We start from the raw sequence: 60,948 nt of genomic DNA, 5'->3' as shown, positions 1-60,948 counted from the left end.
AGCTTGAATTCCAAACAAATTTTCCATAAACTGAACCATTTCGTGTTCGCAGGTTGCAGAGCTCTCCAAACTTAGAGCTTTAGCACGGAGGATTTTAACAAAATCCCTATGGGACTCAGGAAGTCAAAAAGCTCTCCGAAAGCTTTATAGCCTTGAAAACAAAAATGTTCGTTAGCTTTGATCTTCTCGCTTTGCAGGACAAATTTCTTCGACGGAAAGGAAGTTGCTTTTCCTCCTAGTGCCGAGGCGCTGACCTGAAGTCCAAAACAGACGCCAACAATACGAGGTTTAGAAGGTCTTAGAAGGGCATTGGGAAGCTGTTGGGATAAATGTCTTCAAATCGTTGATCCACTTTAAGTCTTCGTTTGGAAGCCGAGAACTTCCGGAAATGAAGAAGCCAGTGAAATTATCTAAATCTTTTTCCGAAGGCAGTTCGCCGTAAACTGTGGAAAATATATGCAATCTTCTTGGTCAGGGTTGCTCTTACTTCCGGAAGGCATCGATATATCGTTTTCCCATACCAATAACACCACCGAATTTTTTATTGTCATTACAAACTAATGCACGAGCGAGTGTAGCGAGTGTGGTTTATCCTTGAATTGTCTGCTGACATTTCAAAGATGAACAATAAACTGATTTTAAATCTGTATTAAACCACCCCCAACATCAGGGGAAAAGACATGGTTTTGCGCTCAGCTTGGGGCTGTGCTTGGCCGATCTGATTAGCAGAGATTGGTGGAAAAGCAAATTTCATTAACAATTTAACGCTCCTTACTTTAACTACTGTTAACAAAATTTCCCGTTAACCGGCTCCCAGATAATTAAAGATAGGTCAGTCGCATTCGGGTTCTTTACTTTTCTCCGCGCCATTTTTTTCGTCGAGCGATGATGGGTCAGTCGTGAAAATTATTGCTATTCAGTAATGCATCAAAATTTACCACCAATAGACATAAAAAATCCGGCTTAACTCGGGAGAGATAGTGTGGGAAATCCAAGAATAGTGTCGTCAGTTAGGGACGGACCATTAGAAAACTTATGGGGGGAGGGGGGGGGGGGGGGCGGGCGAAGTACAAAAAAAAATATTCGCGCAAGGGAAAATTAAATGAAAAAAAATTCATGCACGCCAATTAACCCTAAAAAATATTCATGCTACGACCTAAAAAAAATTAATGCAAGGAATTTGATGACTAAAAAAAGTTCCTGCGGCTCGAAAATTCCCACCTCCCCCATAACTTTTCTAATGGTCCGTCCCTTACTAGCCGATGAACGGCGAGGGGACAAACAGCATGGGCTTGGAAAACGTGATCCGAGACAACCTCGTCTCCAGGGCGCTTTTCCCTGCGTTCTGGGAACGAGGTTGGATCCGAGACATAGATCGGACATAGGCCGCTTAGGTGTTTATAGGCCGCCTGGAGTAATGAAACCAAGAGATAACCCGTTGATGGTTGTGACATCACCGTGCGTGCGAGTCAGCTGGCGAGTGACCAAATGCAATTCATCTCATTAAGTAATCCAGTGTAAAGTGCCATGTTCTTAATTATTGCATGACGCGCTTTTGGCGGGAAATGGTATTGGCAATCTCCTTTTTAGCGGGAAATCGAAAGTCCCGTATTAATCTAAAGATAAGGGGCCACTTCTTTGTTGGGAACTCCCGTACCTCTCCTCACTCTTCCTCGACGATGACCGGGCCATTTACTTTTAATGCAAGTGCAAACAAGTAAATCCCACCATCCCCAAGGCTAATGCGACTGCTTAACTTCGCCTCCCCAAAATGACAATTAAACTAGAATTTCGTTGTCGTCAAGCTTAACGTCTCCGGGTTACACATGGCTAATCACTATTTCTGGCTTGATTTCAACCTGCTTAATCGGAAGTTCTGTCACCTGCTTGCAGTACCGCTAGGCCCCAGATGCTGAGTGCTATCCGTCGCGGATAAATTCCTATCTAGTTGACAGTGCAGTTGTTTTTGCGACTTCTTAAGAATAAAGCTGCTTCATCCACTTTTTGAACAACCGTGGGCCAGGATGTTACATGTCCACTAGGTTTACTTCTGTTACGTCTGCATATACGTCTCCTAAGCTCCCCCCCCCCCCCCTACCCCAAACCCCATCCCTTCATCCGCAGGAGAGCCGTGGGTTGTTACTTGACTTACTTTAGTGCTAGGGTTTATGCGTATTCACTTCTACTGAGCTTCAATTGAAAATTGGTTGGAATGACCGAGTTATGACAACGAATTCCTCATGCTTCCCTCGTCTCTCATCATTCTCGGCCATTTCTTACCATTAAAATAGTTAACGTTTTTGTACATGATGCACATGTTCAAGACTTGTTAATATAAGAATGCTAATCATAGAGAATTATGGCGCAGAACGCACCAAAAATGCCCGCGCAAAAGAGCACAACGCATCGAACAATAATTCTGGCGGTTGAGTTTTACAGAAGTGTGTTCAAAATATTTGCATAATGTACACTTACAGGAATTTAAAAGAAAAAATATAATGTGTTAGAAGGAGAAAAGAAGACATTGAAAGAATAGTGTGAAGTGCGCATGCACAGCACCATCGTGAGGCATTTTCAGCTGAAATTGATGGATGGAAAACTTTTTTCCAATTCCATATTTTTTTGTGCAAATGACTCACTCTTTTATAATCAGCGTAACTTAGAGAGAGTTTTTAATTTATTGGGCACAGTAAGATCCAATCATGCCCTGGTTAACAAACGCTCCGACTTCTTCCTTAAAGGCGTTGCCTTCTGTTTTAAGTGCATCAACTGCGACCCCACTCCAACGAGCAGGTAAATTCCTTTTTCCAGATCTACCAGCCCATCAACGTTAGCGGCCCAGAATTACTTTTCATTAATGGTAACCGATCAGAAGCAACAATTAAAACGAAGTGGAGCCAGGAAAATTAAGCAAGAAAAAATTGCGCAATGGCAACGTTCAGGAGGGAAAAGATCAGTAGCATGCAGTTCTTTTGCCTCTTCTTTTGGTGCAATCCGCCAGTAAGAAGCAGGACTTATTTAGTCACCTACAACACTTCAAGTCACTTCATCTCGACAAGATCTGAAACTTTGCGCCTCGCTTACTCAAAATGACGGAAAAGAACACGTACCGTACTAGAAAACGCCCAACTTCAACGGGAACATGGCAAATGGGCAAAATTAGAGACATCACTGTTTACAAAATTTTTTTTGGTTTCTCATTTAAATCTAGCGAAACAAAATCTTTTGTTAAACTAAAGAACCAATGCACTGGGCATGCCGTTAATAAGATCTGGCACATTTTTAAGAGAAAGATTGTTGGTAAGAAGGGTGGAAGATCAGGTTCTTAGTTCGATTTCGAAGCTTACAAATCGTCATCTCCTTGCACTTCTTCGGGGTTTAGGTTCATGTTGTTTTGCGATGACCATTGAGAGATGCTGTCAAGATCGGATTGTTGAATTGAAGTACTAAAAAAAACCTCTTGATTGAATTACATCATTTTACCCTTAGTGTTAGGGATTAGGTTGAAATAAAACATGAAATTTCAGTCAGTGATGCAGTTCCGAAATATTAAAACGAAATAATTGTCTGAAATGACGATTCTCGGCCTTTCTCGAATGACGGTACCCGCAAACTAGAAACATATTCCTTTCGAAATGTTGTGGAACATTGAAGATGGCCTGATCATGATACGGCAGGCTATAATGAAACCGCCACGTGCATATCGGTGCTATAAAGTAAGAACTTGCCTAGACGGACTGATGGACGTACGGTCACGTGCCTACAAAATGTGTGATTATCGGAGGAGAAACGAAGAGTTGAGGCCAAGTACAATAGTCAAGGATGTATTATTTAACGATTCTAGATGATTACACGACCAAGGCCTAAGGTTAACTTCTCACGCAAAACATCAGGACTGTATCAGTCGAGCGTGGTTACTATGGAAGAGGATTGCTTATCTCACACTAGCCTGCGTAGTAAGCGTTTCCGAGCAGTTTCGAAGGCTTATCTTACACCAAAATTTCTCGCATGCATGGATAACCAAATGTTTGTACCCATGGTGCTCCGCTACGCTCGCTTGACGCGAGAGTTCCGCTAATACAGGCAGTGCGAGAGGAACACGCGAACTGGAAAGGAAGCCTCCTCTCTTTTTCTCTCCACGTGCGTCCTCGAGATTTCTTCCTTCCCGCCAAAAAAACTGGCACCTTAAGCAGGCTAGAACTTGTCTAGTCCCTAGCACGGTGCGGCATCTTCCCATGCGAAGAATGTATTTTAGCCTGCATAACACCCGCTTTACGAGCCAAGAGAGGAAAACTATTCGAAAAAAAAATTAAGGCCTAAAAGGTGGTCAGGGGCACCCAACGTCAATTTTCGGAAAATATCTGTTCGGAACACGATTTGAGATCTAGAATTTTCGGAACATTTGTTGTAAAATTTCTTGCTTGCCCACCTCTCCTAGGATTTTCGAAAATCTGAAAGGTGGTATAATTGCCTATTTTTAACGGATTTTACCCTGAAAAGGTCACCTACAATTCTCGGGAGCCTTTTTTCTGGCTGAAATTTTCGAAAAGGTAAGTTTCGATAACTATAATTTTCGGATCACTGGACTTTCAGGTAGGAAATCCGAACGTATGAAAAATTTTTAGGGGATAAAAATATGTCTATATGTACCGTTTAAATACTAAAATACTTTGAACAATGCTATGTTAAAGTGATTGTGAGCTATATTCTCGTTGGGTGCCCCCGAGGTGGTCCCAAATATTCCGGTTGGACTGAACCGACATGGTCCGTTGCATTTTATTTCTAACCGAAATTTCCGGAATTTTGGGCTGAATGGAAAGCGTCCAAGAGTTTGGCTAATTATAAAGTAAACGTCAGAGAGAAGATACAGCGAATATCACGTCCGAGGTAGGATTTATGCAACCGGGATCCAAATCCCAAGTCCTGCCCGCTGGTTCTTGGTACTTCCGGGACAAAACTGCTCCCAGGGGAGGGAAAATGTAGGGAGTCCCAACCATGAGCCTGGGGTGGAAATGAAAAATATCAAAACCGGTTAATAAAGGTGGAAATTTCAAAATATCATCGAGTGTTGTGCAAACGCATTTTCTTGAACGCTCCATCCACGGTTAATCAGTTGTTTACTTAGTTATTAAATATTTACGTTTTTTTGTTGTTGTGTTTTCGATGTTAAAATGCATTTCGTTTGGCACCGAGTAACCTAGCAGTTTGCATTTACATTGCTGGTTTAAGACAGCTAAGAAAATAGGCCATTTTCAGGATGAAGCCTACCGAACTTCCAGAATTCTCTTCGTTTATGCTTCGCTTATTTAAATGTCAATCCCACTGACTGAAAAACAATATCCCTATTTTGCCCAAAAAAAAAAAAAACAACAAATAAAACTGTAGGATTCTGGTAGTTGTGGTAAGGTGACGTCACTGTGCAATTGTCCAGGCACACAGGGCACCCAGCCCTCACAACAGTCAACTCAGTCGAAGCCAAGTGATAGGGATTTGCATGGGAATTTTTGGTAAGATCGATAAAGCGGTTAAACTGCACATAAACAGCCATTTAAGTGTACATACTTTACAAAGAGATGTCCTTTTGTTGTTTTCGTTTCTAACGAGGTTTCCTGCCCCCTGGGGTACTCCCCATAATGGCCCATTTGGGAGAGGTTCCGCCCAAAGGGGGTAACCTTTTTTAGTCAGCAGGAGTTGGTTGGAGTATATAAAAGGGTAGGAAAATCTGTCAGAGGGGCTAACGCAACAGATGCATTTTATGGCTGTAAAAAAGTCGAGGAAACTTTCTGGTTTTGTAATTTATTCACATGTAAGACACAGCGCATTTTAGGATCCTTTAGCAGTTAAAAGGGATGCAAAGTTTTAAACTAGGTATGGAAAGGGGAACCATTTGTCAAAAGGAAGGGGTTCTTTTTCTGTCAAAAATGGTATATAAAAAGGGTAAGTGGCCGGACCTTGGGGGGGGGGAGACTCCCGGTATAAAACTTTGTTGAGTGACCACACCACCGCCCCCCCCCACCCCCATCTCCCGGGTTTTTGCCCGATAAAAATAAACTTTGCCTTAGTTCCTAAAATAACGTTTTATTGGGCAGAAAACGGTAAGAAAGCAGGGGGTAGCTCTCGTCCTCAAAATTCCCCTCACCTCGAAGAAGTTTTTACGCACACTGAGATCTTTTAACTTCCTGATTTTTCATTGGGACGATATCTAAAAGAGCCCGAGGATTCTTTAATCTCATCAACCTAACCCAAATTTTCACTCAATTCTGTAATCCTTTAGGTGGATTATACCATGGTTTATATTTGTGGCATTCCACATCCCATGCATACTTTCAATCTTCAATCTCGCTGCCATTTTGCTCGAAAATCCCATTCCTTGCCTTGAATTTGAAAGGCAAATACTGCATCACGAATATCCCCATTTCCATATAAAAAACTAGCCTGAACTTCAGGTATCTCCTCCCCAAACTCCTGACTCGAGGGAACAGCTGAAATTCTGGCTTAAAATCAAAAGCATAGGAAATTGATCTTAGACGGTGACAAAAAACATATTAAAAATGTTTTTATTTATCAGTTCTTGGTATTTTTTTAAGAAAATAGCTGCATTTTTTGTAATTTTCAGTTAGATGGCCTTTGTTATATAGTATTAAAGAAAATTTAGGTAGAAAAATATCATTTTTTTTGTCAATGATCTTATTGACTTATGTTATTGTAAATTATGGTTACATTATTGAATTTCTTTACCACCAATTGTACAATTTATACAGTACAAACATGACTAGACTACGATCACATTACAGAATATAAAGAAATACGCATGATAATCATTGTGATAAGAAAAATCATATTTATGTATAACAAAATATTGGCAATCTTGATTGGAAAAAGTTATTACACATTCTACTTACGATTTTCCATATAAAATTGACAGGAGTTTCAAAAACACCCCTCTGAAAGGGTGGCAAAGGCTGGTGGTCTAGATCACATTTTCAGGGGAAAAATGGTTCTTTCATAATTCATGAAAATAACAAACAGTGAGAACACAATTCATGGTGAATTAAACATTAATATTTATTATTTCACAAAAAATATTTTGGAAAATCGTGCATCACGGCCAGAAAGGAAATCACTATTCATAAGGGAAAAAGGGCTGATTGCAAGGCACAAAAATATCTTTTACCACCCCCCTACGAGTACTAGAAATTCCAGGGGGAACTCCTAAGCATGAGCTGATGATCAAAAAGTACAATAGAATTAAAATACCACCAGGATTTTATGAACAAATGGGGGTCAGTTTATGGTCATCCCTCCACCAATGATATTGCCACCAAAAGGTCAACTCGCCACCAACAAATGACTCTCAGATAATTGACACAGTTTAATACCTACAGGGGCGGATCCAGGATTTTTTTTAGGAGGGGGTGCACTCGTCTCTTGCTCTACTTCAACACCAATAAACCACATAGTTTTTTTTTTTTTTCTGCAGAATACCAGTTGTATTAGAAAACCATAGGTCATCTCAGGGGAGGGTGCGCACCCCCTGCACCCTCCCCCTAGATCCGCCCCTGACCTAGGATTACTTAGCTAAGATTTTTACTTTTTCGTCAAGCTTATTCAAATTTAAAAGCAACCAAATATTTTGTCAATCCTAATTGATGATCCTTGTGTCGAACGTCTTAAAAAACTGGCAGAATGTTTCACAACAACTAGCTATACTTCTTTGAAATTTCCATTGAAGTTTCCATTGCTAAGCTAAGTTCTATTCTTAGTGGTGATTTTGTTGGTGGTGAGACAGTTTGGTGGCGAGGTGACCAGATACCTGTAGGTCATATTTGTCCCACTGTACTAATCCAGAGTAGGGTAATTTCAAGTAGTAGGATAAAGCTAATGAGGATGTGCTGCTGGATGGGGTCTCATTTTCATGACTGCATTGACTAATGGGGTTATGTTTTCAAAAGAGTTACTAGAATGGGGTCGCACTTAGGGATTTGGGGGTCAAAAAAGTTTATGAATCTAGGAATTTGAAAACCTAATGTGTGAATTTGTTTTGGGATGACTGACCTACTAGACCAGTTTAAAGGTAGATGTATAAGCAGAAAGTGGCAAAGCAGATTACATTTGCCCAAAAGCGACTCAGGGTGCAAAGAAAATCATTTTTACAGCTTGCCATTCGGGTAAGCTGAAGCTAGCATTTACTAGCCCAGATGTCATTTCAACTAGCCCCAAAAACTTTTTGTTCCTCTGTTATTCAAATAATTTCCTCATAAAACATCACTTGCCCGTCGGGCAAGTTAAAAACAGAATTCACTAGCCGGATACCAAAATCCACTAGCCCTGGGCTATCGAACAGTACTTTCTTTGCACGCTGCCACTTAGAAAGATGGGCTCTATAATTGGCTAGACAATAGACTATGATGGGGTAGGGGTTCTGAGAAGCCAGGGGCAGTACCCAGCAAAAATTGACCCAAGTAACCCCCCTGCACCCTTTGGTAGTATTAAAGTGTTATTTGGCATTAAAATCAGGACATCACTGTATGAAAAATAACAGGTGATCTGATTGTCCTAGCCAAAATACTTGATTAAGCCATTTAATAGCTCAAAAATTATGAAAATTAATTATTAAGTGAATTAAATATGTGTGAATCTTTTGCACAGGTATTAAATGGCTTAGTCTAGCCGTCAGGGCAATAATATTATTTCCCTTTTCGGCGCCTTGTAATGACTCAAGTTCCGACTCCATCCGAAAGTTCCCGTTAAGTTGTTAATTGTCTTCTTTGGCGACAAATTTCTTGAGTGCAGCCGCCATCCTTGCTGAGTCCAAAGGCAAACTAATGGTTTCTTCACAAACTCTTTGACCATTTTCGTCTAACTTTCCTCCAGCTACTAAATCGGGAATTAACAATTCTTTGTAATCTTGCACAGTAAATTCTGGATGAGCTTGAATTCCAAATATATTTTCTGCAAACTGAATCATTTCGTGTTGGCAGGTTGTAGAGCTCGCCAAACTTGTAGCCCCAGGGGGGAGGGACGCAACGCAATCTCCATGACACTCAAGCAGTCGTAGAGAATCACGGCACTCGATAAGCTCTCTGAAAGCTTCATTTCCTTGAAAATCTTCCACCGGTTTGATCTCCTCGCTCTGTAAAACGAATTTCTTCGATGGATTAGGGGTTACTTCACCTCCAAGAGCGGCACCAATGAGTTGATGACCGAAACAGACGCCCACGACACGAGCCTTCGAGGGGCTTTTAGCCGCTGAAGAGATAAAATTCTTCAAATCATTGATCCACTTAAGGTTATCGTTGGCAGATCGAGGACTTCCCGAGATGAAGAAGCCATTAAAAGTATCCAAATCTTTTTCCGAAGGCAGCTCGCCATCTACAGCGGAAAAGATATGCCATTCTTCTCGATCGGGATCGCTCTCACTTCCGAAGGCGTCAATAAATCGCTTTCCTATGCCACGTACACCACCCCATTTTTCCTGATTATCACAAACTAAAACACCATAGCGACAACGCTGACAGTTTCCTGTATTCGATGACATTTGAAAACGACGAGCGACTGAGACTGAGATCCTAAACGAGTGGATAAACAACGGAAATGAACGAGGTGGAATGATTTTCCACATCAAAATTGGAATATCAATATTGTCCAAACCCAACGGGTTTTCTATTCTTGCCAGAGGCGCCGAGACGTCAAATCGAGAAGTGTAAAGCAAAACAACAAAGCGACGCTTTCACCTTAATTTGACAAACTAAACAATGGAATGAATATGTACAATTAATCCGCAACGACAAAAATGAGTATATGAAAATCGAAGCACTTCACACGACATAAACAATGTACATTTCGGTATAATTTGCACAGGCCCTACTCATCTGTCAAAGGATTTTACTGCACTTTTTGCAGTTTTTAAAGGCTTCAAATGAAATTTATAAAGCTAAAATGTGTTAGAATAATCCTTTTAGCTGGAGATCAGACATATTTATCCGCTTGAAGGATTTCAACCACGCAAAATTCAGCTGCAATTTCCGATTTTCCGGTCCTTTGTTTTAGCCGCCATCAAGTTTGTACCCCTACCCCACCCTCTTACATTTTGTAAACAATGGCAAAGTGAGGTTCCTGTCGACGAAGATAAAATACTGAAATATCCCTTTAACGTAATTAGACTAAAAACCGTTTAGCGAATGGTCATCAAGATAAGCTAGCGCCAGAAAGATATCAAAAACAACGCTGGTCGAAAGGCAATTACTCACCCACACCTGGTGGGTACTTTGTTATTATTCCTAGAGGGTATAGCATTGCAATGGGAAATTTGTCATAGGGCTAACCACGTGGAACATAAATAAGTTTTGCCGCCATCTCTGACAGTTCATTTCCCATTCGAATTTTTGACGTTCGGTTGATCTTCGAGACGATCGAGTTCATTTGGTGACCCTATAATTTATTCGTTATCTTTTCCAAGAGTTTCCCTCTTGCTTTAATACCGTTCTTAATGTTGGACAAGATGAATGACAGTGCAGCTCCCGTGCAAATCAACGGCGATTCTATGGAAAATGGTACTGAAAACGGTCACCATTCCAAGACGAACTTGATCATCAACTATCTACCGCCTACAATGAAGGAAGGGGAACTCAGAACCCTGTTTGAAGAATTTGGCACCGTCTCACAGTTGAAACTAGTTCGGGACAAAGTGTCTGGGAACAGCCTTGGCTACGCGTTCGTAAATTATGCCGACCCGGAGCACGCTTCAAAAGCGGTACGGGAGCTGAACAAGCTGCGAGTTCAGAGCAAAAACATCAAAGTTAGCTTTGCTCGTCCGTCGTCCGACGACATAAAAAATGCCAATCTGTACATTAGTGGACTGCCAAAGACAATGAATGAGCAACAGCTAGAGATGCTCTTTCAGAAATACGGCGAGATTATAACATCGAAAGTACTTAAAGACGAAAATTCTCTGAGTCGTGGCGCTGGTTTCGTCCGCTTTGACAAGCGCTCTCAGGCACAAGCTGCGATCGACGCTCTGAATGGAGCACAGTTACCGGGTGAAAGTCCCACAGAATCTTCAAAACTGACCGTAAAGTTCGCCAATCCTCCAAGCAACAAGCCTCAGATTCCGTTTGCTTTTCAATCACCGCTTAGCCTAACACCTCCACAAATTCGTGGAAATGTAAGATCGCCATTCACTGCCAGCGGGGTAGGACCTCTCTATCACCAAGGCGCGAACTTTCGCTACTCACCGCTCACGTTTTTGCAGAGCCCAAACAACAACACTTTTACGCCGAATGCACTCGTTCCGGGTAGTTACTGTGTATTTGTGTATGGCTTGCCTTCGGATAAAGACGACACAGGGACAGCTAAAATTGATCCAGAGAAGCTTTTGTACAAACTGTTCGCAAAATACGGCGCGATTTCCGATGTGAGAGTCAAGAAGGGCCAAAACTTTGGCTTCGTTAACATGCAAAATTATGATGATGCTCAAGCAGCAATCGCGGGGTTGAACGGTCAACGGATTGCCGGGCACGAGGACAAACCCCCTCTTCAAGTATCATTTAAGACGCCAAGCGTTAAGAAGCAATAATATTCAAGCTCTTAGAGAAAACTTGAATTGAAATCTGCGAGGAACATTCATCGATCACCGAGTGCCAAGAAAAGATGGCGAGTCGACCCCTCGCCCTTCCGTTCACGTCAAGCTGCTACTGACAAAATTTTGATATTTCTCCCCTTTTAAGTAAAAATTTCAGAGGTTTCTGTTTGATCTTTAAACTTAGTTTAGTGACCGAAAAACCGATTTTTGCCGGCCGGCGAACGGTTTTCTACTGTTGAAAATAGTTTAAAAATTTAGATTTTACTTTGACGCTGTGTGTTAATTACGAAGGTAAATACAAGTATGTCTGTTCACGGTATACCGGAATTCTCGAAGATCAGCTGGCTTTTAACGATTTCTTCGTTATAGTTTAGGCCAGATCTTTACGTTTAAAACTAAAGTGTTTGTTTGGTAATTCGAGCTTTATTTCTCTTCAGAGTATCGAACTTTTTTTGTGAGAACCCTGTTTCCACTTGTTTGACAGCTTGGTATAATAGTCGTCGTTCACGATTTCTTTTAGTTCAATCTTTATTATTTACTTTAATGTATATTGTTGATTTGTTGGCGGATTTTCGCTCTTTCCTCAAAGGATAGAGCAGGTTTCCTCCTTCGTTTTTTCTTTCATTAAATTTTTCTTCAGTGTATTTCTGTGTTGGTAATTTTTTTGTTGTTTTGAGTTGTTTTGATCGTAATGTTTTCTGCTCTGTTTGAACTCATTTCCCCCTCCGAGAGCCATTATAAAAGACAGTCGAAGAAGACGGATAAAATTACTAATTTCATTTGTTCAAAATATCGATGATTGGGAAAAAATTCAGTAGATAACATTCGAGAATCATTCGTTTGATCAATAATTATTGATTTCACTTTGTGTCGAATATTTTAATTGTCAGTTTCCTTGGGGAAAACTCTATTTATTTTACTTATTTTTTATTCCATAATTTTTTTTTCTCATCTTTTTTATCGTGCCCAAGGGATAAATATTTAGAATGTAACAGAGTAAACCCACTTCAACAAATTTCTCCGTTTATACAACTCGTAGCTAGACAGCTACATAGCTATTGGAGTTCAATTTACTTTCGCTTCTGTGTTTATTTTCGCAGTTTCCTAATTAAGGCTGTAGTTTTTGTGCAAAATATCAAGAAGGGAGATTTTTTAATTGAGAGGGATTGCAAACAGTGATCCAGAGGAGGAAAACGCCGAAATCGTGGTTGGAAAAAAAGACCCAAGATTCAGGAATATGATTGAGGTAACAATGTCTTTAAAAATTGATGAACACACTAGCCGCAAGCTTTATCGCTGAGGCGATCAAAGATTACGTTTGACACGCCTGATTGAGTTTATTTTTTCCTTAATTTAATATTTCATGGACCTGAAGAATATTTCTATCGGCCTGATTTTGGTTTGATTTGCCTTGGTGAAGGCTGAGACCAAATCTTTGTCCAGTGAAATTAGTTTCTTAAAAACAGCTGCTGTGCTAAAGAAGGTTTATTTCATTGAAATATTTACAGGTGTTGTGAGGTCCAGTTTTTGGTCCAGAAAAGAAAGAAAATGAAATTAATGAATCTATTTTGACATTATGGTATAGGGTTAGGTCTGTTCAGATATGTGCTTCTGATTGGCTGAAAAAGAAATTTCATTAAAATTACAACTTTATTGTGTGAACTACTTTCCTTCCAAATTGTTGCTGAGGATAAAAACCAATAAATATTTAGGTGAGAAAAACCTTAATAGAAATTGTCTGCCCGAGTAAATGAAAGAAATTCAGAGAAGAGAGTGATTAAGAAATATTTTAAGCATTAGCAAGATTTTGTGTTGTACTTTATATTTATCCCTTAATGGTCATCTATATAGATTTTTATGAGAAAAAGATGCTTTTTGACAACTCTTTCAAATGTTCAACCATAACCATTAGAACATGCATATAACCTTTCGAGATGATAAAAAATGGATTATACGCAGGCTTTATTACATATCTTTTGAGTTTGTTGAAGTCTTACAAGTTGTAGAGAGAAACAAAATGAAAAATTTAAATCATTAATAAGCTTGAGGACATTTCCAGTAAAAAATAAGGTGTGTTGACCAAGAATTTTTAAAACATTTTGCTAGATTTAGAAATCCACTTCCATCCATTAGGATTTTGTTGGACTAAATCACAACAGTTTTGAAGTAAATGAAACTCTTGAGTAAACTGTAGGAACTTTTTAGCAACTGCTGTTTTTCAAGTTTATTAGTACGTATTTTGGTAGGAAAAATTATTATGGTGAAAACAGTTTTACAGTAACAATATTTAGGCTGCATTTCAAGTACAATGGATTGTTGGAAATTCAACGGCCACAGCTAATAAGATTACCAGGCAAATTAAACTGTTTGGTAGATGTCAGTTTTTTGTGCTCTTAAAACAAATCTGACTTGGGGGAGCCCGTGCTCAAGATGCTTAGAGGTATGGAATTTTCAGCGGTAACCACAGAAACTCAAATATATTTTTTAATATACTGGTTAATTTTCATCTATGAGAGTAGTGAATACCAGGGGGTCACTTCAAGATCTGTTTGGAATTTATGAGAATTCTTCCTCAGAAAGCAATATTTTTTATTCCAACTTGGGGCTCTAAACTGTCAGAATGCAAACTGCTAAACTAAGGGCTTTATTGGCCAGCCAGTTTACAATTTGACAAATGTTTGGTCTAGACACGTTTCAATCAATAAATGATTTTAAAGGAACTTAAACATGGACACGTACTGAAAAAAACAGCTGGTATCTGTCAATTAGTGGGTTCGTGCCCATTTCGCCTTCATAGTCAATATGCCTGCCACATTTTAGCGAAGCAATATATTTTCTAAAGATGGTTTATACATGTTTGATGTTATGTGATATCCAGGATATACTTTCCTACAACTCAGCAGGTCACTGACAAAAAAATTCATATCTATATATGTTTTCAAGCGATGATAATTTTCATTTATATTCAAATCCTGTTTTTCCTGAGTACTTTGTATTAAAAATCCTTTTGGTTTATATTTTTATCTGTTAGTTTATCCTTCAGGATCTTTAGCTCATGAAGATTGTAGATTTGGCTACAAGTTCAACTTGGTCATAAGAAGGTGTTGCTTGAAAAAAAAAATTTGGAAAGATAATGTGCAACTTGCTCAAATGTCCATTTTTGTGTTATGTAGGTGTGTAGGCAAAAGAATTCTTCACAGATAAGATAAGGTGTATGAATATTTATGGCGTAAATGCAACAAAAATGTGCTTTTTACTTTGTTTATATTTTCACTTCACTAAAGCAATGCAATTTGGATTCAACAAATTCCAAGATATCCAAAATTAATTCTCCTGTTTTGCTTTCCCTTCATCGTTTTCTACCAAAAAGGTTTGTTAGAACTATTGTATTCTAATCATTTTAAAAGCAGTGATCCCAACACTGTGTTTTTTTCCGAAATAATTTTTTTTATTTAAATCCATCATGCAATTCTGTTTTCAGAACTGAATTTAACTGTGAAGTGAACTCTTGCTGTGCCGTGTTCATAACCAACTGACAAATTGTGCCAAATATTCCTTTCACTCACAGAAAACATCACTTTTATATTAGAATTATAATATATTGTCAAATTTAGATTTTGAGAAGATTCATGGACAAAAATAAGCATGTAATAAAGTGAATTCAATGTAAAACTTTTCTGTCCATGTAATTTACATTATTGCAAAAAAATCAAACATCTGCCTGAGAATAAAGAAAATAAAATGTAAATTTTGTCTTTTTGTAATCTCACACACTGATATTTTGAAGAAGGAATACACCGAAATGAAACTTAAATGGCAGTTCTTATTTTCTTCTTTAAATTGATAAACTATAGGGCAATTTTCTGAACTAATTTTTGATTTCCAAACATTCTAGGTTGAAGCATACACATGCTAGAAACAGACCCAGGTAGTAAGAGGTGAATTTCTCCTTTCAGCAATTTAATTGACTTCTGAAAAATTATTGTTATGAAAATTTTTATCTTAAAATGTAATTGCTTGCAGTGTAGTAATTGTGGCACCAAATGTGTGAAGGTTTTCAGGTTCCTTTTGAATTTATTCAAGGCATTAGTGTATTAGAAAGACCAAATGAAAGTAATTCTTAAGATATCTAAAATATTCGGTGCTTGAATATTTTGGTGTGAAAAATAACCTTTGTCTCAAATTGACTATCTTCCTGTTCAGGAGTTTTTGAATTAAATATTCATAAAGTGTAAATTTTCTTTGATCTAAAGCTCGACCCTATCACCATTACCAAAAAAAAGAGATTAAAATGAGAGATTTGTGTGATAGCTTTCTGTAGAATGTAGCCCAAAATCCCTTTGGTTTTGTTTTGGTAAATCTACCTTTGTGATAACAATACACTTGTTAGTGTAAAAAAAAATAATTTTCTCTTCCTGCTATGAGATTCAGAAAATAGTAAAACATTCTCTTTTGTTTGCTGCACCAACACTGATCCTACAGGGAAATTTAAGTGAACACAACAAAATACTCTGTGAGGATAAGAGTTGCAAGCCTCAGTTTCCTAATAAATTTATACCAAAAAAAATAATTATAAAAAAAGACATATCTTGAGCCATTACTGAAAGAAATTGTAAAAGGAAAATGTGTGCATTAAAAATGCGTTAAATATATTTTCATATTATGCAGCAGGTTTCACTTTGCCTTGATGCACCCTCTCAATTTTTGAGTTATTATATTTTTTAACGTAAGGATGGTCTAGCTGGTTTCTAGTTTGTGGTAAAACAAAATAGACATCTTCATGGAAGTTGACATTTTTTTAAAATGTTTGTGCATAATGCCCAGTGGCAATTTATACAGTTTGTTGTAGCACACAAAAATGGTTAGAAAATGAAGCATAAAATGCTGTTTTCATTCTTAACACTATTTCTTTGTTTTAATTTTGGCCCATTTTTGTTTTTACCTTTTAGCTGTCAGAAATGAGTAGATGTGCATTGAATCAGAATTTCATGTCTGTGAGTTGTCACTCTGTTTTAAATGATTGTTGATATAAACTGTAGGCAGGTGCCAAAGAGGGGATCATTAAGCCCTTCACCTACACGAGTGCTGAAAAATCAGGAAATAAAAATTTAAATTAGAATGAAAAATAAAGAGCTTTCTTTTGGATGATAGCATCAAGACATTTTTTCCAACTATTTAAAATATTTTTCACTATTCAAAAAAATGTCTCCATAACTTAGTTTAGGTAAAGGTAAATAATAATATTATATTTCTGTTTTTTGCCTTGAATAATTATTATTGCTGTAGTCTTAACACAATCAAACCATACTGTGAAATTAGTGAAAAAAAAAATCCAAATATGGAACAGGGAAAAAGAGCAGAAAATGTGAATCTAAAAGGGAAAATTTAGTCGTTTAGTTACTGGTGTTTTATTTTTGGCTATAATTAAGTACCCTCAAATAGCAAACAGACAGCCCTTGATATTAAGGTTGGGGGTTTATTAATCATGTGCAACATCCTCAATGACAGGATAAAAATTTCCTGCCTGTATTTGTGAAATTCCTTGGGTCAACATTTTGTAATGCATAGCTTGATGTTTGGGCTAAGTAACTGACAAATGTGGAAACCACACCTAAAAAAAATTATTTGCCGAGATGGTGTTTTAAAAGGGTCAGTTTCGTAATGTCCTAGAAGAGGCAATTGGAAAATTAATCCCATGGCAATCAAAACATCCTCTGAGGTTTAATGTAAACATACTGAAATCCCATAAGAGCATTTACTTCAAATCCACTTTAACTGTGTCAGAACACAATTAAATAATTGACCCCAATGATAGCCTCAGAAAATGTTCTGCCACTTTGTTTTAAAAAATCACCTGGGGTTATGTACAACCATTTCAAATATTGCCATTCAATTCTGCACAAGATCTTATGAATGACATGCTATCGGAAAGTATCTTAAGCAGAAGTAAACAACATCCAAATTTTGTTTCCTTTCATTAAGATCATGGCAGGTATCTGCAGAGATTGTAAACAAAGTAAAGCAGAACTCTTTTCAAAAAATAACTCTCACTGTCATCGTACCAAGATGAAGTTATGGCAAGATTATTAATTTCAATTGTTAACTTTTAAATGCACACACAAAATCCTATGGTTTTACCATTCATAGGAAACCTCTTTAAAGGACTTTCACGTAGTACAATTTTCTTCCTTAGGATTTGACAAAAATAATTTTTTTATGAATTCTTTCTTCGGCATCATTAGCAGTGGAAGAGTCAACTTTTTCAAATTTTTTGTCTGATACTTGGGAGGTCAAGAAGGAAACACTTGACAACATGTACAAATAAGACAGTAGCCTAAATATAGCAAAAAAAGTATTTTACAAGAATAACTTTCTACCAATTTTCCCCTTGTTATGAGGATATTAATGTGCCATTGGTATTGACCAAGTAATGCAGATGCTTATAAAACAACTTGTTTTCTCTCCAAACCCAGCATTTATAAAAAAAATAATAATTATATATCAATCAGGTTTGTTTGATTCCATGTTTGCTTCAAGATATCATAAAAATAATTGATAGCTATGTTCTATTTTTTCCTGCAGTCCATTACTTTTCTTCATATATAACAAATTGTACATACGGCTAATGAACATTTGCCACTATCCATTTTATGATGTTTATTCTTGGGAAAAATAACATTGATTTAATAGCAGTGGAATATTTTGAAAAACTGCATGAAAATAAAACTCATCAATGAGTCTGTGAAAGCACTCTGCATTGTTGATTTTCATTGGTTAAGAATCAAGAAAGAGAAAGCTAAGGTTATTGATATTGACAGTAAGACAGGAAAAGATGACTACAATTTTAAAGGTTTTCATGATTTTATTTTACTGTATTTTTTTCTTATTTAATTTGTCATTAATAAATCACTTGCAGTGATCATACATCTTACATTTAAAATGACAGTGTCACCCAAGTCTAGGGTGTGTCTTTTTGGGAAAATTCGTGGACACAAAAATTGTTTTTCTTTCTTTCTGTTTTTGAATTCCAATGAGAGATTTGGTATCTACAGAATCTATTCTCAAGAAATCTTCAGTATATCAAAAATAATTATCAAAAAATAAATTTCAAAATAACATGATCTGTACATTTTGTGGGTATGCATCTGAGAAAATATATATAAAAAATATGTATGTGGCAAGCAGTTTATGAATAAAAATCTGTGACCTGTCAAGTTTTTTATGCCTCTTGCCATTGTTGCTGTCTCACTGACAAATCCATTTAAAGATGTTTTGGTTTCTTTCCTGCATGGCAATGCACCTTTTGTACATGTAGCAACAATGGTAGCTAAAAATCTAGCAAAAGTATTAATTATAAATGGCAGCATTTCATGCTGTTATTTAGATCCACCATTTCTTGGTTATCACACATCTAAACTACAACCATGCAACAGGATTCAGAGTTGCCCCTCAAAAATTCCCCGACTGTTCACTGGCCTTGCATTAGGTGAATAATATATAAAAATTCAATCCAAGCTTATATTTGCTAGCCTGTATAACAGGTGTTATTTTTTCAATGGCGTGTGAAGATGAGCGAAGGCAAGCGTAAATTAAGTGAGAAGCACAGACACCGCACCTTTCCCATCATGTGTGTCTGGTGCTCCTCTCTCACTTCACGCCTTGACTTTGCTCGCCTGAAAATGCAAAAAAATAATGCCTGTTATGCAGGCTTACATTTGCTTGCTTTTTTTGTAGACCACCAATGCCACTATCTTCGTTTTCGATCTGTTATGCAGGCTTACATTTGCTTGCTTTTTTTGTAGACCACCAATGCCACTATCTTCGTTTTCGATCCCTTTTGGCTTTTCAAAGAATTCCCTGACTTTTTCCTGCCCTTGAAAAATCAAATTTTTTCCTTGATTTTTCACTGACCATGGAAACCCTGAGTGTTGAAAGTATTTCCCTGGACTATTTATTCATTATGATTATTTTTTACTTAATTAAATTACAGTGGAAGCCCGCCATACAGATGCCTTGGTAATAATTATGGTCACCTAGTTATTAAGGCCACTTTTTTTTCGGCCTGGAAAAATGGCCATACATTTCTACGTAGAAAACCCTTGTCAATACGGTCACCCATTAATACAACCAATAATTTCACCTTGTTTACTGGTATATAGCCACTTGTTCCAAATTTAGAAAATTAATATGCCTATGTCAATAGTATATGACATGTCAATTTCACTGATGAAGTAAGCTGAGCCCATTCTTAGACTACATACACTTAAAATGCATTCATGGCCAATTATTAAAAGAGTTTCATGTGTAGAAAGAAAAGTTTCAAGTAGTTTTCACAGTTACTGTACATGATATCTAAAGTCTGGTTGTTTATGAAAAAGATTTGGCCTCAGTTGTTCAAAGGCTGGATAGCTCTATCCACCAGAATGTGATGTATGGTGTCTTTGTCATTAAGGTCCTCGTTATGTCATGAAATTTGACCCTACCCTGGTAATACAGCTACCCCGCTTATACGGCCGAATTGTTTTGACCCTTTGGTGACCATATTAATGAGGTTCCACTGTAATTTATTATTCTTACACATCATTGTCCATGGAAAGGCATACCCCAGATCTTGGATATCGTCCTCTGTTTTCAAGCACACTGCCAGGCGAGCAGATCCATGGGTCACTTGTCAGATTTTGCCAAGCTGTCAGTTTGTCAAACATCTCCTTAAACACATCCTGAAAAGCGGGATTTCTGATCAGGTTTTTCAGCTCCTTGGGATCAGTTTTCAAGTTGTATAATTCCCACTGGTCACGATAATAATACTGATGCAACGTACGAAACCATCCAGTGGGTTTTCCCTCCTCTGTTCGATTCAAAAGATCTTGATATGTTGGTGACACAAAGAAATCCTGATCGATGGGAAACGGCATCTTGTAGTTTAGATTGTGAATCAGTTTGAAGGTTCCATTTCTAATGACTCTCATTGGATAATACATTGTCACTTCGTGTAAGTTGTGACTAGCGAACACAGTGTCCCATCCTGTTTTTGGTTCCTGCTGTAACACTGGTAATAATGATTTTCCTGTCAGTTGTACATTATTGCCCAAGACTTTGTACGAGGGGTAATCAACATCAAACCAGTCCAGAACAGTGGGTACTATATCCAAGAGACTCACTGTAGCTTCACTGATATCGCCCCAGCGTCCAGGAGCGTATGGTGATGACACAAGGTAAGGCTCTGCCATCCCTGGATCAAAAAGATTTGTCCGTCCAGTCGGAAAGGGGATGCCATTGTCAGAGCTGTAAATAACTAGCGTGTTGTCCTCAAAGCCTGCTTGCTTTAGTTCATTTAAGATCAATCCTATGCCTTGGTCAAGACGACTGATTGTAGTGTATTGTGCGGCAATGTCTTGTCTTGCAGCAGGTGTGTCCTGAACAAAATAAGGAACAATCACTTCCCCAGGGGAGTAAAGAACAGGTTTCCAGTCTGGTATAAGCCCCATGCCAGTTTCTCCATTTCCAAACTTCTCACAAAAATTCCCTGGAAAATAATAAGAAAAAAGCATTGAGTCTTAGATAACTTTTCTCCACTAATGCCCATGTCAAATGATCACTTCATAATACCATTGGCCATTTCTAGCAGAACTTTTATGTGATGTTATCAAGTGCTAGTCACTTATCATGGTGGTCATTTTTCAGTCAGATCTGGCCATGCATATTTTTCATCATTTCACTCTCACTTTAGTGTCTTAGACAAACAGAATCTGCTCTTTTGGACCTATTCATCACAACTGGCATTCAGTTTGTCTCCAAATGAGCAAAAATGTCATAATCATCCCTAAACTGTGCTGACTGTTTTTCTTTAATATGACTGTTTCACTGAGACCCATGTGAAACCCTGAGTGAAATGTATGTGAAAATTGAGTCTGAAAAGGTTGACATCATTTCACACCCTTTTCACATCTATTTCACAATACAAAATTTCACATCAATGTGACATATGCATGTGAAATGCCTGTGAAAAGTATGTGAAAAACATGTGAAAATAGGCCATTTTATCATCTGGTTTTCGCATGACTTTCACACAATCATATACTCCTGGCAGTGGTTGAGCATAAACATTTTTGGCCAGTATTTAAACCGATTTTAGGCCATGTTTAACAAAAACGCATTCTAAGCTATTTTCAGTTTTCCCAACACTTGTGTCTAAACACCATTTATTGTGAACAATTTCACCACTGAAAAAGCACTTATTTTCTGAAATTAACCCTCTAAGTAAGATATCTGCAGATCCAATGATTTCTTAAACTGCGGCCTAACTTAGACTTCATTTAAATAACTGACACTTTCTGTTTCTCTTCAGTGGAACACACTGACAAAGCAGATTAGAGACATTACCATATTCAGGATGGGTGTGGCCACATCGATGAGGGTCATGGAAACCAATGTAAAGAAAGAATGGTCGCTTGTCTTCCAGGGATCCCTGAAGAAACTTCCGCGTCAATTCCTTTATATATGTAATGTTACGACCAACTTGAAGAATGGAATGGTGATCTTCTTCTGTGTATGAGAAGTCAAAACGATACACCTGCAAACAGATTAATTCTACTATCAATGAGCACAAGTCAGTGGAAGGGCGCAGGGGTGGTAGGGTTCCTTGGGTGTGTGCATGCTTCCCCTCCTAACCCATATCAGGGCTTTCACTAAGATTTTAAAGCAGCCATAGCAAATAAAGATTCATCAATTACATCTCACAAAAAATTATTGTGTTATTTTAAAATTTCTCATTTGATCAGCCATAACATCAAGTGAGCTCAGCTGTAATATGCCAGGTGTAATAAGTTACAGCCAGGGCGGTCATTAAGAGGCGGGGGTTGGGAATTTCCCCTGGCTACTAAGAACATAGCCCCCCGTTACTTTCATAGGAAAAAGGGAAAAAATAGAACCAAAAGAAAACACTAGCTGTCTGATTCCCCGCCTACTTGTTGTATTTACCCAGCAACTTGAAATCTTACTGACAGCCCTTGTTACAGCCCTTAATGACAGCTCAGTGACACTCCCTTCATCTAAACGTTAAATCCCCAGCTCCCCCCCCCCCCTCAAAAAATGCAAAAGCCAGAGCCACCACTTTGAACTGTAAGTTACAGCCACAAATAATAAAAGACATGGATTAAAGCTTTTTCTTAATTCAGTTCTTTCTCTTCAGGATGCAAGCTTCTAAAAAACGGAAGGCCAATTGATTGTCTGATTTGCACATGGGTGTCTGGCAACTCTTTTTTAAACCCAATATCCACAATCAGACTCATCTCCATGCATTTCCTTAAAATATTACGAGAATTTGATAAAAGAGCAAATCATACAATACAATACAATAGTTTATAGAAGAAATAGAAAACAAAGCAAAAGATCTCTCCAAATTAAAGGGGCTATCTAGAGGTTATCCCTAGTATATAAAAGACTCCCCAAAATAAAAGAGAAGAAAAATGTAAAATCTAGAATCTAAAACATTATACAGAGAAAAAATCTAAAAACTCAAAACTTGAATCAAAAACATCATTTGCTTATCATAATAATTATTGAAACTATTTACAGTCATATTAATTAATATTCATAACTCCTTATTCTGTTGCATAATAAAGTCAGCGATCGTGTGTGGAAAACATATTTAGGCAAGTTATTCCACACATTAACGATCTGTACAACAAAAGAATATTAATTTTGTAGCAGTTTAGGATGGCAACTTTTACATAGAGCTTATAATCATGATTGGCCCTATCATTTCCTTTGTTGATCGTTTTATTAATTATCACAACTGTTTCTCTTGACAATGTACAGACGTCGCTAGGAGAAAATTGACGTTGGTCTCCCTTTGGACCTAGAGGGTTACAATAAAGTGTCAGAATGGTTTAAAGTACACAAGGTTTCAAATCCCATGATAGAAAACTTATTAGCGTACACAAGGTTTCGCCCATTATGCTTTTCTTCTAACATGTCAACCAACAGGCTGCTGTGATGTCACTGGGCTGTTGATGAGTAGCTATAGTTTGACTTAGTATAAACTTTAAAAAAACATACCTAGAATTGATCAAGATGTCTTTTGAGCAATATTTGCCTGGATACCTTCAGAACATCTACAAATCTTAAAAGCTTCATTGTAAACAGGAATAAATGAAAAGAAAGACTCACTGATTCAGGGCCCACATGTTTCTTGCCTATGATTCCAGTTCGCACATTCGCCTTCTCCAATAACAGAGGCAAACTCCTGACTTCATCAAATGTGTTAAAGTGATGAACATCATGATGAAGTCCATACATTCCATTCTGGTGCTGTGGCAGACCTTGAAAATAATCACTTTGACACTCAAGCTCACCATTTAAGTACAGTGAAGCTTTGATATAACAACACTTAGTAAAACAAACATTTTTTTGTTCCCCCATTATAATAGTAAAATAAATGGGTAATACCTTGATTAACCCCAATTTGCCTAAATTCAAGGTCTTATGACCTCATGTCACAGACCTTTTCTGTTACAGAAAGCAAAATGAACAAGTAACAATGATTCTTAACTGAAATTGACGACTTATTAATGAGATCAAGCAAAACTAACTATGAGAGAACGACTGGAGAACTGACAATTTGACTAACAATAGACGACTGTTTAACTATGGCAATAGACAGATCGAAATGCACCAATTACTGATTACAAGTCTTCATAGCCAATAACATCACGGCTTAACTGACAGACCACCAATAACATCGCGACGTAATTGACCAATCAGATCAATAACCAGAGTATAATACCATCGAGTGACTATAACAACTCACTTTGACTCTGCAGATGACTACCGCACAGGTTGTCGAAACATCAGTCACTGTCAACAACAACAGTCCTATTCAGGACTACGTTCACCCGGACGATCACACTCGACCTACTTTTGAAATGACTCCTGGGTTCAAACCCTTCACAGTTCAATTTAATTTCAAAGATATATAAAGCATCAATCTCAGTAGTTTCTGGAAAACAGTGACTGTAGGTATAGGATAAGGATGGATTTTGGCAGTTAACTCTAGGATAGGGTACCCTGAGAGCAGGTGCTTTTCGATCTTCCTATATATGTTAGGAAGAGGAAGGGACCCTCTTCCTGACTTATCTAGGAAGATTGAAGGGCCTCTGCTCTCAGGGTACCCTATCCTAGAGTTAACTGCCAAAATCCATCCCTATACTAGGGTAAGGATAGGGTAGCAAAATTCAGTAACGCTTCCGGGGTCCCAGCGGCACATCCCCATCTTCAAAAGTACCCCCCCCCCCCCAACTAATAGGTTGTATTGGGTGATTTTGTTATGTTTATGATACATTACAGTTTCGCATTCGCTACTGTTCAAGAGTTCACCTGTTAATATGGCTGACCTGCTTGGGGAACAGCTACTCACAGAGGTAAAAGCGTTCCTAAAAATGACACTTCTCTTGGCCAGTTTGTTTAGATTAGGCGTTTTGCACACAGTGTTATTGTAGACCTGAGATTCGAAGCCTGCATCGTCTCCGATTATGACTAAAACATTCTTTTGCTCATCCAAACTAGCTTTCGTTGGAGCAGAGGGTACAATCACGAGAAGAAACATCACAAAAACACGCACCTGCAGCCCTCCGATTGCAGCCATTTTTTGCTCTAATTTTTTTGCTGCTTTGTAGTTTAGAATCCAGGCTCCCAATCTAACAACTACACTCGGTTACTGCAGAGAACGCCTTGTATTTTTTCGCTCCTGGGAGGTGTTTTTCGCAAACAACACGTGGAAGCCGGCAATTATAATCATGGCAGGGAAGATTAAGGTAAAAGTAAACTTTTGTAACACTTTTATTAACATTTATACCTTAAAGAAAGCACTTTAAGTTGTTGGTCACAGTTTTAGTTGCTTGAATGTTCGTATTCAGTTTTCCACTTGCAGCTTGTTCTAATGTCAATCATCAGGTCGAGTTAGCCCCTCTCTTAAATAACTAACAAACCAGCAATTCATGACCTGTCCTAATCCTTTACGATTTTACAAGCACTGCCCCTATCACATACATGCCAACTCTCCCGGATTTCCCAGGAGTCTCCCGGATACGACACCAATCTCCTGGTCTCCCATGTTGGTCACCATCGGGGTCCGGGAGATGTAGTGTGAGACAGACTTTTTAATGGAAAATCGACCTTTGATAGATTGGAATTATTGGTGGAAGTGGAATGGATGACCCTGATATTTTGGAAAACAGGCAAGAAAAGCACGTGACAACACCATATGGAAAGGTATGTTGATTTAATGCCAGTATTTAATAGGTGAGTTAACAACTGTTTTATAAACATAGGTATTGCCTAGGCAGCAATACGTGCTACAGCATAAATGACACACTTCTTTTAAAAGTGTGATGATGCTGCAAGTAACAAAGGTCATGAGAGGCCTTTGTGTAACTGAATCCTATTACATCCAGTTCCCATCCATAAATGTACTCCCGAATATCTGGCTCCCATATTTCTTTAGAACCCCGAATCCCGGGCTCCAAAATGGCCAAATCTTGGATCCTGAAAAACCTGTTGGGGACCCTCGTTATATGAAACTTAGGATAGGAGAATGAGGATACACATGATGCAGTTCTGATGTAAAGTTATTTTGCTTGTAGCCATCTGATGTTTTGATCCTTGGCAAAATAAAAGGAGTTGATTGTGTTGTGTTAGCCAGGTGAGTGCCTTAACGATCTACCATGCACATGAAAGTGTCCATTATAACTACTTCAAGTCCATAATTACAGTAAATATTTATATAATTTTTAAATCTCTTCCACCATATGGCGTGGAAGACACAACAGAGTAGGACTCCAATTTAGGTTTGGTCTTACAGATAACCCAACCATCCTAAGAGAGGTTGGCCACCCCGCTAGGGTCATCTACCTCTCCTACTTTTTTTGACCAGTGGTGGACGTGGGTTCTTTTATGTCTCACAAGAACCAAATAAGCGACAGCCCATTGATAGTCAAACAGTGTCTTTTAATTGTTCCATCAGTGTCCATGACATTAATGGTATTTGACCTTACCCTTATAGTGCTGCTATCTTTCCTCATGCACCCTTTGCTGCCTAAGTTTTCACTTTTATCCAACTTAACCTAACAGATTTGCTTATTATTTTTTGTGATATTTTGTATGAGGCTGGTTCCAAAAGCTTATTGAATAATTATCTTCACATGTGGGTAGAGAGGAGTTAACAACTTAACATCCATGAAGTGTCTTATCAGCCCTGCAGAGGGGTTCTCTGGATTTCAAGTGACGGGGATGATTGAATGGGGGCAAAAATCAAAACCCAACAAAGTCCCTAGGGCTTCCAACAAAACCCGAAAAAAATTCCAGACCCAAAATTAACCTCCCAAAAAATCCCTTGCTGGATTTCTGAGCCTTAGAAATTTCCAGAAAGTATTAAATGATATAACAAGAATAATACCCCCAAAAATCCTTACTTCAATCAAGCTGCCCCCAAAAAATACCTGCCAAATTTTCCTACCCAAAAAAATCCTTGAAGCAAAATTTCAAAATTTCAAACCCAAAAAAATCCTTCGATCATCCTCGTCACTTGAAATCCAGAGTACCCCATGGGCGTATCATTCACTGATACTACTTTCAGCGCCCTCCTTTGTATTCGACAGACATGGAAGAAAACATGATGTCATGCCTACAGATATCAATTACCGTGCAAATATTTATGCCCTGAAAGAAGAAGGTTGTACTCATGTTGTTGTGACATCAGCCTGTGGATCTTTGAAAGAGGAGTATGAGCCTGGCCATATAGTTTTTCCTGATCAGTTTATTGATCGGACAACCAAGAGGGTTTCAACATTTTACGATGGTAAACAAGGCAGTCCGAAAGGAATTTGCCATATGCCGATGCATGAGCCATATTGCCCACACACAAGAAAGGTTTGTAGAATTAATCCTTAGTTCCTATTAAAGGCCTATTTTCAACTAAACAGTTCTACTATAGCATTATTATGCACTTGTGATAACATTTAACTAGCTTTGCAGACACCTTGCTGTTACTTATCCACCATTAAAATGGACACTGAACTATTAAAATCTCTGGCAAAATTATCTCCCACTAATATAGAGTCTCACTTTTTACAACCCTAACTCAGGATACTGAGGGTGTCATGCTGGACCAGGAGTTGACTGTAAATTATGAAAATGGTTGACCTCCCAGGTTAGCTCAGTTGGAAGAGTGTTGGTCTGCTGGGCAGGCAGGCGGGAGTTCAAACTCTGGCCGAACCAACAACCATGGTCTTTAAAAACTGGAGAGATCATGCTAGTGATGATCATGTCATTGGGTAGTGACATTAAAGCCGTTAGTCTTGTCTCTTCTGTCCATACACATCATTTGGAAGGGAATGTAGAAGAACCTGTGACATGGTTCAAACAGGTCTATCTGACTGTCATCATTGGTCAGGGTGAGATAGGTGAGATCAAACGTAGACTGAAGTGGTGGCTGCATACATGATGACATCTGATCTCTCCTATTCGGTCCCTTTGTATCTCACCCACGGGCGGACCAGCTGGGAAAACTGGTTCAATTTAGGGTTTTATCTGTTGTTTTAAACAATCACCTCCCTTGAATAGTCGCCCCCTTTGACAGAAATCTTTAAAATAATCGCCTCCCTCGAATAATCGCCCCCCCCCCCCCCAACCCCTCTCACCCGTTTTTCTCTCTTTTATCCCCTCCCTGTCAAGTTAAAAATTGATGCTTTGGATGACAAACAATTGCTGAAGAGGAGTCTGATGCGCCAGCAAAACTGATCGGTGATGATTCTAGCTGTGATGTCGAAGATACTGACTTTGAAAATTAGCCAAGGAACCAAATTTAGAACACTTATAGAGCCCATGTTCAGTATGCTTGATGTGATTATTTTTTTATTTAATGGGATAGTAAAACAAAAATTATACAAGTATTTAGGGCGTGACTTCCAGTGAGCAATATTCAAAATAGCTGCCTCCCACGAATAGTAGCCCCCTTTTAGTGTGAAAAAAAAGAGTAATCGCCTCCAGCTGTCACTCGAGGAAATACAGGGAAACATATTTAGAAAAGGCTTTCTTTTGCCATTTTTTTTAGATTCTTACTGAAGCTGCCAAAGAACTGAAATTGCCTCATCATGAATCAGGCACAATGGTTGTTATTGAAGGCCCACGCTTCTCATCCAAGGCTGAAAGTAGAATGTTTAAAATGTGGGGTGGAGACATTATCGGTATGACAGCTGTTCCAGAAGTTGTCCTTGCTAATGAAGCTGGTCTTTGTTATGCCTCTATTTCTATGGTAACTGACTACGACTGCTGGAGAGATGACCATGATCCGGTAGGCTTTTGTCTGGTAGTGCGCCAGCCATGCTTCTGTTATGCCTGAAACTAAGCTCTCCATTCAGATTATTGTTCATGACGAGTAAAGGGTTGTGGTATTTTGGTACTCCCATATGTCAACTCTCCCAGACAAGGCACTGTTCTCACAGTCTCCCACATGGGTCACCATATTTGCCTTGGTATTAAGCCCATTTCTCCCCCCAATGTTTTTTTTATTTTATTTTATTTTTGATTTGAACATATGGTACAGTTTCCTTGTGGCATTTTGCACCCCACATTAGAATGAAGCTGTGCAAAGGGCAAAATGCACCATTTTCCTATCTTTGATTGGAGTGGGATCGAGGAGTCTAAACTTCTCATTTATTTTTGTTCATGATTGCAGGTTCCCCCAATTCTTCTCCACATTATATTATTCCAACTCTCCTTGATTATCCAGCATTTCTCCTGTATAATGCCCCTGCCCTCAGCATTTGATACCCCACCTTTTAAGGTAGTTTCCCTCAGCTTTAGTTTGATATGAATGTTTAATATGTGCTTGGTAATTTATTAAAATTTGAAACGATATTCTGTTGTTATTACCCATTACTTAGGTAAGTGTGGAAGCAGTTAAAAAGACATTTAAGGTCAATGTTGCAAATGCCAAGGAACTTCTGTTAAATGTTATTCCACGTATTGCTTCTGAAAAGTGGGCAGAAATCACCAAAGAGCGAGAGGTATTAATAATTATAATGATAATCTGCTTTATTATTTAAAATTAATGGGACTTATTATTGTTATATTTTGTGGTAAACTTAAGTCAATATATTGAATGCTGTTTCTATAATGACCCTAAATTTGTCCCTTGTAGTTTTATTTCGCACTAACTTCTTTTTACCTTAAAATATTTGTATCAAAATGATTTGAGAACTTACTAAATTATCAAAAGAATTCATCCAGAACTGAATGCATTCTCTAATGGAACTTCTTTGATAATGATAAAGCTCTGATTTTCCTGAGAGAAATCTGATGCTTTTCATCAATAAGATTAAAAGTTGAACAGGCTGAAAAAATAGGTGTAGAATAGTCCTTTTACTAGAGATGACGAGTGTCTCCAAAAGTTTAATAATTAGAAAAGATGCATTATAATTTTAGCCCACCAAAGATTTTTCTTTTTAAAGCTGTCCTGAAATTTCAAAACTTGGACCTTAGTCATCCTAGGAAATCTTAAAAGGACAAAACCTGGTTCAGTTTGTAATGTTCCTCAGTAATCGTTCTTAAACAAGTGGTTCCAGCTTTGGTACAAGAATTTAAAGTAATAATATTATAAATAAAAAAAAAACAAATATTATCAACTTATCATAATTAATTCTTATTCTTATTTTTATTTTTGCTTTTTAGGCTGCTGTCACAAATAACATAATGCTCCCTTCAAGCTGATATTTTATGAGGGAATTAGGGTTTCCAAAGTCACTTAGTATAAAGACATAAAACAATATTAGCTTACAAGGCACCCAACAAAGGAGTCAAATAATATTGTAGAAGTCAATGTGATAATTTAAGTAGCCAAATTATGTAAAAAGAGTGTATACTGTAATTTAAGCCATCACAGAACTGACAGGGTTTATATAATATTTTCATACGTATAAAATTTTAGAGTCTCAACAGATTTGGCTCTTGGTTCCCTAGAGGGGTCTGGACTGCAACTACATGAACCTCTTGCCCTTGCGGACTTCTATATCGAACTTTTCATGTGCACAAAAAGTTTGAAATTTTAATCAATATTATTACTCTTAACATATCTAATTTTGGTTGTCCCACAAATTAAGATTGAGTGGCCCATATGGAAATTTTAACTTACTGAGGAGTAGCCTGTTCTAGGTGTTCAGTGAAGAGCAGCCGCATTGTAAAAATACCAAGGTCAAACCACAGGGCGCCCACACAATCTGTGTGTGAAACCGATTGTTATTTCATAGTAAATGTACTGGATTTACCGTTTGCTGCACCCATAGCGATATATCGCTAAGTATGTATATAAATCAATGGTAAATAAGGAGCAATTTCAGAATAACCGGCCACATCATTTGCATTTGCCAGAACGCTTTAAAGAACGAGGTATAACACAATAGGCTCTTTTGTTATTCAATGAGGATTTTGAGTTCGCCTGAACGGCCTAAATGGCGAACTCAAAATCCTTCATAATAGCTCAAAAAACCACTTTTGAGGCAAAAGAATGACAATATACCACAGGTAAGGTAATTCAACGTTTATTTTAACATTGATTTATTTACATACTTAGCTATATATCACTTTGAGTGAGGCAAACAGTAAATCCAATACTTTTACTATAAAATAACATTGGTTACACACACAGATTGTGTGGGTGCCCTGTGGTCAAACAAAGGCAGTCTGGTGCAAAAAAAAATAGGATAGAGTGCCTCTGATCTCCCACTTCCTGTAACTCCAGCCCTGGCATGTTTTCACACTAGTTATCATGATAGCCCTAGCCCCCCATACAGACATTCTTAGGGCTTTGTCCTGCGTTCCTTCCTTGGGGAAGATTGCATGGTGAGCTAAAAGAACGTCTGCGTGGGAGGCTACTATCATGAATGGGGCACATATCATCCTGGCTCCTGGAACAGACTGGTTAATACGGAATCTGATGCCGATTATTTTAATTGAATTTCAAACTTTGATGTAGATTTATACTGGTATTAACCAAACGTTTGAAATTCTGCCAAACAAGACAAAAAGGAGAAAAATATGGGAAAAATAAAGCATGTGAACATAAAAAATATTACTAATGTTATCCCCTTTCCCCTCTGTCGCGTGTCTCGTTCTCTCGCCCCAAAGACCGCCTGTGCGCCCCCTATGTTTAGTCGCGCGTTGCGTGCCCTCGGCGACCGCGTAGGACTGGGCGAAACATGTGCTTCATTTCCTCCGGGGGGTGCTGCTTGTCGACATTTGTAGCTTTTGAGAAAAGCTCTTGATACAATTTTCATGTTTTTGTGGGGACTGTACGGGGTGTTTTGCTGAGAAATGATGGCTGAGGTACTTTCTTCGAATGGTATCACTAACGACAGAGAAAAGAAACATGTTATCGTTAACTATCTGCCAGGAGACATCACAGAAGTTTTACTTCAAGCCATGTTTGCTTCTTGTGGTGCTATAACTGGAGTTCGCCTTATGCGAGACAAAAGCGGAGTTAGTCTTGGTTATGCGTTCGTAAACTACAGCAATGAAGTTGACGCAGCGAGAGCCATTGAAAGATTTGATGGGCATCAAATGGGTGCTAAAAAAATACGGGTTAGTTATGCTAGGCCATCGTCTGAGGAGATCAAGAATGCGAATCTTTACATCGCCGGTTTACCGAAATCTACTAGCGAGGACGAACTGAGAGCGTGGTTTAGCGTTTATGGGACTATAATTTCTTCAAAAGTTTTGACATTAGAAACTGGTGAAAGTCGTGGCGTTGGGTTTATTCGTTTTGACAAGCGCTCCGAGGCACAAGAAGCAATCGATTCCTTGAATGGTAAGAAATTACTAGATGGAACTAATTTGGTTGTTCGCTTTGCAAATCCACCGAAAGGAACTCAAACGCCGCAAGTATCTCCTAATATATCGCAGGGCCCGATGGTTGGAAACGAACCTCTAAGACCAGCATTAAATCACGGAGGAATCGGCCCTATTCGTCACGAATCTCCAAATCACCGCTTCTCGCCTTTCGGTCAGGTTCCGCCACGACCAAACGACGTTAGACAACCTTTCAACATGAACTCATTTCCCGAGCCCCAGAACTGTCCTTGTGTCTTCGTGTATGGCTTACCACAACAAAAGGAGGACAAGGAACCTTTAAATGAGTTACTTTTGTATCGTCTGTTTTCCCCACACGGCGCCATTTTGTCCATACATGCAAAAGAAGGCAGTGCTTATGCGTTTGTGAACATGATGAAATATGAGGAAGCCGTGAAAGCAGTTGGGAACTTGAATGGTTATTACCTTCAGCAGCATAACATACATCTACAGGTGTCATTTAAAAAGAATAAACCCCAGTAGGTAGGAAAGACGTTACTGTTCACCGCAAAGAGTACAGACGCAGTGCATGTCACTCAGTTGACTCACTCACACAGTTCATGCTTTCATGCATGATAGTTGAATAGGCCTGATATTACTAACCTCAGTTAGTAATACAGGCTATTCTCTCTTAACGGACACCTCTATAAGACGGACACCTCTGTAAAATGGACACTCAGAGTTGGTCCCTGCCTTTCTTTACTTCCTGTATTTGACTCTCTATAAGACGGACATCTCTCTAAGACGGACACATACTGCAGGCCCCCGAGGTGTCCGTCTTAGAAGGAGTTGACTGTATCTGCGAGGCAGTGCCAGATCCTTGTTCAGGGCCCCCATGGACTCAACAAATTACTGGAAGAGCATTTCGAATTTCCCTTCAACCTGATTTGCAAATTGACAATGGCTTTTTTAACTGGCCAGTCATGGCCCATACTTGAGTCCTGGCACACTGGGTGGGGAGGACAAGGATTTTGGTACTGTTTTGATGACGAACTTAACCAGGCCCAGGTTGTTCAAACGTTGGATAGCGCTATCCACTGGATAAATCACTATCCAGCAGCTAAGTATTATAGAACCAATTGTGCTATCCAATGGATAGTGATTTGTCCAGTGGATAGTGTTATCCACCCTTTGAACAATTGGAGCCAGAAGTTTAGTTCTGTATGTGGCGTAGGCTATTGCTGAATGTGAGTGTCAGATACTGTATTTCCTCAAATAAGTGAGTGTTTTTTTCATATAAAGTAATAAATTAAAGGATGGGTGCTTATTCAAAGGAGGGTGCTTAATCAAGGGGGTGCTCATTACTTTTTCCTTGAAACAAACTAGAGAATAGTCTAGCTGTTCCTGGGAAGTTTACGACATTTACCAAGAGTGCAGCAAGAAAACAAAAATTGAAAGAGGAGATGAAACATGTTAAAGAACTCGGCAAGCATATGGATAGAGAAATAACTGAAGGAAGAGAAACTATTCTCCTTTACTAATCCCGCTGTAGTCGACGGCTAAATGGTTATAACTAAAGTGGCAATAGACGCTGGTTATTCTTGTATTCCTATTGTTCCAGAAAGTGAGGGGGAGGAGAGGGGGCACTTCTTTGATATTATGGCCTTGAGGGTGGGTATTTATTAGAGCATAGGCCCTTATTCAAGGAAATACAGTATTATCTGACACTCAGATTTTGCTATCATTAAAGCAGAAACTGTCCCAATTACGTCGTTGCAAGCAGAGCAAGCGGAAATTCTATTTAAATGAATTAATTCTTTAAGTGCATAATACAGTTATATAACAATGATCGGTAGATACCATGTTTTGACAGCTGTCAATATTGATCATAACGTCGATGCCCAATATCAAGTTTAGCACCAAAAATTTGTATAAGCCTCAGACTTTTAACCTTTTAAGACATTTCACATTGGGGAACATGAAGGGGCGGATGTATGTACCGATGAATTTTGTCAAAATCAAAATTTTTTGAATACATAGATAACCAAATTTCTTACCTCCGCTACGTGCAAGAACTCCACTATGGTGTTGCCATTTAAATGAAGCCTTGTTAGCAGAACTATTGCATAGTACTATTTTGGAATTTTTGGAAATTTCTTTTGAGTTCTACTGAAAAGGTTTAAGCATGCTGTATTGCCTGTGCTACATCTATAAGAAGTTTGTTAACCTGCAATCGGGCTAATTTTTGTATCCTTGAATAAGACATAGCTTTTAATCTGCATAAGGGAATCCAAGAGTAACTATGCCTTTACAACCCCGCAAGTTAAAGTTTTTGCTCAGTCGCTATTTGGCAACCAACTCTTTTGGTTTAGGGATACTTTTTACAAATCAATTCGCCAGCTCCAAAATTTTAGGCACCATGGCGACCAAAATGGTTGCATCTTGAAGGGTTGCTTTAGGGCTAAGTACACTTGAGGGGTCATTACTTTGCAGGATTCTATTTATGTTACTTTAAGGATTAACTTAACTGACAAATTGTCAGTTTCAAGTAGATTTCTCTGCATGTGGCACAAAATCTGCTATCTCACCTCTCCATGCATTTCTGGCCAATTTTTTTGTTGTTATCTTCGGTGACACAGTACAAAGAAAAGAGGAAATCCTTTAAAGGGCTTTTGGGCAGTCAGTCCTTAGTTTCAGGATTTCTTAGCCAGCATGAATGATTAGTGTTACTTTTAAGGAGTTTTGTATTATTTAAAAATAACCTTTGAGGTGTAAAAACACTGTAATGCTATGGCTTGATTACAATTTGCAGAGACAAGCAAGGTGTGATAAGTTGTAAAACCTGTTATTGTATGTCAGGCACTGCAAAAGTATAAAATAATGTTTATCTGTAACTTACAACTGGATTTTTGTAGTGTTATCTACAACTAACTTGACCCATGGGAGCAGAGGTTATTGTTGCATTGCAGTTAGCTTTACTGCGCTTTTCACAAATGTGAACTCTAAAGTTCAAAAGCGGTGTTCACAATTAAGTTTTTCGCTGCCGTCGACCATAATTAGTATGATCGCAAGCAACGAACCTTGAAACACAGAAACACACAAAACGAATTGAAATCCACTAATCACAGATCACAAACCATGACCTTTTGAACCTGTTTAAGTAAAGTTCTGTTTCCTAAGAGGTCTGCTAAGATGATTGAGGGCAGCGAAAAACACAAATGTCAGTTGGGTTTTGAACTTCAGAGTTTGCGTGTCTTTAAAAAGCGCAGTAAGGAGCTATGTCACAAATATATTGCTCTTGTAGGAAAATTCTGTACTGAAATCATCACTTAGCGCCTTAACCCGTACACGGTAGAGTTAAGAAAATATCAAACAAATTTCATTATTCGAGGAGCACTAACTGTAATAATTTATTATCTTTTTATTGGTTATTGCAGGCACAGTATTGAACTTGAAAAGATTGACCCAAATTTTCAAGTTTCAATCCCTGTCTAACCTTGCCATCCATTGCATTAGATGATAGGAAACAGTTTCAATGCATAATATAGTCTGAATTATAAGACTGGACCATTATTAATTTTTGAAATTCAATTGAATGCGAAAATCGTTCTAGCTTTTTAAAATAGAGGGCAGACAGTTTGACATAACCCCCTTTAAAAAAATTATGCTTTTCAGTTTTCACATCAGCATTGTAAGCATGCAGTTTCTGCAGTCTCATTGTAAATGTCAGAAATTTTGGCTATAGTTCTTAAAAACCTAGTGGGGGACTCCTAGATGAAAATGCTGAAAATGCGTGGCATCTTGCTTAGGGAAGTTAAGGTGGATTTGGCTGTCACTTGAGATTTTCACGACAGAAAGCCAATATTTCACCGTTGAAGGTAGGGCTTAAGGTTGTGCATAAAGAAATATCTATGGAAAATGTCATACTTGGAGTGACCTTGCGGTTAACACCTCAGACTCCAGATCTGGGGGTCCGGGGTTCAAGCCTCACCCATCGCGTTGTTTCCTGAGGATGTGTGCAAACGGACGCAACATTGTTAAATGTTACATGTTGCGTCCGTTTGCACACCGTGTTGCATGTTGTCGGATGTTATTGCTTGTTGTTGCGCCAAGTTTGAAACCAGTCAAACTTTTCAGTCAACAACTCCCAACATTTCTTTTGTTCCGTGATCGCCGAAGCATAGCGCAACAATGTTGGATTCGTTTGCACAGCTCTTCCAACATTGTTGGGGCCACGCACGCTCATTATGCACCGTTTACAAAGACTTATAGGTTGTATCCTTCCCACGATGCACTGCAGGTCCCAACATTGTTGGGAGTTGTTGCATCCGTTTGCACACCACTACCAACACGCACGCAACAATTCCCAACATTGTTGTGCCAACAATGTTGGGAGTTGTTGCGTCCGTTTGCACGCAGCCTTAGACAGAGCTGGAATTAAGGGCCGTAACCCATAACACCTGTTATGGCTGAGAACACTTGATGTTACCTTACTGTGTTGGACTATGGTCTCCTTTAGGGATCAATACAGCCTTCAAGCCATGCACAGATTCAGTGCCGGATCCAGACTTTGAGATGAGGCAGGGGGAGCGGTCATCCAGACCCTTAGATAAGGGGGAAGGAGGGGGGGTTTCCAAAAAAATTTTTTTTGGCCCCCGGGCCCCTCCGCTGGATCTGCCACTGCAGATTGGTAGCCTCTAAGGATTTAATTACCAATGAGAATCCCTGTCTATTTCAGATGGAAGTCCCCCGGGGGGAATGTGCCGCTGGGACCCTGAAACCCTACCTAGTTCGATTTAGGTAAACTTTTCCACCCTATACTAGACTAAACTCCCAAAACCGCCCCCTATCCTTGATTCGACATTTTTCAGAAATAACTGAGTTCGACACTTGCTTTGTTATTAAATTGTGTTGCAGGTAAGTTTGAATTCCCTATCTTATTATTTAGTGTCAATTCCTGGTTTCCATAGTCTAGACTAAAATCTTCATCCACTTGATCAGTTTCCTGGAGAATGGTACTCGCTGACTCACCCTGTGTTAGGAAATCCAAGACAGTCTTGGATTCTGGATTCCAGGCCTTAGATTCCAGATTCCTGGTGTTGGATTCCAATCTTTGTCAATAGAACTCGGATTCTGGCTTCCAAGCATTGTTGGGATTCCAGATTCCTTGAGCTGTATTCCGAATTCCACAGACCAAGATTCCGAATTCCACAACCAAATTTTTCACGATTCCGGAATCCGGATTGGGTGACTCCGACTGGATCATGAAGAAAAGTGGGGGATAAATTTGCATACTTCGCGCCTTTTTTCGAACTACACATGCCCATCCCCTCCCCCCACCCCACATATACAATGTTCAATCCGTGTATCCACAATTTTTCCGCACGTTCAACATTGTATCGGGTGGGAGGAGGGGAAACTGCAAGTCATTTGCGTAGAAAACAGCACTGCTTCTTAGGAAAGCAATCCACAAAATTACAGGTAATTTCAAATACTACTTGATAACGTCCAGGACTGCAGCCTGGCGAGAAACCTCAAATCGCTTTCGTCTTCGTGTTTTGTTATTAAGTTTTATACTCGAAAGTTAAACTTAGGAAGGACACTTTTTGTTTTTGTCATTATATTTTTTTCCTTTTTCGGCGATGGCCAGTTTCCTTCATTTTGAGTCAACCCATTTCCGTTTTAATCGGCTCCTGCTTATTAGAAAATCTAATTTTACGATATTGAAAACAACACGGAGAAAGTAATAAAAAGTAATAAAGAAAATGACTTAAAATCATTAAATATTAGGTAAATGGAAAAAAACAAGTTTGTGTACAAACCGGACATGCTTGCTCCGCTACAATAATTGAAGAATATCCACATACCTCCTGATAATTAACATAAATATTTAATTTGTCGCTTCAAATTTTAGAAAATAAAACCTTTACTGCAAAGGCAGAACAGTTTGGGGTCTGAACTAATAGTAAACATTTACACAAAATAAAAATACTAACGAAATAGAAAGGTACTGTTCCTTTGTCACGCACACCTTGCGGACCTATTAATTTTTGCTATGGGTTTCTCAGTATTCCCTCTGATTTTCTTAAAATGTTTAACAGGGTTATATTCATACCTATGGCTCAGAAAAGAATTCGCAGACCCCCTTCTCAAAAGTTTCAAACCTCAGTTTTTATTTATTTTTCCATTTGCCTTGCCCTGGGTGATAGTTCTTGAGGCAAAGAATTGCCGCCTTTAATGAGCAGTTTTACCCTTTCATCCGGCCAAAATATTCATCTAAGCCGTTAAGTTTTTTTACGATGAAATAATGGGCCCTCTTTTGTTGGAAGGAGAAAATGAAGGCTATAGTTTCTTTATAGAGAACGAAAAATACCGCACAGAGAAATGACGGCTGCCAGGCCGACAGACGCTACGCGTTGATTAACCCATTGTCTTGTATCGCACTTAATGGGTGCGGCCTTTAAATATTTTTCGCCGAGAAAAGCTTGCTTTAAGACCGCTTGGCCGAGAAAACACCTTTTAATGCGAAGGATTAAAATACTCCTTAAAGAAAAAATCATTGATAAATAATTCTTGACACTTACTAGTTTTTCTTCACCGAAAGGAATACAAGATATATTTCATCAAATTTTTTTGAAGTTTTAGCACGCGAATAATATACCATGCCAGAACGTATCTCTTTTGCCCGCGGTACTGATGAGTTCTAACGAGTAATTACGTTTGGAAGCCGAATAATTTCTTTCACCCGTTAATAGCCGTCCATTTTTCCGAGATGTGAAAAAGTCACCTTCTACCTCAGTAATTGCAAGCTGCATCGTACTAAAGTCCGGAGTTCATTTGGCCCAAACGTCCAATCTTTTATGCGTCTTCACTTCCAACTAATCTGACAAACTGACTTAATTATAGCGTTCGGCAAAACAAAGGCAAGCTAACATAATTCTCCCGTCATTAAGCCCTATTTTGTCCGGATGAATTGGCTTAGAAATGTAAAAGAAAAACCTTAATGAAGTCTTCCGAGGAAAACAAAAGCCATTCACAGTTTCATTTACTACCGAAAGATTATTTTTCCTTTTCACTGCCGAACGGATTTGGGCGAGGAATTATCATTTTTAGACCAATTTTTGGCTAAATTCAAAAAAGACTGTAATCTCCTACAACACAAAAAATCTATTTGTATCATGGTGGTGTAAATTTCAAGTTCCGTTTTTTATTTTCTTGTTATGGCGCTCGGAGCAAAATTTTCCTCTCATCCAATACCGATTCATTTGATAAGAATCCATTGATTAGGCAGAAAAATAGGAGTTTAAGCCAATAGATGTTTTTTTCGCATAATTACCTTGTAAGTCTGCGAGAGTCGAAAGCAATTGTTGGTCGAACTAAGTTCTAATGAAACATCATTGTCAAGCGTTTCTTTACAATTCCGGCGAAAACAATTAACTTAACAGAGTGATCGTTCTCTTCGAGGAAGAACAAGCGACATAGAATTCAGGTCAATCGTTTTCTCTTTTTATACTTTATCCGGCAAAGTCTCAAGTGCGTCAAGACAGTTTTTTTGCTAAACTGTACGTTTCCGCATTGGTTTCAAGCTAATTACGTCAGTTTTGTTTGGACAAAGGAGCTGTGGAGTTCGCCGTCAAATTTTCTTGCTACAGAAGCCGCATTTACAAGATTTCAGTTGTTGACTTGAGCAGTGATGACTCGTCCAAGAAAACGGGCGTACGAAAACTCAGATATTTCATCAACCCGAAGTGTTTCAAAAGATGACTTGATTATTCTCCAACCTGCCTGTAAGCTGCAAGATCTGAAAATTCAGGACACGATTGAAGAGGTACTGAGAACAAATTTGCGCGATGTGAGTTTCGCTTCCTGGGACAGCGAAGCTCGATGCGATGCTCTCAGTAAAATTATCCAACAGAAACTATGTGGCATTCAACACCAGTTTTCTGACCTAGCAGTGGTCGTTCTAATAGGTGGTGTGGACGATACAGGAATTGTCAAAGCTTCTCACAAAGTCTGGAAGCCGGAGTATGACAGTTTCGCTTCAGCATGGTACAAAAATGACTCTCTTTTTGCTGTGGGCACAGTCTTTGCTACTTACGCCACAAGAAATATTTGAGGCAAGTGTAAAACAAAGAATTTTTATAACACACGTTGATGTTCTCATTTTGACGATACAATGAAACCCCGATATAACAAACCTCTATATAACGAAGTCCTCCGCATAACGGAAGATTATCTACAGTAATAATGAAAATAAATGGACAAGAGCCTCGAAACTTAACAAAACCTCGTTCCCTCGGCCACTCGTACGTCGATCGAGGTTTCCGCGCTGTTTTGTTAAGCAAAATAGTTTGCTGCCTTTTTCAAACACATCAACCAAGATTTTATCTTCCTGTTTTCCCAAACAGCAAATAATTTTCTGCTTGGCTAGAACCAGCTGAAACCAGCTTACTGCTCAGTTCTAGAAATATTACCAATATCTGGCTTAAGTTAAAATTCATCGCAGTGCATTTCAGAACCTACAAATAATCGGCATTAATTATCAAATTTGATAGCGTAAGCGTGTGGTTTTGTTATGTTTAATTTCAATAAACCATGTAATAATTGTACTATTGTAAACAAAACAGTACTTTGTCCATCGAAAAGTTCTTCCCATATTTAACTTGAACATTTTTTGAAAGACATGTTAGTTTAAAGAAGTCCCTGGAGCAAACCAAACAAAAATATCGTAGTGAATGATTTAATTTTGTGTAATTTTGTTATTTTTCCTTTTTAATCTAGTTTTTTTTCCCTTGTAAAAATTGTGAATATAAATGGTAAACCTGTTGTTATTCCTTAATGAAAAAATGTATTATTAAAGAAGATAACTGTTAACGGTTGGTGGTTACCTGTGAACTAATGGCCTTAATTTACATGTTTGTATTTCATTACTTTTAAAACCTTATAAAAGTCCATGTTCTTTGTTCTGTTGGGTTTTAGTGGTTTCGAAAATATCCTTCGTTTTTATTAAATTGTTAGACGGAAATAATCCCTGGATTTTCCTCGATGACGCTGGCAAACATTTGCTGAATCAAAATTAACCTCAGCAAAAATTAAACGTAAGGGTTTCATATACCACAAATCCTTAAAGAAAACTGCAAATCATGACAAAACTGGAGACATACACGACGTTAAATGTATGTTGTCTTGTTCCGAATGCGAATTTGGATGCGACAACGTAAATGTTTTAATTTGTAAAAATTTTTGTCATGTTGTAATAAAAAAAATTTCAGACCGCGAACCGGCGGTACAGGTACCACTAAATATTGCAAAGATCGAGGCTTGACTTGATTTTTTTATTTCAAAATGTCTTCAATTGCAAAGACAACATGTATACGTTGTAGTTAATTATTTATCTCTGGTAATTTTTATTTTTCCTTTGATTAAACTTCATTAGCGTACATTACTATACCTAAAAATATTGAGAAAAACAAAAATTACCTGAGATAAAAAAAAATCAACTACAACAAATGTATTCTGAAGCATGAAAACAGATTTTGTTGAGAGAGATATATAAACCACTAGCCCTAAGTTGAGCGAGGAATTACGATAGCGCGAGTAAAAATTACCACTGGCGAGTAAGGTGTCACCCGGAAGAACCAGGATACGTTTTGGCACTAAAATAAGGCCCACCTGGGAAGTTTGTGGAAACAGCCCCACAAGAAGGAGACCGCCGGTTAGCGCGGGGTCCACTCGAAATAGTCAAATGTCAGTGCTATCTTTTAAAACAAAATGCGCTACTCTCAACGTCAAACTCTCGCGCGGGCACCTGCCATTCAAATTTGCGCATACTTTCAGGAGATGGGCGATCGTCTAACTTGCGATTTTTCTTGAGCGCTCTTTGAAATTCCCGCGTGCTTCATATCTCGATATACGTACGATGTTAGCACAGGGAAAGAATAAGCTAACTGTTTTAGAACATTATAATTTCAGCCTCCTTCTCAGGCTCTTTGTTTTTCGCATGGCAGAGGCGAGCGCGAAGCGCGAGTGACTGGTGATGAACTGCAAGGGACCATGGGAAGGGTACAGACGGCAGGCGACGCCCGTTGTGTTCTTCCCGCCTTCCTTTGCGCGCACATTTTCATCGAAAGAGAGGCGTCTGGGTACGAGCCAGTTATAATTTTGTATAGGGCGTTTCCACATGATGTCATGTCCGCCATAATTTGTGTCTCAAAACAACAAGAAGGTTGTTGCTGCTTAATAACATCCGTCGAAAGGTCGCTTAGACGCCTTTTAAAGTTAACACAGCCTAGTATTCCTTATCGTTTCAGTTTACCTCACTGATTTTAGTGATTAGGGTTAAGCACTTACTCGAAATGCTAAGCTTCTATTTAGGGTTAAGGGTGTTGTTATTTATCTTTAAATCAAACCAATTCTCGCCGGGTAATCCTCAGTGGCGTAGTGAAGTAGGTGATGGACCGCAGACACTACGCTCTGCGATTCTTACTCACGCCTTTCTGACTTTTTTTAATTAAAAATTGAAGAGACTTATACCTTCTTGACCATTAGAGGAGCAGAAAGCTTAAGAGACTTGAACATTTCGTCGACCCGTCCTAAGTGTAGTGTGGAGGCAATAAAGAATACTACGGTGTGTAAACTTCATGAAGTGTGCATGGTCTTTCAACGGATGTTATTGAAAATCGATCCGAGAAGGTAGCCTGTACCGGGCTCTCGGTCAGTGCAGACGAGAGAAAAAAGCGAAAAGGAAAGCAGTGGGAAAGCAAAAAAGGGCGGGAATTCAGAGGAAGAGAGAAGGGGAGAGCCTGTAAACTTCTTTTCAAATACTGCCTCAATCCACCCACTTCCTGAAAAAACCGTTTATTGTGTCACAATGAGATGTTAAAATGTCAGAATGTGCCCTGTAGAAGGCCGGTTTCATTGTTCTTTGTCTCCGTGCGTGTAAAGCCAAGCGATTGGAAACTTTAAGATACATCGACGCGACGGAAACGAGAACGTCCCTAAAAATCTGAATTTGCCTTCTTTCAGCTTTTATCGCAGTTATTCCTAACCTCTTTCTTTGTCAAATGTAGGCGAACCTCCTGAAATTGAATTCCAAGCGACCATGGTTCAGAAAGAGAAATAAAATTTCGTCGATGCTTGCTTAAGTTACGGAAAAAGCGGGCAACAAAAAACATGCAACTTGTCTTTGGAGGGTACAATGTCTAGGGTCGAGGGTAACAATTTTTTTTCCATATAATCCAAGACGAGTATCGAATTCGAATCTAGCCATACCTCGAATAAACACCGCAAGAAAAATATGGTTCAGTCATTACTGCACGTGAGTGGGAAACGTAGGGCGAATATTGTCGTTTAAGGGATCAGCGATACTCCAAGGAACTTTCGGTGAGAGTGTGCCACCCTGCTCTCCAAATCCTGAGCCTGTTTCAGACTAAAACACAAGGTTCTAGACGTCGCTTCCAAAAAAATAAATGTACTTGGCTTGCAACACATTACCTGTTTTTGACAATGAACTTTCTACCTTTTCTTGGAGTCGTCGAAGCCCCAAATGTAATGAAGGCCTAATGTAAACGACCCTAAATGTAATAACATTTAACCTGAAATGTATTCAACTCTTACGAATTATAGAGAGAAGTCGTTACGTCACATTGCCATGGTAGCAAAATTTTTGGATGACAACAAACCGATAAAGTCACTTAAAAGTCTATTCGCACTATCTCAAACTTTTTTCTTCTCGGGCTGCCGCCCTCGTTTCTCGCTCAACGCTCCCTTACTCGCACTCCCCTTACCAAAATTATGTGAAGAAAAAGAGAGACTGCTCGCAGTCTAGTACAAAATCCAGTTCAACTTAACAGTTCTATCGACATACGAGAAGGACGGTATTTTTAACGCTTTTGTAAGCTGCACAGAACTTTGCAAGCTAAAAAACGTTTTCATAAATCATTTGAAGAGTTCTTAGTTCCTCAGTGACACATTTAATACACTGAGGTTGTTCTCGACCTAATGTCAAGTACCTCTTTTCGATTCACTAATTATTATTATTATTATAAATATCTATGACCTGGTTTTATTTGCTAATGATACCAATTGATTCTCTTCTCATATTGGGTTTCCTACATTAATGAACCGCTAATTAGTCCGCTAATGGGATCAGAGGCACCTTGTTGTGGTAGTGGACTATCTGGCAACTGTCTACTAATTATTTACTTCATGTTTCAATTTTTTAGCAGCCCCCAAATCCAATATTTTCCCTTTTTCTCCAAATTTCAAACATCCCTTCCCGCTAAATTTTACACATTAAAAACATTCGAAAAATCATGAAATGCTAAAGTTATCTGATTGGTGTAAAGCCAAAATATAAAAAGTCGAATTACAAAATTTTTAAACCCAGGCACTAGGAGAGATGAACTCACCTTAAGGGGGCATTACGGTTGTTTTTTGGGGGGCAATGTTGTTGATTCGGGAAGGAAATAAATTAGGTATACACATAAACCAGTTAGTCCGCTAATGAGATCAGAGGCACCTTGTTATGGTGGTGGACTATCTGGTATTAGACTGCAAAACAGTCCGTATTTTTGCGTATTCAAGGACGCGCGAGCAGTCAAACAAAAGGTCGGGAACGAGGCTGAAAACAGAGAGCGAGACTGAGGAAAGGTTTTCTCTTGCCTCACACGCCCTACGGGCGTGTGAGGCTCGAGTGCTTCGTGCGCGTAAGACTCTTACACCAAGCTTTACCGATTACTGATTTTGAGAAAAAACCGACTGTTTTGCAGTCTAATCTGGTATATTGTCTACTTATTATTCACTTCATATTTCAATTTTTAACAACCCCCAAATCCAATATTTTCCCTTTTTCTCCAAATTTCAAACATCTCCCCCCTCCTTAAGGACTGTAACTTAATTGAGTTAGTTTTGGATTGAATGAAATCTTGGCTAGATATTTAAGAAAAAGAGTGGAAATCAACGAAAAATAATTTTTTTTAACCGTACGCCTCCTTAAATACAGAGATGAATGGTCTTAAGATAAACCAACTTTAAAGAAGTTAATTTTCTTAAGGTTTTTTTACATGTCTTTCGTTGTCATGGAAACCCCTATATTTCTCAGGTTGCGAGCAAAATCTCCAAGTCTGTGGTGGGCGCTATTCGTAACTCGAGTTTTTGTGTTGCTAAGACAGCTTTGTGTACTACACTACTTTATGCGATTTGAACAACATACGCATGTTGTAACCGTGAACTTGTAAGTACGTAAAATGGATCAGGAGACTGGAAGGTGTCCGCCTTAAAGAGATTCACAGAATGCGACCGAAGATCGGCGGGAAGGTTTCCGTGTCTTAGGGATCCCAGGAAAATAACTGAGGAATAACAAGGACCAGTGCTTGGTGCCCCGCCTTCTTAGGAAGGTATCCGCCTTAAAGAGATTCACAGAAAGCGATTGAAGATCGGCGGAGAGGTGTCCGTGTCGCAGAGATCTTAAGAAAATGGCTGGAATAACAAGGAACCAACTCCAGGTGTCTGTTCACGAAAAGCGCCTGATTTACAGCGATGCCTGATAAGAAAGAAATATGATTGGCAATTCCACGATAGAGAGACACGTGACGTCACACTACCATGGTAGCTATATTTCTGGATCTCAAAAATCTTTCTTGACGGAGACAGCCATCTTTATTATTGAACAATGGAAGGAAAAACTTGAGCTACCGTTTTGTTCCTGAGTGCAATCATGCACAGCAAAGTCATACATACATTTTTTTTTGTTTTCTCTGTCATATTTGCAGGACCACGATTTGTTGATATCCAGAGATTTTGCTACCATGGTAACAATATTTAACGTCTTCTCTTCTCTATTGCTAGTTTGCACGTGACGTCACGGTGGCCATGTTGGTGGTCAAGAACAAAAGCTTTTCTCTCCTCTGGGAACTAAACTCTATTTTCATGTAAATTCTTGGAAGAAATATTCTTTTGTTTTGACCCCCAACATGGCCGCCTTGTCACGTGGTTGCAAACCAAGAATTGGTTTAAGATTTAATGGAGCCGAGACCAATTATTGTTGAATAAATAAGAACATTTTAGGAATGAGCAAGACTGAGTTAGACATCATCGTGGTTGGTAGTAACTGGTGAATTAGGAACCTTGCTCCTGGTAGTTGGGTTTCGATCGAAATCCCGCATCAGTTGTTGGTATTATTAGGCTCAGTAGCTGCTGTCTTGTGCTGTGCATGAACGGATTAAGAGCACGATAGGGATATACGAACTCAAACCTCAGCTGCTCTGAACACGCCAATAAGACCGAAGATTCAGGTAGAGATTATTTGATTTGGGATAGCCTGCTGCGAGCAAGCTCTTCATTTGTAGGAGTCGCGTGAAGACACTACAAACTCGGGCAATATCACCTAACTGAAGTACGATGTCTTTGATACTGTAGCCTCGTTTTAATATGCCTGGAAAATCCCAGACGATCGGGGATTTTACTGTTTCCTGACCGTCCCAGATTTTGCCGACTAATGAAAACTCGAAATCGCAGATATCTCCGATCGTCTGGGATGGTCGGGCACAAATCTGGAGAATCGGGAGCGTTTCTATTTTCCCGATGCGTCCCAGATTTCTGCGATGGTCGACGATCATTCCCGACAAATGAAAACTCAAATTTGTACCGTTAGGGACGTCGGCGATTACGTCAGCGATGGATTTCGGTCATTACCAGTCCTCTAAATTGATGGGCTCCAGTCCCCCTATCACGCTTTTGTGCACAAGTTTCAATTTTTGGCGCACTTTCCATTTCCAGACAAATTCATTTTCGGGGAAGTCTAGGACACACTTCTAACGATTATCCGTTACATCGGCAAAATCCTAGACGGTCGACAAAAAGTAAATCCCCGATCCTCTGGGATTTACCCGACATATGAAAAGTACGCGCGCTGTGATTGGTCAACTAGAAAAACTCGGTTCGTAACTTGTAGTACGGACCTCGAACTCGGTTAGTAAGAGGTAGGTAATAATACCCTGATGAAAGCAAGTGTCCAGCTTTCAAATAACCGGCGCCCTCGGTGAAACAAGCAGCGCATGTTTCTGTGAAGGTTGAATGCAATAAATGACTCATTTATTGGCGTGCGAGTCGCAACTGTTAAGTTTAGTCTCACCTGACAGATGTCAACTTTTTGTGGACTTCTGTGAACGTACACAATCAAACTTTGCAGCACTAGCTCATGACTAGTTCTTGAAACGGAGACGACTGCATACGTGACATTTGCATTGCAGGCTATATTTGGGAATGAGATAGTCGACTTATCGGTGGACGAGTTAAAAAATAATCAAGATGAGAAAATGGATTTTGCGGCTGACAGGGATAAATGACAAAGACTAGGAGGAGGAGTACAAATTATTTTCCCTTCATTATAGTGGAACTTAATTCTTAAAAAAAGAGTTGTTTCATTTTGAAAATAAAGTTTTCTCAATTTTGCAGGACTGATGAATTCATCACTTAGTCAAGTTTACTGCAATTTTAAACCAAAGACTCAACGCTGTTAAACGACCCTGTAAACTAGAATGGATTAGAAAGGATTACATGCACTCATGGAACTGTTTGGAAATGCAGGGCATAAACTCACGGCATCATGGTCTAATTGAGCTAACCTGTTATTGTTTTGGGCGAGGGCGGAGCAGGATTATGCAAAGACTCAGAGACTCTATGCCCCTGCGAATTGCTCCATTAGATGTCCGATAATGGACATTGGATGTCAAGAAAAGTGACCCGAAGAAAACATACTCAGACATCGCATGGTTTTCATTTATTCAAATTTAAAGACTTTCAGGTAGCATCTATTTTCTATGTAAAGATACGTGTCATCATCAATGTTTGTTTGTTTGTTTATGTGTTTTTAATCAATACATTATTTAATACATTATCCACAAAACAGTCACACTCTTTTTTTTTATAAGAATGTTGTTTTCCAGGGCCAGGCTGAATATTCTTACTTTTCCGCCGATTTTAGGCTGTAAATATTCTTGTATTATTCTTAATAATAGCTTATGACATTTCCGAATTAGAATATATTAAGGTATCAATTATATTTTTGTTAAATATAGTTAGCTAGTTTTGCCGTTTAAAGAAAGGAATAAATTGAAAAGGTATATTTGTATTGTATTTACAGATTTTCACCACAGAAAATTATATCCCTTTCAAAATCTCAGCCTGGAGTTTATTCTTAAAGTATTCTTAAGATTTCGCAAATTTCAGCCTCGATATTCTTATACAATATATTCTTATAGAAAAAAAAGAGTGTATTTAACGGTAAGTTATTTTAAAATGCGTAAGTGCACTGGTCCAATATAGATATCTGAAAATGCCTTTACTCCGATACGTGTCAAGCTCTCATTAGAGTTTAAAAACGCATAATTTACAAGGCTCTTTTACTTTTAGGAAAACATTCCGTACTTTACATATTGAACCAACAAATAAGTTAAAAAACTTCTACTAATACAGTCGACTCCCGATAACTCGAACCTTCAAGAAAAATCGAAAAAAGTTCGAGTTATCGGGAGCTCGAAGAAAATAGCCGAGAGTAAGGTAAAAAAACAGTTTTTACTGCACAGTGAACATTTTAATCACATTTTTAAATGTGATTAAAATGTTCACTGTGCTATTAAAATAGTAGAAATGTCAAGTGAAAATTAAACTGAAGATACTTCTAGATTATAAATCAGAACGTAACGTAACAAAACATAGCCTAAATAGAGCATGCGTTTTACTGTTTTGAGAAATAAAGCTGCTTCACGTTAGCCTGTGACAATCAACATCAGCCTCCATTAGTAAACTATACTCCTACAACACGTTAATAGGAAATCCAAAATTCAATGTTTCGGACGCCAGTAGACGGCTTTTTTCCGGACTTTTTAAGGGCTCAAAACATGGTTCGAGTTATCGAGGATAAAATTATATAGAAAATGACCTGAAGGGAAACGAAAATTGGTTCGAGTTAGCGGGAGTTCGAGTTATCGAGGGTTCGAGTTACCGAAGGTAAAATTACAGTAAATGTATGATGGAAATCCAGGGCAAATCGATTTTGGATCGAGTTAGCGCGAGGTTCCAGTTAGCGAGGGTTCGAGTTATCGGGAGTCGACTGTACTTCATTTACCTGCAAAAATCATCAGGGGAATCTCTATTTTAAACTTTTAGTCGATGACTTTATCTCTATTTCATCCACTACTTACCACTGCATTAAGCAATCTGCAATTATTGCGTGCATTCAAAGGCAAAGTTTAAATGTCCCTGAAACAATTTGCTAGCTGAAAATCATATGCCTTCTACTCTTGGGGCGCGATCCATTCAACCAAAATTCAGACCGGTCCAACCGGGAAAAGAGGACCACCTCAAAAGGTGGACCTGTTTTTTCGAAACTTTTCCGGTTGGACCAAACCGATCCATTGAGTTTTAGACCGAAATTTCCGGAAATTTTGGTTGAATGGATCGTGCCCTTGGTCTCTTGGTTCGTATGACTACACCCTAGACTCCCGGAATGTCGTGGCCTTAGTTGAGTTACTCCTTCTCTCGGTACTGTTCCTGAAGGCCGGATGAGATTTTCGGAAGGTTACCATCCGGTTAAAGGCCAATCTAATCTTGGTGCTTAAGGCAATATACAGCCAAGGATTGATGGCACTGTTTGCGTGGGCCACCCAAAATCCCAGGTACATGACAATTGCTGGCAGGTGGTCACTATAAGGTGCTGCTGCCCAGAAAAGGTGTAATGCCTGCGCGGGAAGCCAACAAATAGCAAACACCACAACAATGATGACGAGCATGCGGACCACTTTCCTTCTTGTAACCAGCTGTCGACTCTGTTGTTCTTCAATCAGATGATTGCCTGGAGCCTGGTTAAACCATAGCTTACGAGCAGCTTTCGCGTACAGCGGACATATGATGGCCAGAGGAATTAGGTAGGTGATGAGGAAAATGTAGAGGTTAACACCAAGAAATGTCGCGTTATGGCCCAAAACATCCGGGTCAATTGCGCAGTATTCATCATCTGATTTGTAGACGACAGGCATGATAGCCATTAGAGAGATTGACATAACCCAGATCAAAGGTGTGACAAATTTCGCCTTTCTGAACCACACAGAGTGGACCGACAGAGGACAGACAATTGCGCAGTACCTGTCGATCGCCATAAAAACCAGGCAGAGGATAGACGCAATGAGGGTGGCATCAGAAATTAGAATATAGCTCCTGCAGATGATGTCACCAGGCAACCCAGAGACCTTCCACTTATTGTCCGTGTGAGCGCTGACAATGGAAAGAGGCATCATGAACAGGGCCACCAATAGATCGGCTATGGCCATGTTGACGAACATAGAACTTGTCAGTGACCGTACCTCAGGTTTTTTCCTCACGATATATATCAGAAAGGAGTTGCCCACAATAGCTGCAAGCATCGTAAAGGCGTACAGTACGGTTACAGTGCTTACCTCTGCATCGCTCAGTTCCATCTTGTACTCTGCCTATTTCAAAACAAATCAATCGAAAACTCGTTATTAAATAACTAATTGTAACTTTTAACAGCAGTTTCAGTTCGTGAATTGGAAGGAGTATTTCTAGCACTCCACACTTGTTTACTTTTATCTAAGGTCACTTGTTCCTTGATGTACAACATGGATCCTTAATCTACGTCTCAGCTCTTTTCACGGTCCAGGAGGCTTCCGAGAGAAGACTTAGATGGGTGGCAAAATGAAGGCAAACTTGAAATAAGTTTAACACACACACACGCTGTGGTTGATGTGAATTGTCAATTAAAATATATTTTTTTTACCTTATAGACACTTAAAACATGCAACAAAATCTATGCAATATATTCGCTAGATTCAAACCACCTATCAAATAGGTCGGCAAAGCTTTATTATAGGCCATTTCCGAGTTCCAAAAACTCTCACATTCAAAACGAGGCTACAAGTACAAAAACCTTTGTCGCGAAAAATGACTTTTACTTGCATGAGAATAAAAAAGAAATTCATATTAATTGCTTTGCACTTATTTTTTTTATTTTTTATTTTTTATTTATTTATTTAAACAAACAACAAATTAAATACAAGTAAAATGTGACAAAAGAAAGAAAAACCACAAAAAGCAAAAAAAAAAAAAAAAAAAAAAAAAACCTCACACACATCAATTGAGAGGAGAGCAGTAGGCTAAAAGCAAATAGCGTAGTTAATACATCTGGTCCTTTTTTTCCTTTTTCTCTCCTTACTCTTTTTTTTTTCCCTTGGGTAAAAGGGCACAGTCGAAACCAAACAAACCAAAAAGAGATGCAGAGAAGATATTTATATTTAATTAAGTTTTGGAGACTCAGGTCAAAAGGCTTATATAAGGCAACAAGGGTTCCCATTTATTTTTGACAGTGGAGGCATTGTTTTCTATTTGATAAATGCAGGGGTAGTCTCCGTCGCAGCCGTTTTTAGTATCGTCACGCAACGCTCCTCCCTCCCTCCTCCCTTGTGGGGAGGAGCGTTGCGTGACGATACTAAAAACGGCTGCGAGGGAGACTAATGCAGGGGCGGTTCCAGGATTTTTTTTAGGAGGGGGTGCACTCGTCTCTTGCTCTACTTCAACACCAATAAACCACATGGTTTTTTTTTCTTGCAGAATACCAGTTGTATTAGAAAACCGCAGGTCATCTCAGGGGGGGGGGGGGGGGGTGCGCACCCCCTGCACCCTTCCCCTAGATCCGCCCCTGAAATGTGTTTCAAATAAAGCAAAAAGTTGTTTAAATTGGGGGAATGTTCCTTTGAACGACAAAACCAGATATAGTGCTTGGCAATTAAACAACAAAAATTGATTTGGAGTTTGTGTTAAGATTTATCTGGCCTCAGACCCAAAGCCGTATTTATGTGTAAGTAATTATGTTCACCTAAAGAAAGTTGGCAAGACTACATCCACTTAAAAAGACTATCCCGAAAATTTTTTGTTTTTTTCGCATCTCCAAAATAAGTGTATCAAGTTTTCCGTTTCGTTATTACAAAAAGAAAACCTATCATCTTCTCTAAGTCCAACTTTTTTAAAGAAACAGTTAGTTGGTAACCGGCGATGTAACAATTTGAAGTTGAAAGTGATAAGTTTACTGCTCTTTGTGCATTGAAAGGATGTTTGATAAGCGACTTTCCAATTAATAATTTCCTTTGGAGGAAGATTGATGTCTTTGCGCCACTTTTCTTGACATGAAATTGGCCTTTCACAGTTTTTTGACACAATTTCTTGGTAGATAAATTTGGATGGCTTTTGACTCATAAGAAATTTTGAAAAGCGATTTTTATACTTAGATTTGGGTTCGGTTTTGTCTCCGTAGACGATTGACTGCTGAGATTAATCCAAAGAAGGTTAGAGGTCGAACTTGTAAGTTATATTTAATCTGAAAAGCAGCAAGGGAAAAAAAATGGAGGATTCATCCATTAGATGTTTAACTTGCGTAATACCCTTAACAAGCCAGTCTTAATAAAAACAGGCTTATTCTGAATTCTTATCAGAGAGTTTTGCCACAAAGGTGACGACAAAAGATGTACTGTTCTTCAGATACTATCATTTCCTGGAAAAAAACTTCTGACCAAATTACAAGTATTTCCTTCACAAAAGGGTCTGATATTTTTAAGTTGTTAACATCTTTTTTGTTGAGATTTCCTTTTAGTATCGCTTCACCTCCATTTCTTTCAAGTTCGGAATCAAAGAGTCGCTTCCATTTACTGCGACTTTCAGGGTCCAGATATTTCTGGATCCATGTGGCTTTAAGGGATTTGTTAAAAGAAGCAATTTCGATCATTTTTAGTCCTCCTTCGGAATAGTCATTAATCATTATCTTTCGTTTGATTTTGTCTCCTTTATCATTCCATAGAAACTCATAGAAAATTGTGTCGATTTCTTTGATCGCTTCGTGGTTAGTTTGCAGAGGGGAGAATATGTAGACTAACTGAGATGCAACCAGGCTCTTCAAAACTGCTATTTTCCCTAATAATGTAAGTCTGCGAAATTTCCAGCATTCTAGGATCGATCTAATTTTTTCAATTTTTTCGTTGTAATTTAAGGATATTATCATATTGGGTCCGTTGGGAGCCAAACCCCAAGCGCTTTGACTTTTTTCTTTGGCCATTTGAAGTCTTTTTCTGGAAGAAGTTTAAGGTCACAATCTTTTTTAGAGCCTATCCACAGAGCTTCCGTCTTTTTAATATTGAGTCTGAGGCCAGATATGTTACCAAAAGTTTCTATTAAAATTACAGATTCTAAAAAGGATTCCTCGGAGCTGTCCAGGATTAGTGTCGTGTCATCGGCATATTGACTTAACTTGAAATCAATGCCGTTGATTTCTATATACCTTTAAACGTCTGTTTTTTCCGAATGGCGTCAGCAAGTATTTCTGTTTTTTTACTGATAAAAGGCCACTCTAGTGTATCAAAAGCTTTCTCAAAATCGATAAAAAGAAGAAGGCCCGGAATGTTTCTTCCTTCTGTATATTTGATGACACTGTCCAACAAACGAATATTCTCACTGATACACCTGCCTTTAAGAAAGCCTGTTTGATCATCTGAAATTAGCTTTGGAAGAAAAGTTTTGATACGACTTGCAATGGCTTTTGATGCAATCTTGTAATCACAATTTAACAGCGTTAATGGTCGCCAATTCTTAATGAGAATGAGCTTGGCATCTTTCTTTGGAATAAGCTTGACAATGCCACGTCTTTGTGATATTGAAAGTTGTCCTGTCTCAAGAGAAAAATTTAGCGCATTTAGTAGTATTTCGGCTAAATCATTCCAGAAAACCTTGTAGAATTCGCAGGGGAGACTATCTGATCCTGGAGTTTTTTCAGAGGCCATGCTTTTTAATGCTTCTAGACATTCGTTTTTGCTTAGAGTCCTTCGCAAAGGGATTGCTCTTCTTGACTCAATCGTTTCTGTTCTTCTAGGGGCGGGAAGAAGACATCTGCATTCTTATTGGTATCTACTTTAGAGGTATAAAGATTTTTATAAAAATTTTCACACTCAAGTAAGTTCTCTTTGTCTGTAGAAATAAAGTCATCTTCGCTAACTTTAAGCTGTGTTATTGTTGCTTGTTTACAGTGTCTCTTTTCAAGGTTGAGGAAATGCTTAGTGTTTTTCTCGCCCTCATTGTACCACCGAGACTTCGATCGTAAAATCGTGTCTGGTATTCAATTATCGTCTCTAGCTCACGTTTTTTTCCTTCAATATCACAATATTTGTTTCTTTTGTTTGTCATTGACATCAGAGTGGGTAAGCTGTTCTTCTAAGGTTGTTATTGATATCTCAATTTCCTCCTGATCTTTTCTTAGATTTCTCTTCTTAGTTGTTCCATATTTAATAGATACGTCTCTCACTTTCATTTTAACCATCTCCCATGAAAGGCCTGGGTCAACAGTGTTGTCTTGAGAATATTCATCGATAGTTTGTGCTGTGGTTGACTTAATATGGTTGACATATTCTGTTTCAGATAAGAATGAGGCATTTAGTTTCCAAAAACCTCGGCCTCTAGTGTTAGAGCGTAAAGAAATTTGTAAGGTGATCATAGAATGATCTGTTTTGTAGCCCGCTAATATCTCTGCATTAATAATATTATAGAAAGTGCATTGATTAATTAGAAAGAAATCAAGTCTACATTGGATTTCAGGCTTTTTTTGTCTCCATGTAAATCTGGAAGAGTCAGGATTTAAAACTCTCCAGGCGTCGATCAGATCTAAGCTTTCAAAGACGCTATTGATAACTTCCAATGATTTTTTATGAGTTCTTGCAAGGCCACCCTTTTTATCTTTTTCGACATTATTAAATCTCGCAGATCTTGGCGACATATGGTCAGCGAAAACTATATACGGCAGAGACTCTTAGACATAGAACAGCAAATATAAAGTTAAATATAACCTTGTTTAATAGTTGTATATTTATAAATTTTACAAATGTACACCTCTGTAATTATTGCACGGAAATCTTTGTTATCGTTGTAAACACATGTGTCTGTAGGCGCTCTGTTGATAATAAAGCACTTATCCTATCCTATCCTAAACAGGGGTCTTTTTTGCATGAGCATGCGCGACCGCTGAACAAGCGATGTGCATGGAGGCTCACCACAGGATTTGTCTCCATCAAAATGGCGCGTCTCAAAGGTATCATAGCGACTATTTTGCCCGTTGGTCTTGGCGAATGTGCTCGTGATTTAACTCCATGAGGAGCCGCGTAAAGTCCCTTTTCTAATTATCTTGAGTGACGGTTGCTAAGCTCAATTTCCTGTTAGAATTTTACCTCCGATCTCGTGCATGTTAGCAGGGGTCAGATTAGCTGTCATCGGTAGTGATCTTCACAGAGGCGATGAAACAATTCTAAATTTCGCAACCGTCTGTTAATATGGTTAAAACAATACTAGGCGGGGTAAATACATGTAAATAAAGTCGAGCGCGGTCTTTTCAATTATTCTCCGGATCGGATCAGCTCGATCAAGCCATCATTGTATGGAGTATATGTGGGTTACTTTTTGTCGTTTCCTGGTCGAGAATTTCTGTGTTGATTCGCGATCAAAATCGCTTCCCTTAGAAGCGATTGGTATTTGGAAGAACAACATAAACAGATCGGACAGGTTAGGAGAATTCAAGCTTCTCTTCTGAAAACCGGAGATGGCCAGCCTTCCTTCTTCACATTCGTTCAAATGCGGGGCCAATTCAGCCTTAGATCAGTAGGTTTACCTTGCGACACATTAATTCTGGTTTGTATTATGACTTGATTAATCGTAAGACTCCTTGAAGGTAAGCACAGTGTTCGATTTTTTTCCTTTAATTTATTTATTTCGGCTTCGAACATATCCGCGCCAAAACCTCCTAAATGCCCGCCAAATTTAATGTGGCGCTCTCGATCGTACAGTTCGTGTTTAGGAAGAAACAGGCCCAGCACAACTTCCACTGGAGACAATTTTGTGTACAAAAAGTACCCTAATAAAGAAGTCGAAAAGCTCTATTAATTTCGTGCGACATTTTCTTGATAAACAAAGGAATGTGTTGAAAATTATAGACGTCCGTGTTTTATGATACACATACACACGTAGTGGCCAAATTGCTATATCTCTGATCTTTTTTCAACTGTTTTGCTTGTTGCCGATGTTTAAATGCTTCATCATGATCCAGTGCGATTTATAGTTGTCACTTCATGCTCAGATCTTTGTTTCAATTAATGAGAAAATTATCGTACAGTAAAAACACTCTTTGCACAACAATAAGGCCTGAGTAATTATCGCGTGATATTGCGTTGTTGCATCCGTTCTCGAGACAGCCGGACGGAGCTCTGCCTATGAAAATAATCGTTTTCCTAGTATCGAATAGGCGAATATGACTCCCACTGGTAGCAAATTGTGCTACAAAGCCATTAATAAGGGTTATTCCAAGTATAAACCTCTTAAAAGCTTTTTATTTTGATCAAAAATGAAATGAAACACGTTAAAAATACCAGGACGCTCGTGTTACCTATACCCCTACCGACCTACCTAAGGTACTTCACGGAGAGGGGGTACGTTGAGTGTTAAATTTGCTCGTTATTTGTAAAGCCCTAAATCTAAGTAGCTTTCTTTTTCTTTTAAAATTTTTTACGGAGGAATCGAAATGAGGTTTGGTTGATTGGTTGTGTCCATCGCGGTTCACCCCTATTTGTTTTTTTTAATACAAACGGTCTCTATTATTTTTCACGAGCAGAGAGCTTTGATATAATTCATCGAAAACAAATTCATGAACATGGTTCAGGGTATTCTGTACGTGCTTTTATGTTGGGTGTGTCGCCTGATTAAAAGCGAGCGATCGGGTGAGTCGCCTTCGCTTAGTGCAAGAAGACTTTGTAAAACGTGTATTTAAATGAATCTTTCTGTAAAAAAACGAGGCCTTAGGAAAGTTTATAAGGTATAAAATAGTCTTGGAAAACGGTTTGCCAAATATATTTTTCTTTTGTTTGGGACTTGCTAAGATTGTATTGAGTCAACTAGACGCTTAGAATTCGTAATTGAACTTATTCTTTGGGTGATCCAAAACAAAGCTAAACAACGACTAAAGTTCCGTCTGCACGTGCTCTTCTGGGTGAGTCGCCTGAAAAAGCAAGCGATCGGGTGTGTCGCCTTCGCTTAGTGCAAGGGAACTTGGTTGGTTATGGCTCGTGAAAAATAATAGAGATCGTTCGTGCAATGGTATTTTATTAAAAAAACAAATAGGGGGGAACCGCGATGGACGCAACCATTCAACCAAAATTCGTTTCGATTCCCCCGTAAATTTTTTTGAAAGAAAAAGAAAGCTACTTAGATTTAGAAATATAAATTTCGGGGGAGCAGAATTAAAAGTAGGGACTAATCCCTTTTTTGAGAAAAGGCCGGTGAAGTCTCCTATTTAAATTCTGCTCCCCAGAGAAAGCTACTGTGAAAACTATTTGAATTTATAGTTAATGTAAATTCTATAAAATTTAAATCGCTGCGCTTCGTTCATCTTCGGTAAAGAAATGCATATTGATTCTGAGGTCTCCCCTGTTTGTTGCAAAACTCTTCTACACCGCCACAAGTTTTCCAACTGATGCAATGTTTGGAGCGATTTTCATTCTATCAGGTTCTATTTTTTAGTTGTGTCCGTCTCATCAGCTTTTTAGTAGTGTCTGCTAAAACGAGCAATTGAAAGATATGTCGGATAAAGCTTCACAGGAGGCCACGAAAGGAGATTCGCATTTCTGCTCAAGTATGGTTTCAAGCTGTCAACGATCTATGCTTGGCTGAATTTAAACAATGGCCTTCTGGTCAGATGGGGGACAAATTTTCCCCCATATTTCGGTCGCTAAGGCTTGCGGCTCGCCATGAAATGTGTAGTTTGCAAAAAAAAACTCTAACATAGTATTAACAAAAGCGAAGTAGACCGGCTTTAACATACACGAGCTACTATCAAATTTCATCTCCCCACTTGACCTGGACAACAGCGCGCGTATATGTAGTGCCTGGAGGATTGCGCTGGCCTCATCAAAGTCTAACCAAAGTGCAAAAACGTTTGTTGATGAAAGTAAACACTTTCAATTTTCTTTGTTTTGAAATCGGAAAGGAAGAGAAATATTAAAAAAAAAAAAACATTATAGCAAATTTCAGCGAGTGGGTTCGAAGTGCGCGAAAGCCGATGTTCAGTTCAGCAGTGAATTAATATATGTTCTACAATTTTCCCAGCACTTTAAAGCTACAAAATTAAGAGCACACGAGACGTGGATTAGTCACCTGGTGAGATGTTGGTGGTAGTCACTCTGTATGTCTCGAACAATAAAAAAAATGAATATCAATGAGACACAGTCAAAACTGCATTCAATAGGGCCGAAATTAAAGTCCAATCTTCTGACCGATTTTGATGAAACAAACGGTTAGGTTTCCCAAGAGGTACAGTAAACATGTGATGCCGACCAAAAGTTAAAAATCATTAAAACATTTAAGTTCTGGCGAAAAGCAAATTCCTGTAAAGGATGCCTTACAATGTTAGTCCACGCAAAAACAAGAAGTTCTACAATTTTCCTGTAAACAAACTTTGTATCGCTAAAATACTTAAGGCAAAAACTTTCTATTCCAACTGAAAACGGCGTGGTAGTCGCCCGCTGATCGTTATTAATCCACTCCCGAAATATGGCTAAATCAGCTATTAACAAATAATTGACAGTAATCCTCTACGGCATCGAGAAACTGATTTACATCCGATTTATAGACAAACACTAAATAAAGAACATTTTCCTCAGTAGCTACGCATCAGCAATGCATTCTATGCCAAACTTTGCGGTTCTTAAAGGGGAATCAAGACACGAGTCGAGCGCCAAACAACAACAAGCAGCCATGTTCGTGTCAGACATCCTTGAGTAACTTGCTCTTTCACCTCATTCAGCGCATCAGTCTCCACTTTAAATCAACAGATCTTTACTTATTTTGTACAACGAAGGTCTTTCTTAAGTTCCCGCTACCATTTCAATCTCAAGCAGGATTTCAAAGTGAACAATTTGGTTCCTATGACTATGCAGCATGGTCGCTGTCACTGGTCGCGTGCTCTTTGAAAAGTCAGCGGTCGCGCATGCTCATGCAAAAAAGACCCCTGTTTCCTATCCTATCCTATCTAAAACTTAATTAAAATCGCCACCTATTATGATCTCGTCGCACTTGAAATCAGCCAAATGACTAAAAACCGAGGTGAAGAAATTTGAATCATCGTTGTTTGGAGCGTAAATGTTTGTCAGTGTTAATTGTTTCCCATTTACAGTCAGATCACATATTATAAACCGTCCCTCGGGATCGGAATATGTTTTAGAAATTTGAAAGGTGAAGTTATTATTAAAAAGTATGGCAACACCTGCCTTTTTACTGGTGCAGCAGCTGAACAAAGCTTGATAGCCCCATTCGGCCTAACCTGAGATCAGGCGTTATTTTTTTTATTTTTTGCTTCTTTACTTCTTTGGCTCGAGAGGGAAAAAAATAACGCCTGATACATTTATTTAACAAGCCGTCAACCGCCCCCTAATTTACATAATCTAACGTCTGCGTGACCTGTCATGTTATTAGCCAATAAGCGTTTACCATAAGGGAATCAAATTTGGCGCGAATAATGTCTCTTTTGAAATCAATTTTAGCTAGGGAAAAGAAAATTTTTAAGTATGTCCATGTTCAGATGGCGCTTCCTAAAAAAAAATTTAAATGTGTTGTTTTTGTGATGAAATACTGCTAGCTGGAGCTGCCGTACCTTTAATTAATAGCTACAAATAATAAAGACTTAACTGGTGAAAGCTCGTTGACTTCGTACTGTACCGAAAGCAGTGAAAAAAAAAATTAGGCTGAAGCACCTGAAAGGTGTTGTGAAAGCGAAGATCGCTCAGAATAATTCGCAGGTTTGTGAAGGAGGAATTACAGTCAAACCAGGTCAAGATTCCATTCATGAATTATCTGAAAAGTGAACCCGTTTGTCGCTTCTGTAACTTGTAGCCGGTATCAAATTGCATTCAAATGATCGGTGAATTTTAAGTATACGATGACATGGAAAATATTTCAATGGATGAAATTTCTATTTAGGCATCCTTCAAATTCTAGAAAACTCAGCCGGCAGAAATTTCATAACGAACTCGCGTGCGTATTCACTGCTTATTACGCAAGCAAAAATGCAGACTGAAATCAACAACAACTAACGGATGGCGGCATTTTGGCCAATCGGAACGGCGCAAATCATCCGCATTGTTTCATATCCAATCAGAAAAAAGTCCAGATTCTGGCATTTTTACATGTGATCCGACAAACAAATGTATCATGCCCTCTTCCCGTGAGAGACATAAAGGGTTAATAGGGAGAGGGCATGATCTCAGGCTACATTCGGCCCGCCAATCATTCTTATTGTCTTCTGTACAGTGCATTTCTTGAATAAAATATACTGAATATTTTTTTTGCTCAAAGCCAGTTAAAGATTTCTCGCCGCTTGACCTGGTCTCCCAAACCTCTAACATTAATTGATCCTATTTTACGATCCATTTTTAGAC

The 60,948-nt window shown here is 38.6% G+C and overlaps 7 protein-coding genes across 8 annotated transcripts; 4 read left to right on the top strand and 3 right to left on the bottom strand.

Annotated features, from left to right (window-relative positions):
• Nucleotides 1-8,350: 8,350 nt before the first annotated feature.
• On the bottom strand, nucleotides 8,351-10,038 carry LOC140921483 (uncharacterized). The gene has a single exon (XM_073371486.1). It carries the CDS (start codon nucleotides 9,620-9,622, stop codon nucleotides 8,756-8,758), a length of 867 nt encoding a protein of 288 aa, XP_073227587.1. The 5' UTR covers nucleotides 9,623-10,038; the 3' UTR covers nucleotides 8,351-8,755.
• Nucleotides 10,039-10,349: 311 nt separating this feature from the next.
• Nucleotides 10,350-12,225, top strand: LOC140921482 (ELAV-like protein 3). Its single transcript, XM_073371485.1, has one exon. It carries the CDS (start codon nucleotides 10,490-10,492, stop codon nucleotides 11,573-11,575), a length of 1,086 nt encoding a protein of 361 aa, XP_073227586.1. The 5' UTR covers nucleotides 10,350-10,489; the 3' UTR covers nucleotides 11,576-12,225.
• Nucleotides 12,226-18,606: 6,381 nt separating this feature from the next.
• On the bottom strand, nucleotides 18,607-25,254 carry LOC140921481 (N-sulphoglucosamine sulphohydrolase-like). Of its 2 annotated transcripts, none has more exons than XM_073371483.1 (4): nucleotides 24,959-25,254; nucleotides 23,753-23,904; nucleotides 21,965-22,154; nucleotides 18,607-21,107 (listed from the first exon to the last, which is right to left on the bottom strand). In XM_073371483.1, the coding sequence occupies exons 1-4, from the start codon at nucleotides 25,224-25,226 to the stop codon at nucleotides 20,155-20,157; spliced, it is 1,563 nt and encodes a 520-aa protein (XP_073227584.1). In that variant the 5' UTR covers nucleotides 25,227-25,254; the 3' UTR covers nucleotides 18,607-20,154. The 2 variants fall into 2 exon arrangements, with proteins under 2 accessions (XP_073227584.1, XP_073227585.1); XM_073371484.1 differs by having other exon boundaries at nucleotides 24,976-25,115.
• Nucleotides 25,255-25,302: 48 nt separating this feature from the next.
• Nucleotides 25,303-30,530, top strand: LOC140921485 (S-methyl-5'-thioadenosine phosphorylase-like). Its single transcript, XM_073371487.1, has 7 exons — nucleotides 25,303-25,395; nucleotides 25,766-25,852; nucleotides 26,224-26,282; nucleotides 27,238-27,508; nucleotides 28,692-28,931; nucleotides 29,524-29,646; nucleotides 30,311-30,530. Exons 1-7 carry the CDS (start codon nucleotides 25,378-25,380, stop codon nucleotides 30,347-30,349), a joined length of 837 nt encoding a protein of 278 aa, XP_073227588.1. The 5' UTR covers nucleotides 25,303-25,377; the 3' UTR covers nucleotides 30,350-30,530.
• Nucleotides 30,531-31,895: 1,365 nt separating this feature from the next.
• Nucleotides 31,896-33,047, top strand: LOC140954091 (ELAV-like protein 1-B). The gene has a single exon (XM_073403493.1). It carries the CDS (start codon nucleotides 31,949-31,951, stop codon nucleotides 32,963-32,965), a length of 1,017 nt encoding a protein of 338 aa, XP_073259594.1. The 5' UTR covers nucleotides 31,896-31,948; the 3' UTR covers nucleotides 32,966-33,047.
• Nucleotides 33,048-40,115: 7,068 nt separating this feature from the next.
• On the top strand, nucleotides 40,116-40,538 carry LOC140953617 (dynein light chain Tctex-type 5-like). Its single transcript, XM_073403034.1, has one exon. The coding sequence runs from the start codon at nucleotides 40,116-40,118 to the stop codon at nucleotides 40,536-40,538; it is 423 nt and encodes a 140-aa protein (XP_073259135.1).
• A 9,357-nt stretch (nucleotides 40,539-49,895) lies between these two features.
• Nucleotides 49,896-51,066, bottom strand: LOC140921749 (tachykinin-like peptides receptor 86C). The gene has a single exon (XM_073371755.1). It carries the CDS (start codon nucleotides 50,896-50,898, stop codon nucleotides 49,912-49,914), a length of 987 nt encoding a protein of 328 aa, XP_073227856.1. The 5' UTR covers nucleotides 50,899-51,066; the 3' UTR covers nucleotides 49,896-49,911.
• Between the last annotated feature and the right edge of the window lie 9,882 nt (nucleotides 51,067-60,948).

Source organism: Porites lutea, chromosome 12, assembly GCF_958299795.1.
Source record: "Porites lutea chromosome 12, jaPorLute2.1, whole genome shotgun sequence".
Classification (NCBI taxonomy): domain Eukaryota; kingdom Metazoa; phylum Cnidaria; class Anthozoa; order Scleractinia; family Poritidae; genus Porites; species Porites lutea.
Note: the sequence above shows the minus strand (reverse complement) of the source record. Positions and strands in the feature narration are given on the sequence as shown.

Bases quoted from the DNA above. Each gene is read 5' to 3' on its own strand.
- LOC140921482 (XM_073371485.1), top strand. From the start codon at position 10,490: ATGTTGGACAAGATGAATGACAGTGCAGCTCCCGTGCAAATCAACGGC.
- LOC140921483 (XM_073371486.1), bottom strand. From the start codon at position 9,622: ATGTGGAAAATCATTCCACCTCGTTCATTTCCGTTGTTTATCCACTCG.
- LOC140921749 (XM_073371755.1), bottom strand. From the start codon at position 50,898: ATGGAACTGAGCGATGCAGAGGTAAGCACTGTAACCGTACTGTACGCC.
- LOC140921481 (XM_073371483.1), bottom strand. From the start codon at position 25,226: ATGGCTGCAATCGGAGGGCTGCAGGTGCGTGTTTTTGTGATGTTTCTT. The intron at 23,905-24,958 runs GTGAACTCTTGA...ATTATTTTCAAG, and splicing joins CAGGTCAGCCATATTAACAG to GTCTGCCACAGCACCAGAAT. The intron at 22,155-23,752 runs GTGAGTCTTTCT...ATCTGTTTGCAG, and splicing joins AACATGTGGGCCCTGAATCA to GTGTATCGTTTTGACTTCTC.
- LOC140954091 (XM_073403493.1), top strand. From the start codon at position 31,949: ATGATGGCTGAGGTACTTTCTTCGAATGGTATCACTAACGACAGAGAA.
- LOC140953617 (XM_073403034.1), top strand. From the start codon at position 40,116: ATGACTCGTCCAAGAAAACGGGCGTACGAAAACTCAGATATTTCATCA.
- LOC140921485 (XM_073371487.1), top strand. The intron at 27,509-28,691 runs GTTTGTAGAATT...CATTTTTTTTAG, and splicing joins ATTGCCCACACACAAGAAAG to ATTCTTACTGAAGCTGCCAA. The intron at 29,647-30,310 runs GTATTAATAATT...TTTGCTTTTTAG, and splicing joins AAATCACCAAAGAGCGAGAG to GCTGCTGTCACAAATAACAT.